General features: G+C 31.6%; 5 protein-coding genes across 10 annotated transcripts; all 5 read left to right on the forward strand.

The window, feature by feature from the left end:
- Positions 1-2,651: 2,651 nt before the first annotated feature.
- On the forward strand, positions 2,652-10,182 carry LOC101254039 (methionine S-methyltransferase). Its single transcript, XM_004230358.5, has 12 exons — positions 2,652-3,152; positions 3,756-3,949; positions 4,045-4,251; positions 4,413-4,508; positions 4,607-4,795; positions 4,868-5,056; positions 5,163-5,399; positions 6,358-6,492; positions 6,689-7,009; positions 7,137-7,316; positions 8,302-9,261; positions 9,697-10,182. The coding sequence occupies exons 1-12, from the start codon at positions 2,909-2,911 to the stop codon at positions 9,994-9,996; spliced, it is 3,252 nt and encodes a 1,083-aa protein (XP_004230406.1). The 5' UTR covers positions 2,652-2,908; the 3' UTR covers positions 9,997-10,182.
- Positions 10,183-14,226: 4,044 nt separating this feature from the next.
- Positions 14,227-20,944, forward strand: LOC101254642 (uncharacterized). Its single transcript, XM_004230360.5, has 18 exons — positions 14,227-14,567; positions 14,643-14,760; positions 15,118-15,305; positions 15,414-15,521; positions 16,004-16,068; positions 16,890-16,995; positions 17,468-17,551; positions 17,905-18,051; positions 18,171-18,299; positions 18,598-18,665; positions 18,896-18,929; positions 19,007-19,091; positions 19,450-19,517; positions 19,582-19,695; positions 19,786-19,821; positions 19,897-19,983; positions 20,354-20,445; positions 20,563-20,944. Exons 1-18 carry the CDS (start codon positions 14,439-14,441, stop codon positions 20,732-20,734), a joined length of 1,830 nt encoding a protein of 609 aa, XP_004230408.1. The 5' UTR covers positions 14,227-14,438; the 3' UTR covers positions 20,735-20,944.
- Positions 20,945-21,429: 485 nt separating this feature from the next.
- On the forward strand, positions 21,430-22,395 carry LOC101254946 (22.7 kDa class IV heat shock protein-like). The gene has a single exon (XM_004230361.4). The coding sequence runs from the start codon at positions 21,638-21,640 to the stop codon at positions 22,205-22,207; it is 570 nt and encodes a 189-aa protein (XP_004230409.1). The 5' UTR covers positions 21,430-21,637; the 3' UTR covers positions 22,208-22,395.
- Positions 22,396-23,079: 684 nt separating this feature from the next.
- Positions 23,080-36,614, forward strand: LOC101254341 (uncharacterized). Of its 6 annotated transcripts, none has more exons than XM_069292866.1 (17): positions 23,137-23,540; positions 23,934-24,067; positions 25,057-25,229; positions 25,526-25,583; positions 26,695-26,910; positions 27,611-27,886; positions 28,538-28,672; positions 28,759-28,884; positions 31,201-31,245; positions 31,470-31,583; positions 32,568-32,710; positions 32,839-32,962; positions 33,441-33,551; positions 34,196-34,564; positions 34,663-34,755; positions 35,383-35,539; positions 36,160-36,614. In XM_069292866.1, the coding sequence occupies exons 3-17, from the start codon at positions 25,174-25,176 to the stop codon at positions 36,423-36,425; spliced, it is 2,289 nt and encodes a 762-aa protein (XP_069148967.1). In that variant the 5' UTR covers positions 23,137-23,540; positions 23,934-24,067; positions 25,057-25,173; the 3' UTR covers positions 36,426-36,614. The 6 variants fall into 6 exon arrangements, 4 of the variants coding, with proteins under 4 accessions (XP_004230407.1, XP_010314240.1, XP_069148967.1 ...); XM_069292869.1 differs by having other exon boundaries at positions 33,477-33,551; XM_004230359.5 differs by lacking the exon at positions 25,057-25,229 and having other exon boundaries at positions 23,080-23,540; positions 33,477-33,551.
- Positions 36,615-49,991: 13,377 nt separating this feature from the next.
- Positions 49,992-52,084, forward strand: LOC101255246 (zinc-finger homeodomain protein 4). The gene is made up of 2 exons (XM_004230362.5): positions 49,992-50,827; positions 51,260-52,084. Exons 1-2 carry the CDS (start codon positions 50,631-50,633, stop codon positions 51,933-51,935), a joined length of 873 nt encoding a protein of 290 aa, XP_004230410.1. The 5' UTR covers positions 49,992-50,630; the 3' UTR covers positions 51,936-52,084.
- The last annotated feature ends 907 nt before the right edge of the window (positions 52,085-52,991 follow it).

The raw sequence follows: 52,991 nt of genomic DNA on the forward strand, positions 1-52,991 counted from the left end.
TTATTTTTATAATAAGAGACTTAAAATTAATTTTGTAATTCGCACTGTATCCATATTTAACTAGAATAAGGAATAGAGACATTATTTCTTATTGATAATTAGGAAAAGGATTTGAGTTTTCTTATCCTTTTTGGATTGGAAAAGGGTCTTTATAAATAAAGATTCTTCTGATTCAGAGAATAAACTTTTGTATAAAATATTCGTTTATCTAAATGTTGAGAGAGATTAGCACGCTGTGAATTTGAAAATAGCCTAGAAAAGATCATAGAATTGTAGTCAGGCTTTCTTCAATATATACATATTTATTCACGCTTCAAAACATGTTTATCAAATTAACTTTCAAAAAATTTATATATTGTATGTGTTTGTTTCAATATAAACATATATGTTATTATTTAGATAAGGAATACAATTTTATTTTGTTGTGCATATGTTTCCATCAGTGACGTAACAAAATTTTTATGGAAGGTATCCAAAAAGAGTGTGTACTCAAAATTTTCTAATCAAACTAAATAATATTAATGATTAATCTTTTTAATTAAAATATATTAAAAATTTTAAAATCAAGCTATTGAATAATAATTAACTTTAATTTTCACTCATGACCAACAACAAGAAATGAAAAGTAAATATTAGAATCAAATGAGTTATATTAAAAGAAATTTATATAAAGTATGTTCACTTTCGGTAGTTTTATTGGAATAAATAAATGAAATTTGCTCATTAACTTTAAATTAAATAGTTATTTTTAAATTTTATTTAAATTTTTAATGAAAATAATAGGATTTGCTTATTAACTTTAAATGAAAGAATTATTTTTAAATTTTTAATGAAAAGAAAAAAATCAAAGTCAATTAATGGGAATAGAATCTGCGCAATGCAAGTTGCAAAGAATTTAGTAAAAGTTGAACAATTGAAACCATTAAGCTAGAAAATTTTTATTGTTTTTCAAGAATGTCCAAAATATGTTACTTAACTATTTAAATTATTATTTTACTTATAAATATGATATAACTTTTTGATGAAAGGTGTCCAACCATAGCTACACCCTGTTTCCAACATTTATATCAATCACACAAGACACAACCATGAATATATCATTAGTTTTTATATTGGAAACCTCACATTAGATTAATAGTGCTTCTACCACTAGATTTTAAAAAAAAAGATAAATAATATAGACAACTAACTTTTAAAAAGTAGCCAGTAGGTGAAGTATGATTAGCAGAGCCTGTTTGGCTCAGCTTAAAAGCTGATTAAACTGATTTAAAAGTTGGTTTTTGACTTATTTAGCTGTTTGGTAATACTCAAAACAACTTATTTTAAGTTAAAAAAAACTTATTTTAAGCCAAAAGTTAAAAGTTGGGGTAGGGGTGTTTTTTTTTAGCTTATAAGCTGTTTTAAGTTGACCACATTTTTATCTTTTTGTGCTTAATATTTTTATACAATCTCCAAATTACTCATATAACCTTAACATTTCTTTCTTCCATTTTTCCCTTTTCACGTTTGACATAACAACTTCAGCACTTTTATCCAAACGCATAATTGCTTATTTTAAAAATAAATTTTAACACTTTTAAAAGTACTTTTTTAAAGCTGCTTTTATTAAGCCCATCCAAACGGGCCCTGAATCAACGTGTATTTGTGGTCCTAAAAGTGAAAGAAGATTAAAATAATTGAATCGACATTTATTATTGTTGTGATATATTATTTTTATTTAAATCGTTGAATATTCAGCACAGTATAAAAAATTATTTATACTAAAACTATATGAGCAGATAAGGAATATGTGAAATTCATTCAATGTAAAACGTCACTGATTATTTTTTTCTCTTTTTATATATTTAAATACCCCACTTTCGTATTCTATTGTTAATTTGATTAAGAAGACTTTTTTGTTGTCTCCATTAACTGTGACAGTGTGAAGCAACAAATAATTAGATCCATCAGCTGCATAATATTATACTGTGTATCTCTTCCTTTTGTAAAAAATTATACTCCACCAAAAGAAAATAAAAACATGTGCTTTATTTTTTTCCTAAATATAAATACTTTTTTCTTCTTGAAACGCCATTATAGAAGTTTGGCGTGCTGGTTTATATGATTGATGTACTTGATGATAGTGTCCCATATTTTCAATTTATAGGATAAATTTAATAAAGAGTTACTGATTTATTTAAGAGGCTATATTAGATATTCAAGATAAAATTACTATTTATAATTAAATAGTGAAATTAGAAAAAAAGTAGAAAAAATTTAATTTTTGATTGACCCCAATTTGCTAGAAAAAGAGAAAAATTAATGAATTAAAGTGGGAAAAAAAAACGACAATAGAACAAAATAACACATAAAATTCACTACATCACTTATTCAATATTATTAAAAGGGAAAATGCCTATTAAACTTTCGAAAAGATTCATTAATGTCATCGGTTAAAGTTTAGTTCATTTATGCTATTATTTTTTAATAATGATTTTGTAAAACTATTTTTGACATGTGACCAATTAAAATTGGATCACGTCATTAATTTTTTTAATAAAAAAATCAATTCAACTTTTATCAAAATTTTTAATTTTTTATTAAAAGAAATTGATCGGCCACGTCATGTAGTGAATTTATACACTTTATTGAATACTATTTTCATAGAGGTCCCCATAATTCTTTTTTTTATTTTTTTCCTGTTTGATTCAAATTCAATTTTATTTTTCTTAAAAGGAAAAGAAAAAAAATAGTAAAAGGTTTTTATTCCATAATAAGTCACTCAAAAAACTCCAATATAATCGGGGGAAGTTTCATCTAAAACTTGACCTCGAAAGACACACTCAGCTACCCCATTCTTTTTCACATTTCCCCAAAACACACACACGAGAGTTTCAGACGAAACTCATTTCTCCGATTTTTTGCAGAAATGGCGGTGAATGGACTCTGTACGTCGATCGATGACTTCCTCAAACGGTGTGAGCAGTCCGGTGATACTGCTTACAGTATGCTCCGATCACTCCTTGAACGACTGGAGGATCCGGTTACCCGGAAAGAGGCTCGGATCTTCCTAACGCTTCTTCAGAAACGTTTTGCTACTAAAGAAGCCTCCGATCAATGCCTTCAAACTTACCATTTCCAGATTCAGGATATTGTCCTTGAGCAATATGAAGGTATTCTCTCTTTTTCTCCTTTTATAATTTATTATAATCAACGTTGATTTATGCTTTTTTTTTATACTCACATTCTCTTTTGCAATATAGAGATATGGATGTGTAGATTAGATCATTTTTTTGTTATATTCTCAGTATATGTTAGTTTTGTAATGATCTTTTCCTCTTTTTGTTTTATAATTAAAAAAAAAACTGTAGATTCTTCATCAGAGTTATCACGTGTGTATTTGGTGTTATATTCAAATTTGTTTGGTGTAATTACTATTTATACAGTTGCATAATTTGTTCCTGACTGCAATTTTTCAAAACAATTACAATTATTTATGGATGAGTTCAAATTCGTACTATAGATATCATACTCACCCAAAGCATAAAGATCTCTTTTGATAATTAGCTAGTTGAACATTTCTGTTTTTGTGCAAATGGAGTTATGTTGACTTTGGGTAAAGACTTGTCATATCCATAACTTGAGAACATAATAAAAGTTTTAACATCTCACTTTTATTATTAGTTGTTCTAATGCGATTCAGATAATATATTGTTGCTTAGAGAGACTGCTTCTCTTAGTATGCTTGTCGGTTTAATTTTCATTTTTTTTTGTAGGTTTTCAGAAACGTAAGAAACTGACAATGATGGTCATCCCCAGTATCTTTATCCCAGAGGATTGGTCCTTCACTTTTTATGAGGGACTAAATAGACATCCGGATTCCATTTTCCAGGACAAAACAGTTGCTGAGTTGGGATGTGGAAATGGATGGATATCTATTGCCATTGCCGAGAAATGGTCACCATCAAAGGTGTGATAATTTTACAATTCAATTGCATTTTTGAGCTACAAGAAATCAAGGTTTTGTTAGGGAAATTATTCAGTTTTATCTTCTTTTTTTTCCAGGTATATGGGCTTGATATAAATCCAAGAGCAGTAAAGATCTCATGGATAAATTTGTACCTGAATGCTCTGGACGACAATGGTGAACCAATATATGATGATGAAAAGAAAACACTGCTAGATAGGATAGAGTTTCATGAATCTGATCTACTAGCTTATTGCAAAGATAATCGTATAGAACTTGAACGAATTGTTGGTTGCATACCTCAGGTATTGCTACAACTTTCATGCCATGTTATAGTTATCTACACAATTGCTATTTTCTCTCTTTAATCTTAACAGAAAGCTAGAGATACGAAGTATGTTCTTGTCATTTGATGGAAGTTTATGGTCACATATTCTGACTTTGTGCATTTTGCTGCTGGATACAGATTCTTAATCCAAATCCAGATGCAATGTCCAAGTTGATTACTGAAAATGCTAGTGAAGAATTTCTGCATTCATTAAGCAATTATTGTGCGCTTCAGGTTGGATGATTAACTAATTAACAAGTCATTTATTAATAGAAATGCTTGCTTCTTTCCGAACTGAAAATATGTATATTAATTTTTTTAATCATGTCTAGGGCTTCGTTGAAGATCAGTTTGGCTTAGGGCTTATTGCAAGGGCAGTAGAAGAAGGTATTTCTGTCATAAAGCCATCAGGCATTATGATTTTCAACATGGGAGGCCGTCCAGGGCAAGGTGTTTGCAAACGGTTATTCGAGCGCCGTGGTCTTCGTGTGAATAAGCTTTGGCAGACTAAAATTCTTCAGGTGAGGGAAAATGTTAGTTAATTGAGATAACAGTTGTGACAAACTGCGCCTCTTAACATTTGGTTAATGCAGGCAGCTGATACAGATATATCAGCTCTAGTTGAAATCGAGAAAAGCAGCATGCATCGGTTTGAATTTTTCATGGGGCTTGTTGGAGACCAGCCTATCTGTGCTCGAACAGCATGGGCCTATGGCAAGGCTGGTGGCCGGATCTCTCATGCTTTATCCGTGTACAGCTGTCAACTTCGTCAGCCAAGTCAGGTAATTCTAAAGGGCTTAGTACGTATAAATCTGGTAATTGAAATTTAGGATAATATAGTTCAGAACACTGCAAATGTGTGTAAAACTGATTCAGCTGATCTGACAGGTTAAAAAGATATTTGAGTTCGTAAAAAACGGATTCCACGATATCAGTACTTCTCTGGATTTATCATTTGAAGATGATGCTGTAGCAGATGAGAAGATTCCTTTCCTAGCTTATCTTGCTAGCATGCTCAAGGAGAACTCTGTTTTCCCATATGAGTCACCTGCTGGAAGCAGATGGTTCCGCAATCAGATTGCTGGCTTTATGAAAACGTATCACCATTTTCCTCTTATGGCTGATGTAAGATTGTTTAACTTTGTTATTTTTCTATTTGCAAGATTCTTTTGCTGAATTGTTAAGAGATTAAGAAGGGTTGCTGCCAGAGATGGCCCTGTAGAAAATTACTTGTGTGGATATGGAGCTTGTTTTGTGAATGTTAGCATATAGTTTCTACTTAAAGGGTCATAGACTTATAGTGTACATCCATAATTGTCGTATTCTTTTCTGAAGTAATCTAGAAAAGCAACTCTTTTTAGCTTTCTTACTCAATTGTTTCATAAACGCGAGTTAGTCTTACAAAATTGCAAAGGTCAGTATGAAATGCAAGTTAGGATGCACTGAACGCTGTAGTTCTCACGTTAAGGCATCAGCTGGAACTCTAAGTTCTATGATAAATGTAATGCAACTAAAAATTTGCTCTGTCAACTGCTGCAAGATATATAACTAGGATTATCTGATAAGTCATGCAATAACATCCTTAAAGAAAGCATTTAAGATTTTAGCTTTCTAGAACTGAACTAAGGGACTTTAGTGGAAGCGTCTTTTCAGGCTTGGTTTTTGCATAAGTATATTTACATTTATATGTATTCTAACACACAGTGGCGGACCCAAGATTTTCGTACAGGGGTTCAAAAAAGCCTTTAGAAATGGGACCTTGAATTCTTGTGTGGGTTTAAAACCACACTTTTAGCACGTTTTTTGTAAATTTTTTTATAAAACTAAAAAAACGTGAAAAATAGAACCGAGACTAAAAAAACGTGAAAAATAGAATCGAAACTAAAATAGGAAAAACTATAACGCTATCATAGGGATTCGAACTGGCGACATGAAGCTTAATTTCAGAGGACTCGCCACTTTGCTATCAGTTTCTCCTTGTCATTAAGGGGGTTCAAAATATTTACCTTATATATACAATATAATTTTTTGCCGAGGGGTTCGGTCTGACCCTGCTTACATGAGTGTCTCGATTGTATGTCAGAATGTCGTTGTCTTCCCTTCAAGGGCTGTGGCGATAGAGAATCTGTTGCGGTTATTCTTGCCACATCTTGCAATTGTGGATGACCAACTGTCACATCACCTGCCTAGGCAATGGCTGACCTCATTGAAGATGGAGGTATTTGCTCTCTCCGTTGAATCATTAATATCATGTATTGTATTTGTTTCATAACCTGATGCAAAATCACAGTTCTTCCTAATGATTTAACTACACCAAGTGAGTACTTGAAAGGATATGTCCATTCAGCTTTCATGAGCTTTGTTGTAGGTTTATTGGTCATTTTTAACAATCTTGAAATCCTGCCTTCATGCAGAAAAGTCAATCTGATAGTAATTTGGAGGATGTCATCACTGTTATTGAAGCTCCACGTCAATCTGACTCGATGATTGAACTGATAAAGAAGCTGAAGCCCGAAGTTGTCGTTACTGGGATGGCGCAGTTTGAATCAGTTACTAGCTCTTCTTTTGAATACCTACTTGACATCACGAGGGAAATTGGATGTCGTCTGTTTTTAGACATATCTGACCAGTTTGAGCTATCCAGCCTGCCCAAATCTAATGGGGTCCTGAAATACCTTGCTGGAGCTCCTCTTCCCTCACATGCAACTATTGTCTGTGGCTTAGTAAAGAATCAGGTAGGGTTTTTTTCCAATAACTATATGCTAGTGTATTTCTAAAGAATTTTCAGGTCTTGTTTTGTCATTTGTTTCTATGTTACTTGGCTGGTGTAAGTACATATTTGTTATCTCCTTTATTTTTCAGGTATATTCTGATCTGGAGGTAGCTTTCGTCATATCAGAAGACGAAACTATCTATAAAGCATTATCCAAAACGATGGAATTATTACAAGGAAATACTGCTCTTATAAGCCAATACTATTATGGCTGTCTTTTCCATGAGCTGCTATCGTTTCAGCTTGCTGATCGACGTCCACCTGCTGAGGTTAGTAGTTTGGCTTTTTTATGATTGATGGAAAAGGTTCTTCAGCCTTTGCTGCTCAGATTTGTGTACTGCTATCTATTGGATATAAGTTTAGTTTTGATTATAGCATTTTAAGGTTTCATCTCTAACCTGGATTATCGGAAAATGCAAATAAATCAGGGAAGTGAGGGATAGAGAAAGAAGAGAAGGCCTATTTTTTAAACTTAGAGTATCTCGAAGTTAAGCTCGTTTTTCTGGGTCGTATTTGTATACATGGCTGTCCTAGATAATCGGTTACTTATCTATAATGGTTTCCAATATGGGCAGACAGGAAATGTCTGGAAATTTGGCCTTTTTTGGCCCCTTTATCTACAATACGATATTTCTGGTGGTGATGGAATTTCTCGCTTTGGAAATGGACTGCATTATGCCAACTAAAACTCCAAATTCCATCTAAACAAGCACCAAAATAGGGCTGGTTTGAGGTTGTAGAGTTTATGCTGAATTACCATTTGGTAGGGTTTCTAGGACTTGGTTCTCTCTCTTGGGTGGGTGGGAGCGGATTAGGGGCATCAAATCCTAATTCTATTATTAATAAATACTCCCTCCATTTCAATTTGCTTGTTTGATTTTGACTTGGCACGTGGTTTTAAGAAAGTAAAGAAGACTTTTGAATTTTGTGTTCTTGAACTAAAGATATGTAAAATTAGAATGTATCAAAATGTCTTTTGATCTTGTGGTCTTAAACTTGAAATGAGGAAAGTTTAAATTAAAGAGTTGCACAAAAAGGAAAGCAACATTCTTTTTGAAATGGATTAAAAAGGGAAATAAGACAAATTAATCGAAATGGATGTAGTAATAAAAGGAATTCACGATACAATGATTTAAATCCTGAAAAATGTGCACTTTCTAACTTTTTGATTGCATTGGTTTTTTTGAACTACTAAATTAGCTGTTTAATGTTTGAGCACTATGTAAAAAAATTACCTTCTACATATTCTTTCAGAGAGAAAACGAGAAGTTGAAATCACCCAAGATGATTGGCTTTCCTAGCTCTGTCAACTCAGTACTCAATCATGCAGAGTTATCTGTTACTGATTCAGACAATGCTCTGATTCACATGGATGTGGATCAAAGTTTTTTACCTATACCAACTCCTGTCAAGGCAGCCATCTTTGAGAGTTTTGTGAGACAGAACATTGCAGAGTCAGAAATTGATGTCACAGGCAACATTAGACAGCTAATTGAGAGTAGTTATGGTTTCTCAACGAACAGCAAGACGGAATTCATATATGCTGACTGCCCTCTAGCTCTTTTTAGTAAATTGGTACTTTGTTGCATCCATGAAGGTGGGACTCTATGCTTCCCAGCTGGCTCAAACGGTAGTTATGTGTCTGCTGCAAAATTTGTGAAAGCAAATATAGCTTATATCCCTACGAACCCAGAGGATGGGTTCAAATTGACACAGAAAACAGTTGAAAGTTTTTTGAAGACCATCGACAGACCTTGGATTTTTATTTCTGGACCAACTGTCAATCCTACTGGGCAGCTTTACAGCAATGAGGAGATAAAGAGTATATTATCTGTGTGCTCAAACTTTGGTGCTAGGGTCATAATTGATACTTCATTTTCTGGTGTGGAATTCAACTCCAAGGGCTCGGATGGCTGGAATTTGAAGGACACTCTAGCTCAACTAAGATCTCAGAATCAGTCATTCTGTGTTTCTTTGCTTGGAGGATTGTTTCTGAAGATGCTTACTGCTGGAGTCACATTTGGATTTCTACTTGTAGACCAGCCTGCGCTAATTGAAGCATTCCACAGTTTTCCAGGTTTGAGTAAACCTCACAGCACTATCAAATACCAAGTAAAGAAGCTGTTGGATTCAAGAGAACGAACAGCAGAACTTTCCAATGCTGTCTCAGAGCATGAAAATATCCTGGCTAGTCGATATAAGCTCTTGAAAAAGGTATCTCTTTTTTTTTTATTTTTTTATAACGGTTAACTCACATTATCAGATGTTTATTATCACTTATCCTCTGGTCAGCATTTGAACTTTAGTCATTTGTCATTATGATTACATTTATGGCTGCATCGAGTCATCATCTTGACTTAAAAGGCAGTGCACTAGAGTCATTGCTTAGATCATTCTCTCTACATTATGGATTAGGTGTTACTTTAAAAATCGTTCAAGAATATGAATTCTTATAGCAGGTGGTCAAAGCATATTAAAACCACGCACAACTGAATTCTAAAATATTTACCTGACATCTGTTTTCCATATCATCTAAAGAAAATTTAAGTCATAGCTAGCCTTCAAATGTATAATTTGTTATAAATAGCTTTTCAAGTTGGTAATTCTTGACTATAATTCTCTAATACATATTGTTGATTTTTGTAACAGACCCTTGAAAGTTGTGGCTGGGATGTGCTCGAGGCTTATTCTGGCGTTTCAGTGGTGGCAAAGCCATCTACCTACCTTGGGAAGGCGGTGAAAATTGGGGAAGATTCAGTTTCATGGGAAGGCAAACTTGATGACACAAATATTAGAGAAGCCATGCTTAAAACCACGGGCTTGTGCATTAATAGCTCTACATGGACCGGAATTCCTGGTTACTGTCGCTTCACCATTGCCTTAGAAGATGGCCATTTCGAGCGTGCATTAGCTTGCATTGTCAAATTTAGAGATATGGTTGATAAATGAAACACAATCAAGTGAAGACTGCTGGTCTACCATGTCTTTCCCTTTCTAATTGTTTTTTTTTTTTCACAACTTGATTGTTGTGAAATAAGCCCCCATTCCTGTGAGCAAGAACACCTTAATACCTGTTTTTGCAACAACACATCTTTCGTTTAATGCATTTATATACAAAAAATCTTTGATACTCGATTTGATTCCTTCCGTGAAACTTGGCGATGACTCTCAGTTATGTAACATTCGTTCACCACTAAAAAGTGATTATTGAGTTAACAATTTCAATAATGTTGATATGTAAGTGATACAGTTAACAATCTCAATTTGGTGGAGACTGAGCATCCGTGGGAAAAGCATGTTTTAGAATCCAACTCAGGATATGTAGTAAATCCTATAAAATACCACTATTGCCCAGTATTGCCTTTCCAATAATCTTTGTTTTAGTAGTAGAAAAGTTCAACTACGATCAATACCCAATGATGTGTAGATACATCACACATATATTATATTAACTAGAGGCGTCAATATGAGCTAGCTCATCCCATCTGGGCTGGGTTAATCCATAAAGGGCTTTGACATTTTACGGGTAAGGTCGGACTAGCTCATTTTTGTGTAGGTCAAAAAACAGTCGGCCCAACACACAAGTACGTGGGCTATTATAGGCTTATCGGGTTAACTCATTTTTTAAATTATTTTTTTTTATAATTACTAAATTAAATTATAAATTATAACTTAAAAATATTATCATAAATATCGACAAAACAATATTTCATATTGTTAATATTACTACTTATTAATCAAATCCATAAATAAAATTATCTTTATAAAGTTTTTTTTTCAAGTAAAAGTAGAAATATCTAAATAGAAATATTAAGTGTAAATTAGGTATATAGCATATTATGTAGTCATATTCTCAAGTTATGGCATAAGAGTTTGATTTTCATTCTATAACATTTAATATATCAACTTATAGCATTTCTTTAAATTAAAATATTGTAAATATTTTTTCTAAATAGGACGAAAAATAAAATTAAAAAATGAATAATTAAAATTGGATAATTTCCTTGAATGTAGTTACTGTTATTAACTGATAACAAAATGTGCACCTTTTAAGGGATTTTAAAATATATTAATTATAGATTTGCACCTTAATTATCTCAATCCGTTTTTAATGATAATTATTTTTGATTTTTTATCCTTAAAAAATTGTATTCTGTTATCTTTCTTCCCATAAACGTGTATCTTTTTTTTTTTCCAGAAATTGAATTATATTCATATATTCGAATTCTATCATATTTTATCGTTTTTTTTTTGGGAAAAACAATTAAAATTGAAGGTTGAAAAAGTTTAGATTTGACTTGATGGAGAAAATTGTGTCAATTTTAATTAAACATGGTGGCAAATGGAATTTATCAGGTTAGTTTTTTTAATATTTTATTAATGTGTCGTATTTTTTTCCCCATGTTATATTGCATATGTTAAATTAATATCCCAGTAATATAATTAATATCCCTTTCTGTTTGTATTTGAAAGTGTATAGTATTCATGCAAAACAAATTTATGGAATAATTTTAACATTACTATGTACTATATATCAAATTTTAATATGACATTCATAATTCATATGATTTTCATACATGATTCGTACAGTGTTCATATATGTTAAAGTGAGACACATTTAGTAATAATCAGTAGTAATTTATATAAAACCATCAGAGTAGTCATAATAAAAAAACTGGAAAAATACATAAATTGTTCATAAGTTAAAAAAAAAAAAAACAAGTCATTCAAATAAATGTACATTGTGCCATGAAGATTTCTACTTCCTGATACGGAATTTTGGAGTAGGATAATTGGTGGTGTCCATAACTTGTTCTTTATGAGTTCGAGGTCCACCCTTCTTACTAGCAATTGTTCCTGTAACTTCACTTTCACTGATTGCACCTTCATCATTCTTTGATTTTCCATAATGCCAAAATCATCCCTAACATTTTCATTTCCCATTATAAATAAGTGTCTCAACAATTGACATTGAATTTTAATGTGATGCGAATTATAAAAAAATCCAAAAGGTGTTTCATCTAGGAATTGTTGAAACTTATCTTGACCTAAAAAGATCAACAAATCCGCAAAACACATTCATGTTAATACATGAAGACAAATGTGTTTGTGTCTTCTTCTCCTAAAAAATTGTAAAAATTAAATACATTAATCATACACATATTCATACACATGTAATACAAAACTAATACAGTGAATCATACACAACTCAAACAAACTTACAAAATAATATTGAAAAATACATAATTCATACACATAGTATACAAAACATAATACAATATAATCATACACATTTCAAACAAACTTATAACATTCTTTCATACACAATATATTCAACACCAAAATATACAAATCAAAACATAAAGTATAACTAATTATGGATATTACTATTCAACAGTATCAAAAAACTTGATACAAAAAAAATTATACACACTTCATACACATTTCATACACATTTTATATACACCGTGAATCATACAGTGAATCATATAAAATTCATACAGTGAATCATACACAATTCATACAGTGAATCATACACAATTCATACAGTGAATCATACATAAAAAAATACATGTTTCAGCAATTGATATTGTAATATGAAGAGATATGTAATTTCATACAATGAATCATACACAATTCATACATTATTTATTTACACAAAATTTATATTTTAACTATTTTATACCCGAATAACTGAAAATAAAAATAACAGAACATAAAAAAATTTTAAAAAATTAACTTTTACTAACCTTTGAACTTTTTTTGGGTTTAACTGTTTCTTCTTCTTCTTGTAAATGTGAAGTATCGACTTCAGATGCTCTTGGTTTTTTGAATTTTGATTTTATCAACTCTTCCACAAAATCAGATTCAGAATCTGATGATTCCTCGATTTCTTTTCCTTTCTTCTTATTTTCTCTTTCTTTCATCCTTTTCTCAGATTCATCTACATTTTTCTTTTCTTTCCCTTTTCTCTTCTTCTCGTTTTCCTTTGGATGTTTTTTTTTCTATCGTTGATTTCCCTGATCTAGATTTAACTTTAACATATGAAGGTTGAGATTGTGTTTGTGATAAAATTTTGAAAGATAGAACATGAAAATCGTCTGAGTTTGCTTCTTCATTCAATCTTCTACTTTTTCTCGGGGTTTCGTTGCCTCTTTTCAACATTGTACGGTTTGTTTATCCCAAGAGTTGAAGATTTGAGTGCTAAAAATGAAGATTTGAATGCAAATATTTGAGAATTCTTGAAGAAGACTGTTAAGAGAGGAATGATTTTCAGAGAAAATTTGGTGAAAATAAATTAGGCGTGCGAATTATGGTGAAAAATTTTGATAGGCGTGGAGAGGTAATGATTTTGAAAAAGAGTTGGGGAAGAAAATTTTTTTGGAGAATATAATTTTTTTTTAGATAAAGTTTTACATTTTTAAAAATAAAAATGTAACTGTTTTAGAGATAAAATTCCTATTATTTTGTGGTTATCTTAAAAAAAGGTAACTATATAACATTTAATTTAAATTACATTAATTAAGAATTTGTTTAAAAAAGGTAACTTAAAATAATAAATTTAATTAACTACTTTGGTTTAAATAAGGTAATTGAATTATTTAAATAAGTTAATTATTATTTTAAAAAATTAATGAGAATAATATATTATTTCTTGATATGCTATAACTTGATAATATATTATTTCTTGATATGATATAACTTGGACTCTCTCTATTTTTAAATTTTAATATTATATTATATTTTTTAATTAATTTTTATTGGATTATGGACCGATCCTACGGATATCTCTCAAGCCCTACAAATAAGCAGAGTTATTCAGGCCGAGCTAAAATTTTTTTTTCTTAAACGAGTTTCAAAAATCTTAGCCAACTCTATCAAATCCCGTATTAGGCCAAGTCGGTCCAACATGCGTAGCCCATATTAACGACTCAAATATTAACAACAAATAAAAGATCGATTTTGGAAGGGTAAACTACAATAATTGCTCTGATTTCAACTGCAATTCTGTAACTATTAGCGGATTTAAAATTTATATTTTATGGATTTCATTATTATTCTAAAATTTTAGTAATTTTTTCTTCATAGATATATGCTCTATATTAAAAATTACGAGTTCAGTTAAACTCGAATGGTACATGACTGGTTATTTAACCCCCAAAAAATAACCTAAAAAGTGCACAAAAAATACTTGACGGAAAGAATCGTTTGAGATTTGTTGTAGCATGCAGTGGATGGACAAGATTACTAGTCTAACGTGTCTAACGCTTGTTCTCATCTTATTTCCACTAAATTCTTTTAGAGAAGTTGTTGGTTCACTTCACTACTCTAAAACATGAAAACCTGACGGAAAGAATCTTTGTTTTTTTGATTCTTGAATTATTATCACAATGGCGCTTCAGCTTCAGCTGCAAACAACTGTGAGAAATGGAGTCTTTCAGTACCCTTCTGCAATTAGACCTTTCGGGAATAGAAAAAGAGTTTCTTTTCAAGCACAAGCCACTCCTACAAGAACACAGGTACACTCTCTGCCCCATTCTTGATTCTTGATTTTTTTAAAAAAATAAAAATTTGAAGATTGAATCTTGTTGCAGAGGATAATGGAGGGAATTGCAGTAAGTGGGGAGGTTGGTGGCGCTGGTGGTGCATACTCATATACTGCATTGAAAAGATTGGACCAGTTGTTGTCTAAAATTTGCTCTGCTTCAGCAGGTATATACTAAATATTTATCAAAACAGATACTTACTCCCTTTCCATTTATTTGCTTGGTTTTGACTTTAACATGATGTGTAAGAAAGTAGAGAATATTTTTGAATATTGTGATCTTAAACGAAATATATTTAGAATGTACCAAAAGGAAATGAACCTTCTTTTTTAAATGGATTGAAAAGGAAAGTAAGAGAAATAATTTTAAACAGAAGGATTACATTTGTGTCCGTTACTTGGGCTGTTATAACTCTACTTGTTCCATAGTCTATTTGTTGATAGTGTATTCGTGCACCAGGAATTGATGTTTAAAGAGATATACTTGTTCCATAGTCTATTTGTCTTTAATTTCTTATTTGTAGTTGTTGAAGAGCCCCAGAAAGTTGTTTTCTCTGTCCCCGGATCATACAAAGATTCTGAGCATGTTGGAAATTCGGAGGAAATGTTTGATGTCATCGTTTGTGGAGGTACTTTGGGAATCTTCATTGCCACAGCATTAAGTTCCAAAGGTCTTCGAGTTGGAGTTGTGGAAAGGAATGTTTTAAAAGGGGTATTGTATTAATCTCCCCTGCCTTAGTGGGATTCAGTTTTGCTATTCAGAACTAATCATCTGCTTAGGAGTCCAATAATGCTTGACTTCTGGGAAATTGATGAACAGAGGGAGCAAGAGTGGAACATATCAAGGAAAGAGTTACTGGAACTTGTTGAAGTTGGCGTTTTAACTGAAGATGACATTGAAGAGGCTACTGCAGCCAGTTTCAATCCTGTATGTTCTTTATCCTAGAATTTGTTCTATATGCCAATGAAGAGTCTTTTATCATTGTCCTGATCCTGAAAGCAATGGTAGCCTTATTTAGTCTTTACTCTTTACAAATAACAAGATCATTTAATAGGTATTTGAACTGCTTGCTTTGTGAATAACTGTGGACCTTGATATTGTTTTAAAATAACACTAAGTCTGGGGCATAAAGTAACCTGAATTCTGGTAATAATGACTTCTCCTATCCAGTGTATACCTATCACTTCTTGTTTGGAAGACCGATAGAGAACAAATGTTCTTTCTTTTGGCGAATGGACTTGGGTGAGGATATATTGAGCAAAAGAGCCAAAGTTAAACATTTCACTGATACTGTTGCTCAAGTGTATAATTTTGAAATGACTTCTGGGATCTGCCTCCTGCTAAGGGTTCTCTACTGTTTTCTAACGCATCGTTACTTTTTCTCTTTTGATTTCTGAGTCACTTTGCAGAATAGATGTGGATTTGAAGGGAAGGGAGACATTTGGGTCCAGGGCATTCTCAATCTTGGTGTTTCGTAAGTCTGTTTTCCATACCTTGTTTCCTCTGGAATCTGGGTGCAGCCAAAGTTCATGACTTTTAAGTTTTTTGTGTTTGCTACTAAAAGAACGTCAAAATCCCTCTTCTTCTTTTTTCTGTCTGGAAACTCAATGAGTTATGCAGCTATATTGTTGTCATCCGGGTGCATCCTTCAATATCCAACTATCCAATCCTCTTGAAAGACGTAATAAATACTATTCTTTCACTGAGCAGAAGCAGGGTTAGAACAAACTGCTAATTAAGAAGCGAAAAAGGAAGCCATACACACAAGAACCTGACAGTATCATACTGATGAAAGCAACCAATTAGGTTTAATTAGCATAATTTTTTGAACCTAAATGGTGGAAAAACCACAGATATATCATTTTTTCTAAAGATATGTAGGCAGTGGTCCTGACTTGTTAGTTTTCCCACCTCACTTCCCATATTAGGGTCTAATTGGAAGAAAATGGATGGTAATGATTTATATAACCGACCCCAATTAGCTTGGGCTTGCAGAATAGTAATCACTATTATTGTTGTTTTCCATGTTCTCCATGTTATGGAAAACTTGGTAACTAGAAGTTGGAAAAGTCAGTTATGTTCAAGTATCAATGAAGTGAAGTACTTCTATGCTGCATCTGAACATTATTCAAGTTCTAAATAATTATAGTTTAGATGGTATTTCACTAACATATATTTTTTTTTTTAACTTTTTAAAAGAACGTGGTTCAAGAACTTATTTATTGCTTATAATTTCCTTGTTATTGTGAAACCCAGCTCAAATTCTTAATGTTCTTTTATACTATCTGTTCTCAGGCCAGTAAAGCTTGTGGAGATTGTGAAAGACCGTTTTGATTCCCTTGGAGGTGTCACATTTGAAGGTTACAGCGTCTCTAACATATCCGTCTATCAGGATGCAGCAGTATGCTTACTTACTCGTAAATGTGGCTATTTAAGGATGCACTTTATCACTTAGGCAGCATCCTAGGTTAGGCTAGAAAACAATGAATTTCTTTATTTGATTTCTAATTTGGGCACTGGCTTTTCCTTTGATTGACGTTATGCTTAACCTCAAATGACCTTTATTCAATTTGGCCAACCTAACAATGACCAGAATGAGGTTAAAAGGACTGAAATCCTAAACACAATTACACAATATTTCAAATAACAAAATCACAAAATGATCTTCGTAGAGAAAAACTTGGAAATAGTACTAAAGTCACAAAAGGTTATAAAGATGATCTGAGGGGTGGGATGATATTTGGGTTTCTTTCACTGAAAAGGATTTTGCTTACCATCAAAAGAATACTGTCAATTTATCTTTTTGCTATAATTGAATTCATAGTAGATGAGTAAAGTTCATCCAGATATTGCTTGTATTTTTCTTTTTACAGGTCTTGCAACTAAAGGAGGGGAAGACTTTATTCTCGCGTCTTATCATTGATGCAATGGGGAATTTTTCTCCTATTGTAAAGCAGGTGCAGAATCTTTTCTTAAAGCATACAACTATTAACTGTTTCTTTCGGTGAAAAAATGATCTTGGTATCATGCAATGTAAAGGTCAGGAGAGGTAGGTCCCATTTAAGGGCTGGTTATGTTACATCACAACGATAGTTGGGTTGGATGATAGTAAATAAAAGATCTCTTTTATTACATCACTTGATTCCCCCATTAATATCATGCATTCAAGGATTACTTGGACCTCGTAATCTTTACTCAACACTTTTGATTTAAGTCTTCTCTATTTCACTAACTTAAATTCCTCTTTGGATTATTTTATTAGTTCATTTCCTAATATCTTAAACTGACTTATGATTGAAAATTGCTTTAGATTAGATGTGGAAGGAAACCAGATGGTATGTGCCTTGTGGTTGGGACTTGCTGCCGTGGTTTTAAGGAGAACTCTACAAGTGATGTCATATTTAGCAGTGCTACCGCAAAGGAAGTTGGCCAGTCACTAGTCCAATATTTCTGGGAGGTAAAACGACTTCTTGGAAAGCATGAATTGAATGGCTAAGATGCTTTAAGATAATCATGCACATCATAGTCTGGAAAACTTTTGTGCTTAGCCAATAACAACATTCCCATGATCTTCAGGCATTTCCTGCTGGCTCGGGTCCCATAGACCGAACCACTTATATGTTCACTTATGTTGATCCTCAACCCGGATCTCCACAGCTGGAAGAGTTACTAGAAGATTACTGGGATCTGATGCCAAAGTATCAGGTAACCTTTGGAGTATGCTATTTGGGGCTTATGTTTGGCATACTTCTGTTTTCCCTATTATCTTCTGGGAGCTGTATCTTGTCTTTGTTCCTTACTATTGATCTTATTTGGAGGTCCCTGAAAGATCTGAAGCCAGTTAAAAACATCTGCCAAGTGACTTATTGTTTTTGTTGTTTGGGTTAACTTTGTATGTCCGGTGCTTTAGATTATTAACAGCAACTGCCATCTTGTAGTATAAAATTGTCATTTCTCCTAAGTAATCTATTCAATCTCGAATTTCTTCCATTTTAATCTATAGGGCGTGTCTTTCGACGATCTGGAAATCTTGAGGATAATATTTGGTATTTTCCCAACATATAGAGACAGGTAACCATTAACTTTAAGGTTTGTGCTTAGACCTTGATTTATAAGATGCTATTGTTGTTTCACTTGCCACCTAACTTCATTGTTTTTTTCCATGGATAATTGAATAACTGAAGTTCACCTTGCATTTGATACATCACTTTTTGTATATTATAAGTCGAGTTATTATCAAAAACTTCTTATTTTTCTTTTTACTATTTCTGATAATTCTGTCCCTTTCATTTTGATGACAGTCCATTGCCAGCAGCGTTTGATCGTATTTTACAGGTTTTTCATCAACCCCTTTAAAGCCATGAATCATTGCAGTTAATATCAATAGAATACATGAGTTTGGATGTCTACAGTTTGGGGATGCTAGTGGCATACAGTCACCGGTTTCTTTTGGTGGTTTTGGGAGCTTGACTAGGCACCTGGGGAGATTGACAACTGGTAAAAGTTCATCTGGTTTCCATCTATAACATCTTACCTATACATGAAACCTTCTTTCCAGAAGAAAAGATAATGATGTATATGTTACCTTCTCATAGATATTTGGCTATATTAATTAAAACTGTGTTAGATTTTTTTATATGGACATAAATATTAGGCTCCCACTAATAGAAAATTAAGATTGCAGACTTCTATTAATGTTGCTTAATTCTGATCATTACATCCTTCAATTGTTATCTGGCCTTCCCCTCCTCGACTTTGACCTGCAAATGAGCTTGTGCGGAGCTATTTTCCCACTTGGAAAAAGATATGGCTTCTGGTGCACTGATTATTTTTGGTCATTTTCTTTGGGGACAAGGTATATATGAGGCACTTGAAGGCAATTTTCTGGACTCTAAAAGCTTGTCAATGTTGAATCCTTACATGGTGAGTTTTCAACTGTTACATAAGCCCTTGTATAATCACCACACTTATGCATTATGTTCTGCAGCCGAACTTGAGCTCTTCCTGGTTATTTCAAAGGGCAATGTCAGCAAAAAAACAGTCCAACGTTCCACCAGATTTTATTAATGAACTTCTTTCTGCCAATTTCATAAGTATGAAGGTACGTCATCATCATCTTATGAGGAGTTCAAATGCCTTGACATTTGGATTTTGAGTTCTTTTCTCTTTTCTTGTTGTCATCTATTTGCAGAAACTAGGGGATCCTGTCTTGAGACCTTTTCTTCAGGTGAACTATCTTATTGTGGTTTACAGTTTCTGTATCTAGTCTAGAACTAATATCCTTTCATCTTAATTGATATAGGATGTTATACAGTTTGGGCCTCTTGTGAAAACACTAGGTCTTATAACGTTAACGAGACCTCAGATTATTCCATCAATATTCAAGCAGGTAATATATGGCTGCCTTTTTTTATCGCTTAATTTTGCACCCCGCGTCAAGGAGCAAGGAATTGCTCTTTTTCTTCTATTGTAAATATTATATCCTTAAAAATGTGAATTTTTGAGGGCATTTGCACATATAGCTTCATCTATTACTGTTGTGTTTCACAAAAAAAAACTATAGAACTTAGCCAGTGGTGAACTTCCATCTAGTTACTGCCTGAGTATCATAACCTCTGAACCTCACAGTTGCGAAAGACGTAGTAATCTGTCATCCAAAAGATCAATTCGAGTTACTTCATTCTAAAAAATTGTACAATTCTAATATTTCTAGATGTGTAAATTTTGTGAGGAAAACTAAACACCAGATGATTTTTCAGGTCGGAATTCCTGTGCTTCTTGAATGGTTTGGACATTTTATCATGCTGGGATACTATACATTTCTCTCTACCTTCCTCGACCCTACCATTAGGTAATAAGCTTTCGTAATACATAGTTCCATTTCTTGTGTGATATTTGACAGTTCACACTTTGATTTCCAATTGCATTGTAACTAGCCACCACCTGACAATTATTCATTCTATGTTAGGCCATTGATAGAATCATTTCCAGCCAAGATGAGATATGAATGGAAACGCGGACTTGAAGCTTGGCAATATGGAGCTGGTTTAGACTACAAACAGAGTCCCTCTGAAGCTCACGAGGCGGCTAATAGATCAGATCCTAGTAAAGAAACTTTCAGTACCAACAGCCATCCATGAAATTTCCCAGTACATTATTAGCAGCAGTTAAGAGTATGAATGTATATGCTATAATAACCAGCTGCTGTAGCCAGTGAATCAATTCTCACATTACCTTTATTACAGTAAATACCATCTTTTTCTTCTTTTTTTTGCCTACTGAAATATTTGTAACATAAAAGCCATTTAACTATTGTGAGTTCACTTTTAAAATCACTCAATTAGCTTAAACTATGTTTTTGATAAATTATTAATTTTAAATTAAGTTGGTTACAATTTTGTAGATGAAATAGATACAGTTGAGCGTTTTTGTACGCGAATGAAAATAATTGGGTGATTTTCTATTACAAATAAAGTCATTTATTTTTTAGATGCTTATCATTAATGGAGCTAATTTCACGTCATAAAATAAAATTAAGTGATTTAAATATCGAATCTAAATCAAATTGAATTTTAGTTTGAATTGATTTTAAATTTTTTATGTTTCTAATTATTATTATAATAGATTAACTAAATCCAAAAAATTCATATCAAAACGAAAAAAATTCAAATTAAATTACATTTCTTCAAAATCAAAAATTACAAAATTCAAATAGTATAAAATCAGCAAAAATGAATTTGAATCCACACCAATACCTCAGTAATCAATTATTATTTAATTTTCTTTTAAAGAAAATTAATTTTAAAGAGGACAACTAATATTTACAATTTATTACTCTTCTTGAACATTCCATAAAATTTAACTCTCCAGAAACTAGTAGAACATTCAGAGGATCCTTCTTGAACTCTCCTTCCCCTTTTGCTTCAACATCTATATAAACTCCAACTCTGCAATTCCTTTAATCAAGAAAAAGTATCATTCAAAAATCCTCTACAATACTCTCACATTCCTAAGCTCTTCACATTATCATCAAATCAAAAAAGATGGCAAAAGCAAAAGCTCATGTTATGAGTTTTCTTGTCTTAGCAACAACAATTCTAGCCATTCTTCCATCAAAAACCCAAGCTTTAATGCCATACACACGCCCGTTATTCGACTTAATGTTCCCACAAGAAGACCCATTCAAGATTCTTGAACAAACCCCACTTACAATCCCTAAAGGGATTGATCAAACAATCGCCTTATTAGCTCGTTCAGATTGGAAAGAAACATCGAAAGAACACATAATTTCACTTGACATTCCTGGGATGAAAAAGGAAGATATCAAGATTGAGGTTGAAGAAAACAGAGTATTGAGAATCAGCGGAGAGAGAAAAACAGAGGAGGAAAATATTGAAAGTGAGAAATGGCATAGAGTTGAGAGAACTTCTGGAAAGTTCTGGAGACAGTTTAAGCTTCCAAGGAATGTTGATTTGGAACATATTAAAGCTAATTTGGATAATGGGGTGTTGAAGATTACTGTACCAAAATTGGCTGAAGAAGAGAAGAAACAGAGCAAAGTGATTAGTATTTCTGAACAAGTAAATGGTGGAGATATTAAAGCAACAATGTGATTATTTATCATAATCATCATTTGTTTTTGTTTTAATCATGTTTTGTTTTAGAGTTACTGTTGAGGTTGGGTTAATTAACGTTCTGTAACTGAGCTACAGATGAAGATTATGATAATATTATTGTAAGAATCTCTCCTTGTCTTATCAATTATGTGATGATAAAATAAAGAAACGTGTTTTATTATTTATTCGTTTCTCAATAAAACATACGTCTTACATTTGTATTTTGCGAATGAATTTCGCTATTTTCAATTTTTTTAGGTTGATTATATTAAAAATATTTTAATGAATTGTCACAAAGAAGATATTGTAGCTTTAATTAAGCAGTAAGAAAATTGGAAGATATTGTAGATTTAATTAAATAATAATAAAAGTGTTATTATACGAATAAATAGAAAATGTGATTAATTGATCAGAGTAGGATAGATAAAAATTAAAGTAATTTTTTAAAGAATTTCAATTTAGGATTTTAATAGTTTGTTAAAATTAAAATATTGAATTTAAATGTGAAGATAGAAAAAATTAATTAACGTTTAACTATACTGTTATACTCTAAACTTTATTAAATAAATTGGCAATTTTATCTAACAACTATTCATAATATATATATATATATATATATATATGTATATATTTATATATATATTTAAAATTAATGATATTATAGTAAGTATTTTTTGTATAATTATGGAAAAAAAATTTCATGTATGAGATTTTTTTTTAAAAAAAAAATTAATGATTATAGATAATTGAGTTCGATGAGCTACTCTTAACTAGGAGAGAAAAGGGGATTTAAGGTGATACCTATTTTTTAAGAAAAATTATACTAGCCGAGTGATATATATACTTTAATTTAATAAAATAAAAATAATATTTGAGTGCAATTTCCAAAACATGAATAATCGTACTATTTAGGAAATAAACTCTTTGAAATAATTCAATGAGTGTATAGTTACAGTTGTCACTTTAAGAAGACCAGTAATCTTTACAACGGCGTCGCATTATAGTATTTATAGTATATTACCGGAGTTCTGACGCTCTCTGCCACAACACACTATCATCATTCAAGAAGCTGATAGTAAAAAACTCAAACATGGCGGAAACCGAAACCCTAGATTTCTCTCCTCATCCACCTCAACTTTCCGACGACAATCCTACCGGTAACGAAGACCAAGATATGCTCGACGCCGACAAATCCGCTAAAGATTCAGATTCCGATTCTCAGTCCGACTCCGACTCCGATTCAGAAGATGATGCACAGCAGAATACACAAATTCAAGCTCTTGAAACTGAGCTCTTAAATAATCCTTCCAATTACGACACTCATGTTCAAGTAATTTCTCTTCCTATTCTCATCCACTAAGTTGGAAAGAAAAACGTGTTCCGAGAAATAGTTTCTGTATCGTTTGGTAGTAATACAAGTACTTGTGAGTTCGGATGGACTGAGTGTCAAGATTGACAATGATGTTTAAAGAGTTGATATTTTGAAGGAAAAATTAGATACTGCATTCTTACCCTTAAACATAGATATATCTCTTAAGTACAACCTTACCCCCTGTATATTATGTAGATGCAATACTTTCCCAATAGGTGAATTGCACTTTCTTGTAGTTAACTTATGTAGCACGGGCGCTGTGTAGGCTCCATTCATAAGAATTAGCGGTTGAAGTTTTTTTCTTTATTTTTTGTAACATATGTTTGTTTTTGTTTTGTTGTGGCTGTGTAGTACATAAAAGCTTCAAGGAAGCAAGGAGATATCGAGAAACTTAGACAAGCAAGGGAAGCCATGAGTGCTATTTTTCCTTTGAGTTCAGAGATGTGGCAGGAGTGGACAAAAGACGAGATCTCTCTTAATTCAGGGTATCACTTATCTACTGTATTTATTTATTTTTGTCGACAAAATACTTTTCTATTTTTAGTTTAAATGCTTTTTCTTTACTGTTTTTTAATGGTGGCTGTTTGATGAACTACAAATATTTGTACCATATGGAAGCATCTTTAGTCTGTAGGCTCTTCGTAATAGAATAGTGGATAAATGTTCTATTTAAAAAAAAAATAGGATAGTGGATAAAAATGTGAGGGACTGTATACTTAGGGCCATAGGAAGGCTATAAAGGACAATACAGAAGAAGATCTATGTGAAGCTTATTCAGGATGCATTACATTCTATTGCTCTACTATAGGGAATCTTGCTCCTGTATGCTCAGTTGGATCTCTAAGTAGTGAAGGGAGCAGAGCAAATAAAAAACAGCATATTTGTTCTGTAAATATCATATTTTCCTTTCCCAAATAATACTTATGTAGTGGTCGCGTTTTCTTGTGTTCGCATTTCCACTTTATTGAGAACAAGACTGAAATCGTCAGCAACATCCAAAGTGGTGATTGGTATCGCTTTGTCCCCAAGCTAAAATAGTGGACACTATTGTCTACTTTGAAACAATGTTTTTCTTTTTCCGGTTAACAATTTGATTTGTGGATGTCCTACTCTGTATTCTCCATTTCCGGGATGACGTTTGCTTAGGTGATTTCCCCTATAACATGCTTGACCTGTCTGTCTAACTTGTAACTTTTCTTACATGTTATCTGCCTAATTTCTATATACCAGCCTGCTTTCCCCCACTGTGCACAATTGCTTTTCTTTTTTCTTTTTTTTAAAAAATAAATATAATATTTCATTGTATGCACTTGATAAAAAGAAGTACCTGTCTGCCCTTCAAGATAAGGTGAGAGAAAAAAATGAAATAACCAGACTAGATGAAGAGGGCTTCTTATTGCTTCTTTTCTGTATGTTCGGTCACCTTGAATTCCTTTATCATTGCTGTTGATTTTTGGATTGCTTAATATTGAAGTTCAAAGGAGAAAAATCGCTGATGGTATCAACACTGGGTATGTTATTGTTGTACTGAAGAAACTGAACGTGTGGAGAAGTCAAAGTGCAGAGTGGATAAGGAACTAGAGAGAGATTTATGATTTTCCAATCTACAGCAGAATATGGATCTTCATTTACTAGAGAATTTTTAAAGTAATGCTCAAATCCGACTTTTTCTCTAACAAATTTAGATGTTAAAATGATGGATATGTTTGCACAGGCTGATATATACGTAACTGAATTGAGTTTATTCTTCACTATTCATGTAATATGAGTGTTTCTGAGATGCACACAGATTCCCTTGATTTATTCATTCTTTTCTCAATTAAACAGACAAACTATTTTAGTGTATACACTCTCCCTGTTTAACTCTGTGACGTATAGTGAAACAGGAAATGAAGACACTTTTGCTGTCCTCTTATATTTTTATTTGCATGTCTTTTTCGCAGACTTGATGCTCTCCCTACAATTGAGAAGCTATTTGATTGTGGGGTGTCCGACTATCTGGTAAGCAGTGTGTTAAACTCGAATAGGATATAGGGTTGAGTCAAGCTCTGGTTCTAGATTGAAAACATCGTCTGTGCTATATGCGAGCTGGCTCACTTGGGAAATCCAAAATGTAATTGCTTTGTACCTGTGCGTAGTGACTTTAAGATAAGCTAGATTGTTATTGAATATGCCCTCTTTTATCATTTAAGAGTTGCCTTGTCTTTATTGAAATGAATTTGATGGAAAATCTTTGAGGGTATAGTTATCAAATATTTGTTTGTATTTCAAAAGACACAAAAGATACAAGGAGCCAGCCCTTGTAAAGTAGAACTGTGGAAGAACCTGTTAGAAACCTCTCTGTGATTTTGTAATAATCCCTTTTCTTGTTCTGCTGCTTAGTATGATGGTTACATGAAGAATTTGACCATCTTACTATTTGGAGAACTATTTTCTTCATTATTTATGGGGAGGGAATCAGAGATGTAATAGTTCAAACAACTTTTTCTTGACAAAGTTAGGCGTTCTGTTAAAAAGACATCAAGAAGATATGAGGTTACAAAAGTACAGCTTCCTTAGCCCCTTTATAATGCATCAAAATGTTCAGTACTAATAACAGGGATTAATTTAGTCCCCTCCCCCCAAAAAATGGTGAGAAAACATCAAGCTTTAAGAGAGTGATTTGGAGTTGGGATTCTTCCAAACATCTTCAGTTCCTTTCAGTCCACTAACATCAAAAAGTAACTGCAGGGATCTGCTGAAGAACTTTTAGAAAAGAAACTTCTCTTTGGTTTTTATGCAATATCTGCATAACATGAATTGTGCATAACATGAATTGTCCCAGTATTGCACGCAGTGCGTAATGCGTGAGTTAGGCACACGTCATGGGATGGATCTTTGCCACTAGCAAAAGCCTGGTATTTAAGTGGAGAGGGGTGAAGGGCTGTGCCCGTTATCTGCCAAGTTTCAAACGGCACTGGCCCTCGAGGATTTCTCGGTTACCAATAAGAGGAAAAAAATGGATTGTCCTAATTACTTTTTCCATAACAACTCTGTTACTGTTTTATGAATACATGAAATGGTTTTTGCTAGAATCAAAAGAAATGTACTGATAGTTATTTGCTTGATGCAGTCTGTTGCATTGTGGTGTGACTACTTGAGTTTTGTTCAAGAGCACGACCAATCAGTCCGTACACTTTCTGCAGCTGGAATTTCAAAGGCAAGAAATCTGTTTGAGCGTGCCCTTGTTGCTGCTGGTTTGCATGTTACTGAAGGCAGCAGGATATGGGAATTATACAGGGAGTTTGAACAAGCTATTTTCCTCACTATTGATGAAACTGATGCCGATGTAAGAGCTTGACGCTTCTCTTCCTTTCCTTTTATGTGTACCGATGTCTCTTTAGCCTTTAAAAGATATAGTTAAGAGTTAGCCCTATCTAGTTTGAGACTGAGACACTGTTGTTGTACTGTCAAAGAGCTAGATGCCATTCTTTCTTTTGTTAGCAATTGTTTTTCTTAAGGTTGTGTACGTCTTCCACCTCCTGTCCCTCTTCGTTTCAATGCAAGCATGAGAGAATTTAGAGGCATAATATGGCATGTTTTTGTTCAATGTTCATAAATATACTTCCCTTGGGAAGGTAGTACTCTATATCAGGAATCTTGTGCTTGAGTAGCTCGCAGCTATTCATCTACTATAGCTTTTACAAATCACTGTTTATGAGATGTTACTGGCTTTCATTCAGTTCAGTTATTTGATCGAGTTAATGTCAAGAAACTTGTATCTACATTTAGTGACTTCAGTTAATTCAGCTGTGACTGGAAATTTAGGTCAGAGGTTTTGGTTTCGCAAAGATGTCTATACATATCTGTTCTGAAGATCAGAGATATGAGATCTAGAACTTCCCTCAATTGATAGCCTGTTCTTATATTTGTGTAAAGAAGATTGCCATATGGCATTGGTGTTCCCATATTAGACAATGTCCAATGGTAACTTGATCTGTATCTATTTGCCACATATGATTGTTGATGTTTGCTTCATTATAACGCAGTCAAGAGAGAAGCAGGTCCAGCGAATTAGGAATTTATTCCATCGCCAGTTGTCTGTTCCTCTTGCTGATCTATGTTCAACTCTCCTCACATACAAAGCTTGGGAAGCAGAACATGGAGCCAATCTTGATGTTGACTCCAGTAACTTGGATGGGCTCTCGCCACAAGTTGCCTCTTCTTATCAAAAGGCCCTTGACATGATGAATGCGAGGACTCATCTCGAGAATCAAATATCTCATAAAGTTGCACCTGAATCAGAAAGGCTTCAACACTTTAGGGTGCATATCCTGATACTCTCTTCTATATTATACCAAGTTGAAACAGGACTAAAGTTGATTAGTTAACAATGGTTGTGATATGTCTGGGAGATGATCTGCATAACATGAAAATGGAGTTTATCTAAAAGGCAATGGAGTGATTTAAAATCAGTAAGGTGCAACAGTTTGATTTATTACAGAAATTCAAATGGATAGTACTTCTATAAAGAAGAAATTAGTTGCATGTGATAGGTGATATACGTTTGCCGTCTGCATTCCTGAATACATATTACAGGGAAAAGAAAGAATATTTCTTTTTTTTTTTTACAGGAATAGTATCTTAAGTTTGTTGATTGTTCACTTTGATGGATTTGACTGCCATAGTAAGATTGTGTTGCTTATGTAGCTTTTTGGCTGTTGAGGTCTAAAATCATGAACAGGCTTTTTGGCTGGTTGGATTTTCGCCAATGCACTTAGACTTTATCTTTGTATACAAAGAAGTAACAAGGATAACTGCTGAAATTAGGCAATCCTGTGTGAGATGAACCCAAACTTCAACCACTATAAGTACAGCATAGCTTGTTTAGTGATGTTATTCACTTAATCATATTATTAGATATTTTAGACTCAAATTATCTGTGAAAATTACAGATGCATGGTGTATTCCTGCAGGACTACTTAAAATTTGAGCAATCATTGGGGGATCCAGCGAGGATACAGATCTTATATGAGCGTGCCATAACTGAATTTCCTATATCTAGTGAACTCTGGCTTGATTATACTCACTACATGGATAAAACGTTGAAGGTTGTTCTCCGACGTTAGTCCTTTTTACTCGTTTCTTGATGCGAGCAAAACTGATCCAGCTTTAAGTAACGTACATTTCTTTGCAGACCTCCAGTCTTGTTCGAGACACTTACAAAAGAGCATCAAGGAACTGTCCCTGGGTTGGAGAACTGTGGGTGCGATACTTGTTGTCTCTTGAACGCAGTCGTGCTTCTGAGGATGAGATATCTGCTGTATGTCTTCATTTTGTTTGATATTGATTTCTAAGACTACAACCGTTCTTATGAGTTATTCATGTTTTGTTATTGTGCTTTCACATTTATTTGCTAATTTGTTATTGACATATTAGTGGAAGTGTGGACACTCATTTGTGTTTCGAGACACTAGCATAAGTTGGAATCTTGCTTGTGTGAGTTAATCCTAGCAAAATAGAATGCATGTTTTTGTTCTTTTCTATTGTTTCCACTTGAAGAACTTCTCAAGACCTTCTGCAGTCATTTTGCTTCATCTACTTCCTATTTTTCCTTTTGGGGCCAGGGGAGTGTTGGATTCGATGGCTGTGGACTTATTTTTGATAAGGTAAATTGTTGCTCTGAATCAGTGCACGGCAGGGTAAGCTATGTCCCTTTTTAGCTGTAGAAAGCTGAGAAAATTAGTCCAACATATGCAAATCATATACATTTACCATCTTAGACCAAAAGGCAAAAAGTTCTTTTGTTTTTTTTTATAAAATTAACAGTTGAGGCAAAAAACCTTATAACATGATAAAAAATGGATCTTGTGCCTAGCGCAAACCTGTAAGCTTGTTCATGGCGTGAGTATTGTCCAAGTCTCCAAAGATCATTTAAAGAGTCATTTCCCATCCTACAGATGATGTGGCACCTGCCAATTCGATTGTGGGCAATACACTATTGGGCTGAGCATTGGGTAAACCAAGAATTAGGATAGGCCCTGGTATACACTGAATTATAAAATAGATCTTATAGCTATCTTTAGGCACAATTTAACCTCAAAAGCTAGCTCATCAGGGGGAGTAACCGAAGACCATATAAAGAGTTCAATTGCTCACCCCACAAATGATGTGGGACTACTAACACAACTGTTTCTACTTGAGCTTGTGAACAAGTTACACCATTCATTATAAACATTTGACTCCTCTTCATCAATTTTTTTAAAGCTTCTTCAATAAAGCATTTGATTTCTTTCTAACCAGGGTACCCAAAAAACAGTCTCGGTTATGGTCGCCCACATTAACTTATCGGCACCTTACTTCGTGCTTCCAGACCTGCTTTTCCCCTATTATGTAAGCTGAAATTATGATCATAGAAGGATTCTTTTCCCCTATTATGTAAGCTTAAATTCAGAAGACTGACTTCATATAAGATAAGAGATGTCTCCTTCCTTCCCTCAAAAAGTATGTATGGATTCTTTTTTCACCATATTGTCCAAATAATACACTAAGGGTGTTGTAATCCTAAGTTGATTCTTTGCCTTGCCAACTATTGAGGATTTTCTTCAAGTCTTCAGGCATCACCAATTGAACTCCAAAAAGGTTCCAAAACATTACTTAAATCTGCCATCTTTGTTTGCACTGTAAGTGAAGATGGTTGACTGATTCTGAGGTTTCTTCACATGAAAAATATCTCCCAAGAGGTTGCTTCTTCTTCTTTATGGATTATCTCGTGTCAAGCAGGCATCATGAGCTGTCTTTCACCCAAAACAAGCTACTTTGGGGGCTCATCTTCCAGATAATTTTCCTGGGCCAACACCTTCCTCGGCTGATTGCCAGAACTTGTAGCAAGATTTGACAGTAAATTTGCCATCCTTGTTACCCATCTATAGCATGGAGCCCTTCAGGTTCTCTTCCAGAGTGACTGTTTCCTGTTGCAAATATTACACACTCATTTTCAATCATTGAATATTCTTCTGGTTATAAAAGTCATCTATTACCAGAATTACAAGCTGGAATAGGCGTTCCTTTGTGCATTCTACTTATCTGCTGGAGATCCTGGATTGTCTCTGTCCGTTACTTAACTGATATAAGTACTAACTGACAAAATCCCTCATTGTTAAAGAATTGGATATTTGACTCCTGATCATTTCCCATATATTCCTTAACTTGCTTGGATTTGAGATGTAATAGTAGTTGTTGTGTATCCTATATTTTCTGTATATCTGTCTTGTTTTTTTTATTTCTGTCCAGTTCTTTTCCTTTTCCTCTTCTGTTTTGGTGCTACTGTATTTTGATCTAACTGAGCATATCAGGGTGTAGTAGACAATGATATCTATCTTGTGTGAGCTCAATGAAAAGAATTATGTGCATTACTTTCCACTTTCCATTTTGCCGTCTGTAAAAGAACATGTCTGTACCTTGTGGCTACTGCCGGATTAACATATGAGAGTGTAGTAGACAATGATATCTTTCTTGTGTGAGTTGAAGAATTAAGTGCATTAGTTTCCACTTCCCATTATGCTGTCTGTAAAAGCACATGTCAGTACTTTGTGGCTACTGCCGGGATTCTTATTCATTTTCTTAATCAATGTTTCAGGTTTTCGAGAAGTCTCTACAGTGCACTTTTTCAAGCTTTGAAGAGGTTGGAACATATGTCTTATATTGTTATTAGCAGTCAATTTTTCCTCTGCCCTTTCCTGCACAATAGGGTTAAGAGAATGCCCACTGCTGAGAACAAGGGAAATTCCTAAAGAGATTTTGGGATCGATTTTATAGAGTTGGTTCAAACCATTAGCTGTGTTGAGTGTGTTTTAAGACTTAAAAGAACAGTTTATTAGATTATTAACTTATTCATGTATGTTGCAGTATCTTGATATATTTCTCACAAGAGTTGATGGCTTAAGGCGGAGGTTGTCTTTATTGACATCTGGAGCGGAAAGCAGCAACTTAGATTATATAATTATACGGGAAACTTTTCAGGTATACTTGCTCATTGCTCAAAAATTTTGACCTCCTGTTGGTGTTACCCTTGCCTGGGAATTCACTTTAGGTTTTTCTTATTTCGCTGTTGGTTCTTGCTTTGCACAGAGGATCACGCAACATCCGAAATCAGAATAGTTTAGTACTTTAATTTTTTTACAAGGTAAATAAGTTTCTTAATAATGGTAAAATATTAGCTGTATACCAAAAGGCTAAATTGGTTAGTGAAAACATGAATGGTCAAACGGGCTCTTTGTACAACAAGAACAACTAATTATGCTTGGTTATGAACTTCAATCGTGGTGCTTGTATGTCCTCGACTCCCCATCTACGTAAGCTTTAAGTAGACAGGTTTTAGTCAACTTGCACTAAATAGAGAGTTGGCTCAACTTGATAGTTCTGCAAATTACATGTGTCCACTATCATAGTTGACTGCTTAATTAACAGTTTTTTTGTTTCCAAGAATAAGTTTCGGCAATACTTGTAAAAATTTGTCTGTCAATCCTTCTTCTATTGTCTCCTATACTTTCTCTGGATTTCCACAATTTCTGATACTTGGAGTCGGAATGACTTACTATACTTCTATATCTCGACTCGACTATTGTGTTTCTGACTTCTTCATTTTAATAGTTCTCGATTTCCTGATTACAGATCTCCCATCTGGCCTTTTCATTTGTTCTAAACTAGTATTATTGAACTTAAATGGTCAAAGTGACATGCTTCTGCGCTGTCTTATCGCTGGAATATTCAACATTTAATTTTGTTCTCATCTGTCCTCTGATGAAATTAAGAATTTTGGGTGAACTCTATCTAAGTAATCATGTTAGGCCAACTGCTGCTTGATTAGCAATTGAAACTTCTTATACCATTCACGCCATCTCAATTCTTTATCCTTGATATTCTTTCAAGACTTTCTGATCTTGCAAGAAATAATTTTTTTTCATAACCCACAATGAAACTAAAGGTACTCTCCTTTTCTTCCAGCGTGCATCAGACTATTTGTCTCCACACCTGAAGAACACAGAAAGTTTATTGCGGATGTACAGATATTGGGCCCGCTTAGAATCAACTCTGGGGAAAGATCTAGTTGCAGCCCGTGGTGTATGGGAGCGCCTGCTTAAAATCAGGTTTTCATGCACACGCTCTGTTATTATGTCAACACATCAGCATGCAAATTAAATTAAGCTCGATGATTTGTAATATGATCCAACAGTGTCTTCCTCGTATCTTCGTTGTAATATAATTTGTTTTGCAGTGGATCTGTGCTAGAGGTGTGGCAAGGGTACATAGCTATGGAAAGTGAGATGGGTAATATTAATGAAGCTAGATCTCTCTTTAAGAGATGCTACAGTAAACGGTTTCCCGGGACTGGCTCAGAGGTATGTTCTTGTAACAAACTGCTTATATCATATCCGTCCTTGCATTAGTCATGATTTCCTTCAAGGCAAGGTGAAATGCTCAGTTACAATTTTATTAATTATGTTTCTGGAGCAATCAATTTCGAAACGATTTTCGGGGCCATGAAAACAAACTTTTAATATTCAGTACTGTGTATTTGAGGTACACAAGTCTGTAATTGTGCTTTGAAGCATGGTTTTTGTCATGCTGGCCTAATCTAATGGATAGGCATTGCGCCTTGTACCGGAGGAATATCTCTCAACTAATTAAGTACCATCAATTTTGCTATTTATTGTGAAAACATGCTTTACAAATGAACAAGTGTCAAGAGTGATTAGTTCTTGATTCTCCTTGGTGCTTTATGTGGCTGCTTTTGTGCTATCCCTTACATCTATCTGTTATGTTTATCTTTTACTGGATTGTTCTTTGCAGCCTAAGTTGCTATTTATTTTGAATTAGATGATACCCCTTCTTCTAAAAAACAGAATCATTCAGGACATATGCAATTCATGGATTCGCTTCGAGAGAGAGTATGGTACCCTGGACGATTTTGACCTTGCCGTTAAAAAGGTAATGCAGGTTAATTTCATTGCTTCTAGGGTTTGCTCATACGTGTGCTAATTCGTGCTTCAGTTGTAATGTAAGATGTAATGATACTTGAGCTGTCCTTGATGTGCCATAGGGGAACATTTCAAATCTCCCAATGCATTTCAGAATTCTAATACTCAAGACTAGTAATTATGTTAACTCTTATCTTTCCATAATCAATAAAGAATATTAGAAATTTAGCAATCTGGCTGATGTTGTTCGCTTAGCTTGCGTCAGTGATGTAATTGTGCTTCTCTTTGGTATGCACCAGTCGCATTTTAGTTTAAAAAAAGCATTTCTGGTGGAGCTACTCTTTTTTTTTTTTTTGGTACTCAAGACTAGTAATTATATTAACTCTTATCTTTCCATAATCAAATAAGAATATTAGAAATTTAGCAATCTGCCTGATGTTGCTCGTGTAGCTTGCGTCAGTGATGTAATTGTGCTTCTCTTTGGTATGCACCAGTCGCATTTTAGTTTTAAAAAAGCATTTCTGGTGGAGCTACTCTTTTTCTATTTTTGTGGGTGCATCACTCTTCTGATGGGAATATCTATTCTCTGAGTATTATCTCATTGGCGGATGTTATTTCTGATGGATCTGTTTCACCGTTCTCTAATTGTCTCAGGTCACTCCTCGCCTTGAAGAACTGCAGTTATTCAAACTACAAGAAGCTAAGAGCATCGGTGTGTCAGCAGATGATGGAGACAATTCTTCTAGGAAAAATGTGCGTGAAAAGAGGAAGCCAGTATCTAATTTAATTGAAGAACAATCTCCTGCTAAACGTCACAAAGATAAAGCTAAAAATGTTAAAATCACTTCTGAAGATGGTAAAGGCATCTCAAAAGAACCGGTCAAGGTAAATGATAAAAAACCAGATGTGGCTGCTAGCAAGCCAGTGAGTGGAAGCAAAAAAGAGAACAGAGATGTCACTTCAGGGAAACCACAACAGTATGATGACCAGTGTACTGCATTTGTATCTAACATTAACCTCAAGGTAGTTGTCTGTTGATGTTTCTTAGAGCCTAAACCCTCCTGAATGATATTGCATATCTTAGCAACCTTCAGTTAATTGGTTGTTTGTTACTGAGACAGGCAACCCATGATGACCTACGTAAATTCTTCAGTGATGTTGGGGGAGTGGTTGCTATACGAATATTAACAGACAAGTTCACTGGCAAGTCAAGGGTATCTCTCTTTCTCTAGGCATACCTTCTAAGTCTCAACAGTGCAGTGTAAAGTTCCTTCTCTTCTCTTTTGCCATATAATTATAAAGATTCACCCTCTAGTTCTTAATACCATACGCCCACTAATTTGGTGATTTCCAAAAGGTAACTTTAAAAAAAAAATTGTTCTTTTCCCAGCTCCCGGAGCCAATTTTATGAGAGGCTCCATTTTTTTTTCTTTTATTTTTGCCTACATCTCTACCATTTTTTTTCAATTTCTTAACATTGTGCATTCGAGTATCTGTTTCAAAAATTTAAGGAATAAAATAAATTGTGAAAATTAGATATTCGGAATTGTCATTTGAAACCCTCACCTGTATTGGGTGGGAATGCACAAAAGTGTGAACAGTTTGTCTGGACACAGAGCTTGCACCTCCAGCAATTTCGAAATTTCATGATCCACTGAGAAACACAATCATCAGAATCAATTAAATGGTTCTAACTAGATCGTCGACCTATATTGGGCAACTATTAGGATTAGTTCTTGTGAAGTTCTCAAAAATTGTGGGACTTGTGCATAATAGAATCGAACATTTTTGAGCTATATTATATGTGATTCATAATTGTTTTCTTCGTTGAACATGTTTAGGGATTGGCTTATGTGGACTTCTCAGATGACAAACACCTGGCTGCAGCCGTGGCAAAAAACAAACACACATTGCTTGGGAAGAGAGTGAGCATTGCTAAGTCAGATCCCAAGGGCAGAAAGAGAGGAAGTGCTGCTCCCGGTACATCTTTGAGACAAGGTATGGTTGGCTTCAGTTGTTTTCACAGGATTTGCATGTTCTTATTAGTTCCATTCTCTACCTCAATGCAATTACTTCGTAGATACTTATTCATTCTGTATCAACATTTGAAGAAACTGATGTGTAACAAGGCGAAAATCTAATGGATGCAAATACTGTTCCTTTGCCTCTGTTATTTCCATTGGTAAGGAGATGAGGGCTTTTTTTTTTTACACTTTTCTGGTTTCTCTGCTGGAGCTTGAATACAAAGTAGAGGTTTCTAATCTTTTCCCGTTATTTTGGAGTTCATGTTGCCTTGTTCACCTCTTCTCTGGTTTCCTTGGTCATTTTTGCTGTGTGATTTCTATATCTAGTTCCAAGTTTCTTTATCACCACTTCTATGTTTCAGCTTGTGCAATCATTAACCATATGCAGCTCTTATTGGTGTTGAGCTACCGATGTAGCTTACTTCAGAATGAACTATTATAATAACGTTCATGATCTACGTGTTGTCTTACTTTCCTCTAAAAATGCTCTTCATGTGTTACTAATCTTGGTGAATCTAGTCAGTATTTCTACTCATTGCATATATTTGCCTGTTGTCTCACTGTTAACACAAGCTGAGGGGATTAAAATGGCAGGTGATAATGCTGATCAAACTACTGAGAGTTCAAAATCAGGTGCCAAAAATTCTGCTGAAGGTTCCGGGGGGGGGCTTCAACCTTCTAGTCATCACCGGGCATCTAATATCCAGCTCAAAGGTAAGAATACGTTTGCAATGCCCAGAACTGTCAGGCCACTGGGTTGGGTTGACAAAGATCAACCCAAATCAAAAGAATCTGATTCTGTGGAAGATGAAAATCCTAAATCCAATGATGAATTTCGGAAAATGTTCATCAAATCTTGACATAACTTGAAATATGAAAAAACACTGGATATAGTTGTGTATGTGTCGTCATAGGATGTTAAACTTAAGCTCTCTATAGAGTTGTGTTAACCTTGAACCTTTTATGGGTATATTATGAGATCTAAACTTAATGATCTTACAACTAACATTTTTGAATCCAATCTCAATTCTGAAGTGCATTAAATTAAATGATTGTGTAAATTCATATCATAATTCTGAAATACGACACGCTTAAATAGTAATTCATCAAGACTACTAAACTAGTTACCAATCACCATGCTAATATGCATATTAACACTTATGTATGAAATCTGTCTCTCAATGATGATTAACTGTTGTATTTAAGATTTGGGATTTTGGATTCCCGCCCATGATGTTTGAAAAAATAATGAATGATGTGGGGATGAAAACAGAAAACTATGTGAAAAATGACAAGTCTGCAGGCAGGGATACCCATGTCTAATCTGAAACTGTGGTGGTTTTCTTACACGACAAAACAAATCTGACACTAGAGTAACCTCAGAATGACAACTTCATTTTTTCCAGGACAACACACTATTTTACCCTTGAAACAAATAATAATTCTATTTTTCAAGCACTGATTTTGAACATGTCTGATGAACAAAATTCCAAGTTTGTTTGGTAGAGTGTATTGAAAAAAATAATGCTTGCATCACCTTGTTGTATTATTAGTACCTTGTTTGTTCATTTTTCATAACATATGTATAACTAATGCTTGCATTGGTAATCTGTTGCGCATTGACGAATGTATACTAATATCATCTACTTTTGTGCATATCTAACGAGGGCATTAACACTATTAAAGACACAATTGTCTTCAAAACTTTTTTTTACATCTTTTTCACTATATTTGTGGAGGGTATTTTGGTAAAGAAATATTCTTCTTGAAAAATGATATAATGCATAATACTTTTTGAACTCCAAACTGAATGAACGGTGCATAAAAAAATTTCATCATGATTAATAAAAGCGTTACTGATGCAAGTATTACTAATACATTATGTTTTACATTATTTTTATACACTCTTAGCTTTAGCCTTGAGATTAGCTCATGGGCCAGCGAAGATCATCTACTTCAAAAGTATATGCGGTATGTTAATTTCTTTAAGACCATCAGAACTCAGATCAATATATAGGGGACGAATAATGGTAATTTTAGTGAGTAATTTAAATACAATTATGAGCAAGTGTCAAAATCTTATGCTATAAAAGTACGTGTAACGTGAAAACCAAATAAAAGACAGATTTTAAAGTCAACCAATTGGGAATATTATTGTACTTGATGATAGAATTACTCTTCTGTGCTAACTGTACGTAAATACAGGTTCATATGTATTTTGAAACACTTTCGATCCATATTTCTACAATACAATTTAATTGAACATATTGAGATACACTGCTCCATAATTCATTAAGTGCAATAGTAAAAGTCCATGGTAAAAAAGGTGGGTTTTTTCTCAGTACCAATGTGGGTAAAAAGCATGTTTATAAGCAAGAAGAATAATTTTTACTGTGGCGTGCATTCACTTACTTTTAAGAAAAGAGAAGAAAAGAAAACACACGGCATGTTTCTAACATTTTTTTTTTAAAAAAAAAAAAAAACTTTATTGGATCACTCAATTCTCTCACTCTGTATTATTTCAGCTTTCTAAATCAAATTTATTTCTTTTACTCTTTATTTAGTTGATTATGCATTTTGTCTCCAACCCCACCCACCACACCACACTCACCATAATAACTAAATAAATATTCGGTCTCCGTTTACTTTTATTTGTCATTAATATGAGTATTTTTCACGATATCAATTGATATAGTACTTGCTTTGCATTTTATGTGGATAATTGCAAATAATAAAAGTTGTTGAAAAATGAGAGAATAATACCATATAGGTTCTTGCATGACAAAAATCATACTGTTAGTGTTAAATAAGACAAATAAATTGAAAAAGACGATATATTACTAAGTTAAAGTAGGTTCATGTGGGAATCCATGATGATGAAGAGACCACATCCGTCAAAATAGGGAAAATTTAAGACCATAGCTCACTGTTTCTTCATGACTAATAAGTACGTATCTCTTTTATATTATTATATTTCTCTATTTCTAAGTTATGACTTTTAATTTAATTGTTATAAAATCATATATACTTAATGCATTTTTTTGGAAAAATTTTATATAATAGCAAACTAATAACCTAAAATAAATAGAGTAGCTAGGATTTAATTTGATTGTGCTCAATAGCAAACGTTTGTAAAAAAATTGCCAGGCGCCTCTTTCCCAGATATTTCGCTCGCCACTCTCTTCCAATCTCTCGCTCGCTTCCTCACTTTTTATACAAATACAAGTGTATAAAAATTGTTTCTAATTGTATAAAGCAGATAAAATTGTATAAATATATATATTTTTGTTCCACTCTCCCAAATCTCGCTCGCCACTCTCCCAAAGCTCGCTCGCCACCCTCGCCTTTCTCACTTATACAAACAGAAGCGAAATGTAAAATTGCGTTCCTGTTTGTATAAAGCGTGAGAAAATTGTATATACACATGCAAATACATATATTTTCGTCCTATACACTTATAATTATATATTAAAAATACTCCACTGCCTAGTTTCTTTTACCTTTCTCTCTTTCTCGTTTTATATAATTTTCAAATTGTATCTAATTTCTCTCTTTCGCGTTTTATACAATTCGATTCAATTGTATATTCCTTGTCAAGTCTCTTTTGTCTTTCTCTCTTTCTCATTTTATACAAATTCGAATTGTATATAATCGTTATATACACTTATAATAATACAATCGTTTTATACACTTCATTTTTATACAGTTCTTTGTCCAAGAGTCTTTCTCTTTCTTGTTTTATACACTTCGTTTTATACAATATATGTATAGCGAATTATACAATTTCTATGTTTGCTATGGAGTGCAATGATGCAAACTTTGTTATAACAAACAAATATAAATTTTTTATTTGCTATATGTGAAAGTTACCCTTTTTTTCATCAATAAATAAGAATTTAAAACAGTAGGTAAAATTAGTCTAATACTGAATACACCTTGGGTAGGGCTGGACCGATATTTACTGGTTCCATCAAGAATTAGAATCTCCAAATTTAAAGTATTTTTTGTTGTCTCAATAAATTCAGATTATAAAAGCTGGTTCAGAATATTTACTTTTGATTCACCTTTTTTTTTTAAAAAAAATAATAATTTTAACATAGGCCATATATATTGTAGCATGTACTGTATGGAGAATATATAAAGGATTGGAAGAAGAAAAAGCAAATTAGAGCATGCAAATATTCCCTATATATAATGAAAACTTGTCGTGTTAGAATGTGTGCACATAATTTAATCATGCAATGGATCGTATAAAACTTATTTTTCTTTAAAACGATATGTTAATAAATAAATTTGATTTAGAATTATATTCTTTTGAATATGAAGTCGTTTTTATAAAAAGTTCTTTAATGAACAGGACATGATGACCGTGAAATTAGATGATAATCATAATATATATTATACGCATTAAATAAATGATTTGTTGAAGAAAAAATGCCAAACTATTATATCTTGATCATTTTAAAATTGATCCAACTCCCAAACACTGTTTTCCCCTTATTGATGGAAAATTCCTTATTTTTTAATAACCACAATAATAATTCACGTGGGTAATCATTATACATATTAATATATATATATATATATATATATATATATATATATATACACTCAATAATTAATACATAGTGAGTGGAAAATGTGTACATCAAGAATGTTCGATGAGCAAATTTTATAAAGTTGTAAATCTAAAGGAATTCCTTTTCTCCTTATCATCAAATAATATTTTCTTTTTTTTCAAGCCACATTCTAGTAGTCGTAGATTCGTAGTATTTCTCACGTATCTTATTATCGTTCATATTATTTTTGTACTCTAATTAGTATTATTTCGCTATTGTTTCAAAATGCTTTAGGTTATTTTTCCTTGAGTTGAGGATTAAATATAAGAGTAAGGCATGTATATATTGTCGACTTACTAATATGATTCTATTTTCTGAGGTTATACCGATATGTATATAGTGTATCTTTTGCGACTTGACCCTATTATCTAGGACTACATTAATTTGCTTATATGATCTATCTTTTTTATTTGATCTTACTTATCGAGACTACACTAGATATATTATTTTTTCGAGCCAATTTGGGTGTAGGGAATTAGTAGAAGATACGAATGGATATGTGATGGTGTAAAAGAAAAGATAAGTCTTTTTAACTTTGAATCTCATGCCTTGCCTTGAAGGAGAATATATATAATATAAAATAAATGTCTGGTGTGTGCATGTGCCTTTTTTTCTGAATCTAAAATGTAGATAAAAATATTTAAAGCCAAAAGAATGTTCTCAACGGTTACTCTTTATTTTATTTTATTTTTTACTTTTTGTTTTCTAACACTTTTTCAATTTTTTATTTAAAGAAAAAAAAAACATTGTTTATGTCTTGTCCATATCATTGAACAATCACCTATCTCATTTAATTACATCTTCGAATTGACGTATGATTCTCCTACATAACCATTTTCCCAACAAAATTATTAATTTTACCATCATAAAAGTTAAATTTCATTTATTTTGTTTGCAAAATAAGAAAATAAGAATGTATAGTAAGTTAATATTTAGCCTCTTGTTGTTAACGTTGAAAGTTTCCTTGGTAAAATTTTCTATTAGTTCAGTGATATTTGAGAAATTTAATTAAAATTAATGCCTTCGATGACATAACTTTGACTGTATGTTCTTAATAGTTAGTTATAGATTTACATATTGATCAAGTCTGATGATAAGACACAAACATTTGATCGTATAAAGTTACTCGTATTGAAAGGAGAATGTCAATTATAAATATTACTCGTCAGACGATCTATGGAATTTTCCTAGTGAAAGTGGAGTGATAGCAATTTTGAGTTATCAATAAAGAATTCAATACAATTACAAGTCACAAGACTAGGAATGGGTCAATTAACACTTCTTTGAAAATGAAATTAATATTTTCCAACGTCAATATATTCAAAACTTAATTAATACTTGTATAAAAACATTTCCTTCGTAATTAAAGCGGACAGTTATACTTATATTAGGATAGATTGTTTAAGAATGATTTACGCATCAAACTACCTTCTATTAAAAAAATTTGTAAAAAAAATTGTATAATGGTTACAGTAAAAAAATATTGAATTCTTAATGTAAATGATCATATGTATATTTGAAGTTGGATAAAGTCAGGTATTGCATGAGTGCAAAATGTGGCAAAATGATACTACTGTCAGCTTTCGAAAACCCCTATGCTATGACTTGAAGCAAAGCAACTTCTCCCCTCCCTCCGTTTCATATTATTTGATTCATTTATTATTATAACAGATCGATAATATTTTAAAATTCTAAATTTCTATTACTTACATCATTATTTAATACTAATAATAATATAGGGAAAACGTAATTAAATTTCCTTGATTATCTATCGTAATTTGATATTCAGAATGATATGCATCTATTTTTTTATATAGCTAGAAGCGAAGTAAAATGAAACGAATGAGTATATTATAACTATTCAATCACAAGGAATCCGAAGGTTCAAAACTGTAGAATTTTCTATGTATATGTGTGTGGTTGGAAGTAAATAAAGTTGAGCCCACTATTCATTTTACAAGCACACAGAGGAAGAGAAATTATGCAAACAAGGATTGACATACATATATACTCAATTAATAATAATAATAATATATGGGGCTCACTATTTCCATATATATGTTTTTGAGTATTTCCCAAACAAAGCTACTTCTTTTTCCCTACAAGTAACTTCCTTGACATGTAATGTAATGTACTCATGAATCAATTGGGCTTATATATATATATATATATATATCATAAAGAAAAGATTTTTACCTTCTTTTTTTTTTGTGTGTGTGTGTTTTTTTTTTCTTTTTTTTGGGGGGGGGGGGGGGGTAAAGATGGTTTGCGAACTGGTCGTGCAAAATTTCAAATAAGCATAATACATAAATATGCCCTTGTTTATGCTCTTTAGCTTTGGATGTGAATAAAAAGACACTTAAACTTGTATAAAGTTGAACAAATAGACACACATGTTCTACGTGTCATTCGACATGTCATTTTTTGTCCTACATGGTGTTTTACGTGTATTTTGTCATGTAGGACTCATATGTTTATTTATTTGAAAGTTGGATAGTTAAAGTGCTTGTTTGTGCATCATGAAAGTTGGAGGTCAAAGTTAAAATTTGAAGTCAAGTTTAAGATCTAATATCTGTATTATGTCTTTCAAATAAATGTATTTTTGGTGTAATTATTAGTACAAACTTTCTACTACTAGCAATTAAGGCCAACTAATTCTTTAACCAAAATATTTAAGGAGACCCCGCTTGCGAGGTAATTTAAAGGACTTTCGGCTAAATATATGTATTCTTTTTACACTGTCAAAAATAACATAGCTTGTCGTAAAAATATAGAAATTGTGATTAGACAACTTGCAAAAAGATAAATTATTATTTACTAACATGTAAAATTGACTAATTGTAATTAATTACATTGACAGTTCACAAGAACTAATCTGTTTGACCATTTAAACAAGCTTAACTAATATCAAAATATCCAGTTATGTTTTAGGGCCGTTTGGATGGGTTTAATAAAAGCAGCTTTAAAAAAGTACTTTTGAAAGTGCTGAAATTTATTTTTAAAATAAGCAGTTATGCATTTGGATAAAAGTGTTGAAGTTGTTATGCCAAACGTGAAAAGGGAAAAATAGAAGAAAGAGATGTTAGGGTTATATGGGTAATTTGTAGATTGTATAAAAATATTAAGAGAAAAAACATAAAAATGTGGTCAATTTAAAACAGCTTATAAGCTAAAAAAAAAGAAGCACCCCTACCCCAGCTTTTAACATTTGACTTAAAATAATTTTTTTTTAAACTTAAAATAAGCTATTTTGAGTATTGCCAAACAGTTAAATAAGTCAAAAACCAATTTTTAAATCAATTTGACCAGCTTTTAAGCTGAGCCAAACAGACCGTTAGAGTGTTACATTGCACGAGTAATTATAAGCCTGGTTAAGCAGGCAGAGAGCGATCTAATGTACTCCATATCAATATGATGCCTCTTACAATTGCAATTATTTATATTATAATTTTGGTCAAACAATCTTTTAAAAACAAGAGAAAGCATGCAATGTATTTCCTTTCTTAGTAAAAAAAGGGGTAAGAGAGAGAATTTGATATGAAATTAATGATTGTTAAAAATCAGTTTTAAGTATTCTTTCATATATTCTTAAGAAAAGTGTTAAATGATTCAAAAATTTAGTCAAAATTTAATCATAAAATTTTAAAAATTATAATACTTTTTTATTTTAAAATAAATTAATGTTAATTAAAAGATATTAAAGCTAAAATAGTAAAAATATTTTAAAAGATAAAATAACATAGATAAAATATTATTCTGACCAAATTTTTTGATAAAATTTTATTTTCTATTCCTAAAATATATTTTCATTTTTATACTTGTCACTTTTGATCTATAAAAAAGACAATTTTTGTTTTCATACTGTACCTTAAACATTAAATATACATTTTTTTCAAATAGTTTTCCAAGATATATTTGATATGGGATAATTTGATAAAATATCTACATAATTAATTATTTTCATAATTGATATATCAAATCAAATTGTGACACATAAAAATGAACGAAGAGAAGTATTGTAACAATAAGTTATGGGTAAAAAGGTTATTATTATACTCAATTAAAAAGCATGGTTTTGAAAATTTAATATCCAAAAAGTGATAATCGATTGCTAAATTTATAGCCTTACCTAAAATTGTGTAATTAAATGATCATTTTGATTTGACTAAATCAATAGCTCGTTCTCATGAAAATATCACATTATATTGAAGTTGGGTGTTTAGTACGGCTAAAAATATTTAATTTGAATAAAACTCTTATAAGATAGATTATCATTTATTTAGCTCTACATCCCTAAAATACCAGTGCATCACGCGTATGATATTAATATGACATATACGTCTAAAATTAACATAAATATATGAATGTATGAAATATAGAATGTAACATCAATAGCTAAACTTCTTTTTTTCATAAATTTTATCACACTTCGACTGATTAAATTATATTTAAAATTAAAATTCATAGTTCTATATATATATTTGGAAAAATGTACAAATATCCTCTCAATCTATGCCAAAATTTCAGAAACACATTTGTACTATATAAAATTCTATTATCCCTCTGAACTTATTTTATAAGTAATTTTCTAACCCTTTTCGATCTACGTGACACTAGCTTGAACAAAAAAAAGTCAAACAATATTGAGCCCACAAGATAAAGTCACGTAGACTGAAAAGGAGTAGAAAATTATTAATAAAATAAGTTCATGAGATAATAGGACCTTAGTATAGTATTATAGTATAAGTATGTCTCTGAGATTTCGGACATTAATTGAGGAATACTCGTGCATTATCCTTATATATTTAACAAAGTTATTTCAGTACAATTGAGTCAATATTTAATTTTCTTTATACTCGCTATTCATCAATTTCAACCTAGGGCAAATTTAACATTTGAAGTTGGGAATTTCACTAAATTTAATTATATTTAGATCAAGCTGAATTTCTAATATATTTCAAATTAATCTTTCTTCTGCTCACTAATCCAACACGTACATTGAGTCACAAGAGTATATGTTATAAGTATCGATTTTTGCACAAATAGAACGATATATGATTCTGCTACTATTTTGTAATAAGATGAGTGTAATAAATGATATAATTATAAAAACACAAGGAAATTGTGAGATCAAATAAATACACAGATAATTAGGGGCTGGCAGTGATTGAGATAGATGGACAATTTTTTTTTTATCAGAAATCTTGAAAATTGTGATCAAATTTCTCTGTGTGTGTACTGTTTATGTATTCTATCAACCCCATTTATTATTTCATGTGGCCCTGCTAAATTACAGTACTATAATAATTAACCCAACCTCCTTTTCTACTCAATATATACAAACCACTAAATATATTTGGAATGTTGAACAAATCCTTTTTTTGGTATCAGTGATGAAATACCAGAAATAGTAATATATTTTTACAAATAAATATAATTATAATTAATATTTGAAAAAAAAATAATTATTACATTTCATCTGTCAGCAAACAGTAGTACTAATGGTTCTAGTTTATGAAGAACTTTAAAAAAAAATATGTATTTATTTTATTTTATGAGTTGACTAATTCATAGGATAAAATAATTACAAAAAAAAAGAAGAAAAAGAGATGGAATCATATTATATTAGCATTTGAATGGACGAGAAAAGTGAGAGACAAAAAAATTAAAGAGTCTTTAAACAGAGTGGTGGATTTTGGAATAAAGAAAGGATAATGAAGAATATTTTATAAGTCTTTTGTGGATCCAGAATTTTATAAATTATTAATTTATTTTTGAGCATGTTAAAAAATGTTTGCATAGAATATTCTAGTATTTACAAGTTTTTTGTTATTGAAATTTACAGTCAGATGGTTATAATAAGTTTTTATTATTTGAAATTACAAGTTTTTAAGCTAACGTTTTCTTTTTTTTAACATTATAGTGTTTAGACCAGTTTTTGGATCGAGGAATATTTATCATGTAATTAAACTAAAGAATTATGCATAAAATTGACATGTTAACTTCATATTAAAACTTTACTTGTCAAGAGTAGCTCGTTCAAATAGCAAGTACGTTTATTTTTAATTCTAAAATTATAAGTTCGAGTTATTAAAAAAAAATAAAAATTTCAGGTAACAGGTAAAAAAACAATTACTTATGTCCCTCATCCTTAGTCTTTAGGACACAAAGAATATATATAATGCACGCATTTGCAACTTCTTTATTTCATTTACTCTTATTTATGTATATATCTAGAGCTAGACTAGATAATAACTTCTTTTCTAGCTATAGTGTTAAAACGTTACCATCTATTTCAATATCATTAACTTTCGTATAATAATTTCATTTATAATAATGTGTGCGTGAATCTTATTACTATGTAAAAATAAAAAATTATTTTTTCAAATATAATATAACACAAACAAAAATAAAATAAAATAAAATGAGGATTAGTTTTACGAAGTGACTTTATAATTAGGTATACAATTGTCTGAGATTGCGTGTTTGAAAGAAGAAACTGATGGATGGACTCTGAATAATATGCAGTTGTCCTTTTGATATTCCACAGCCACATCATTATCTTTTTTTCACTATTTTCTTTTCATTTTTACTCTCATAGTATAATACAATTTAATTATTTATTATAATATTTAAAATTGCATTTTTTTAAAAAGTAATATTTCATGTGGACTATTGGTATAACAAGTTATTAGTAACAAGGATAAAATATTGTTACTGTTCCGTTAAATATTTTTACATGTGTTTTTGTTTTTTTTAACCGACTGAAAAGAAGAGTGTATTTTATTAAGAATAGATGGTCAAAAAAATAGTTATTGTTTAAAAAAAATTAAAATATAACTAGTTGTTTATTTTTATAGTTTCTCCTTTTTTTTCTCAGTTATAAATATTAAAAGAATAAAATTAATATAGTATAAAATGGAGAGGAGTATAAATTATAGAAACTGGGACAAAGTTGAAAGTACCATTATTACATTACTCATTCTATTTGCTTATATATACTAGTAATAATATATATTTACTTATTTTGGTTCTATTTGCTTATAATTGTTTGTTAAGCAACTTGATTGTATAAAACTCTTTTAACAGATCAGAAATACAAAAATTTTAGTATAATAATGTCATTATTTATTTTTATTTTTTGTTACAATAAAGTATAAAAAGGGGTGATGATTTAGTGCAGATAATAGAAAGTCTGAAGTTTGAAGAAATTAACCCACTAACCATGTAATCCATTTTCAGCTAAACACCTAATTATACCGTGTCTATCACTCTGATTAAAATCAATTACCTTTAATCAATTTGTTATTGCTAAATAAGAAATTTCCGACAAATTATTGTTCAAGGCAATTTGGCCTTTAAAAGGAAAAAAAAAATTAATTAGTTTTTAACTCATAATTTGAGAAATATAGTATATATTTTTAAAAAGTAAAAAATATAAACTTGGTTAGTTGAGCTTACCAAAATTCTTTTTATTTTGTACTTTGCTATTTCAGGGCAAGTTTGCCGTTCTTTTTTCAACGAAATAATAAAGAAAATAGAACTCCAAACAGCACAGAATAAACATTAAATGAAACTCATTAATTTTATTAAATCTTTTGGCAATTTACTATTTGTAGTACTGGACTTAAGTTTATTATTTTATTAAATAAATAAAATGCACACCAATTTATTTTCTCTTGTTTTTGCTTATATTTTTAAGCCTCAATAATAAAAAAATCACATCTCGAAAATTAATGAAACAAAGAAAAATTAGTTCCCCTATATATGAAATGATGGGTTTGTTTTCTTATACTAATTACATTGAAAAGTTGATTTGCTTTTCGCGGTATATTCGAATAATTTTATTTTTTTCACATGCTTTTTTATTTAGCCGAGGACTAATCAAATTCATATACAACGAATCATCAGTCTATTTAAATCAAGTCACATATTTTAATTTAAGAGTATAAAAATTAAGGGAAAATAGTATTCTTTTCTTTAATTTTTTAAATTTTATGGTAAATTAAAATAAGACAAATTAATTGATACAAAATAGAAAAAAAGATACTCTTGTTTAAAAGTATAGTTTAATTATAGGGTGTTAATGTCATTAAGATTCACATGAGTTGCATGCATGAGTGGATATTTTGGTCAAAGTTAGTCTTAAAGAGAGTAGATTTACATTAATACAAAATGTAATTAATAAATCACGAGTGGTGTAATGAGCCACATAAAGGCTTTGTTGCTTATATGTCTAATTAATTTCATGCATTTGCTATTACTACTTCCTCCATCATATTATTTCCCCTTTTCACACGACATTACAAAAATTATAATTAATAATACAATTTTATTTATAAATCTTTAGAAACACTTCTTCAAACTTTCACAAATAAATATGAATAATTAAAAAAAATAAAAAATAAAAAAGGTAATACAAGGAAAAATCAATTACTATTTTTTAATTTAAAAAGATGAAAAACTAACTTTACTAAAATAATTAACTAATATTAAACGAGAAGAGTATTATCTTATCAACATCCCCATAAATTAAATATACACTAATAGTAATATAAAAAAAACACTACACAATCCATTTATTTTTCACCTACTATAATTAATATGTCATTTATTATGTTGTGTAGGTCATTTGCAATTTATTAATTACTAACTTTCAAGTAATATGGTTGAAGAAAATTACTTTATTTTCTCAGCATATACTTAGATAAGTTCTTCCTTGTAATAATTTTAAATTATTGTTTACAATAATAACGTACAAAATATTGAAAATAATATTAATATATAACTTAATGATAATGAATTTAACTCATTGTATACATTAACAACGCAAAAAAAATGAAAATAATATTAATATATTATAAAAAAATGACAAAAGTACAACATCGGTAATTAATGAAATGAGTAGGCTCCTTATAAGGTTTTGACAATCCTCCTCCCCTTGATCTAGCTTTTGGAGTGTGAGTTAGGTCTAAAAACCTAATATCACATATATAACTTGACATGAAATCTTGAAATTTGACTATCCAAATTCAAAACGTATCAAACAAATTTAAACGAAGAAAAGTATTTTGTGAATTTGTCATGAGTAAGTTACTTTGGCTTTTTGAAAATTCACCTAAGGTAAAAGTCATACTCCATATGGAACCATCACCTTCTTGCTTGCCTTAATCTAGCAGTTTAGATTTATGTGCATTTTTCACCAATATTCACCTTATTCTATTTTCAAATATATATATTTTTTTAAAATTTTCGAAAAAAAAAAGAAAAAAAATAGGTTGCTTGTAGGAGAGTTTATATATTTTATGTACTAAGAATTAATTTATTTTCCTTTTTGTGTGTTAAGAAAGTCTTTATTGGATTCTCTGTATGTCTCTCTCTTTATCCTTCTCACTCTCTCTGACACATTGCACTCTCTATATGGCGTAATTTTGGTGCCTGATAGTGCAAGCTAAGCAAGCACCCCACTTTTTTTTTTTTTTCTTAATTTCCAAAAAATATTTTTCTCCACTAAAATAAAAAGAAAAAAAAATTATTTTTTTTAAAAAAAAGATAAACTTACTACTAACCATCTAAAAATTAGTGAAAATGGTACATTATTCTTTGTAATTATAATATAGTTTAATTAATTACTATGTTTATTAATTTATACTAATTTAGAATTAATCTAATTTTTCTTCTTTTTTTTTTTAACAAAAAAGGGTTATTAAAATCAAACTCATTAAATAAATAAAAATGTTTTTTTTTCTTCCTCTCCTCCTATCTCTCTCCAACTCTTTTTAGGGTCCTCACGACTTCTATAAGCTCATGTTAAGTGCTTCACTCACTAGCAAAAACCACAACAAAAACACTCTTTCCCCTTTGTCTCTCTTCACTTCATTCCTTTGTTTATTTTTTTGTCTATCTCATCTTCTTCTTCATCATCTCTTTCATTTTATATTATCCCCAAAATTAATTCCCATAAAAGAAAACAAAATCTTGATCATTTTTTATAGTTTTTGTCTCTTGCTTTTGAAATCTTAAAGAATCTCTTCTTGATCTTTTCTAGTCTTTTTTCAAGAAAACAATTTTGCAAGTGTTTGACCCTTTTCTCCTTCACTTTCAAGAACTCAATTTTTAACAATGATCTTATTAGTGCTTCAAACTTTAATTGTTCTACATTCCCATGATGAATATGTTGATGATGCATGAGAGGGTCAATAATGTATTATTTCCTAGTTGTTTAAAAAAAAAGAGTGGTGAAAATCTTCTAGGTTTTTTTTTTTTTTGGTTATCCTACTTTTTCATTACTAGTTGAAGTCAGCCACTAGTTTCAATTTTAATCATTTTAGTCTACATAGCTCTTGCTACACCTATACCTTAGGTTGTACTAATTATAATAAGTTCCTATCTTGTCCCTTTTGGTCTCCACATAAGTACAAAAAATTTTCTTGAAAGAGGTTAGAAATGGAACTTCCAAGTCAAGATCATGAGGATATGCCAATACCAATTAACAGCACATATGGACATTTGATACATCATGATCCTACACCACCCAACAATACCAATCACATTATACCACCTTCTATGAATGGTCCTCCAATTGATGCACCACCAGTAGCAACTGCAGCAGATCATCATGTACCTTTCAAGAAAATAGTCAGGTACTCTTAAATTCCTGTACATTCTATTTATTATATGGTACCTCTCCCTAACCTAACCTTGTTTATCACTCCTACACTTTTTTAGCCTTAGTATGTGACAGACACCTCTTGCCTTCTCAAATATATTTGTTGAATTGTGTCCACAATTTATTCATTTAATGAGCTAAACTCTTTAGAGATAATACTGTTGAATTGTGTGACCACATGGTCCCAAGGGTGGTCAAATTAAACCTCTCTTGTGCTTCTCAATTGTGTGACTATCTCAACCGTAACACGTGACTGAAGGGTGTTTAGAGTAATTCTTTTTGATAACCTAATAAAACACATTACTAACATTTTTTGGCTTACCTCTAAATTGTGTAATCATCTCATTATAAAAATGATGCTACATATTTGTATATTTTCAAATTAATTGTGTTCATGTTTGGACAGGTACAAAGAGTGTCTAAAGAACCATGCAGCATCTATGGGTGGTAATGCAACAGATGGATGTGGAGAATTTATGCCAAGTGGTGAAGAAGGTACAATTGAAGCTTTGATTTGTTCAGCTTGCAATTGTCATAGGAATTTCCATAGAAAAGAAGTAGAAGGTGATCAACAACAATTAGCATCTTCTTGTGATTGTTTTCATCATGTGAACAATAGAGTATTAGGAGGAGGATCAACAAAAAAAGTGTATTTAGGACATAACCATCACAAAACAAGCTTAGGTCCTGAACCATTTGGTACAATAATCCCAACAAGGCCACCACATCATCAAATGATAATGTCATATAACATGGGCTCACTTCCAAATTCTGAATCAGAAGAACATGATATTCAAGATCATCATCATATTGGTGGGATTATGGGTATGGCTAGACCCTTACATCATGTCAAAAAGAGATTTAGGACTAAATTTACTCAAGAACAAAAGGATAAAATGCTCAATTTTGCTGAAAAAGTTGGATGGAAAATACAAAAACAAGAAGAAGGGGTTGTGCAACAATTCTGTCAAGAAGTTGGAGTTAAAAGAAGAGTGCTTAAAGTTTGGATGCATAACAATAAGCATAGCCTTGCCAAGAAAAATATTACTACTAATATTCCTAATGAAAATCAACTTCCATGACTTTTTTTATATTTTTTTTTAAATAATAATAATATGTAGTCTAGTAGTACTAGTCCATGTTGGAAATTTCTTATGCTTGTTTTGGATTTTTGTTTAATTAATTAACTTATTAATCTCATTTATCCAGTGCTGACTGGATTTATATTTAATTGTACTTTTTATTTTATTTTATTGAGACGACTAATTAATGAGTCAACTATTAATATATATATTTGCATTGCTCCCTAGACATTTTTATAAACTATAGTAAACTACCAAATTTTTGTTTGTACGGATGACACTTGTATTGAACCAATCCTCCAAAAAATATGAATTAACCGGACCCCCCCAAAAAAATAAACAGAAATTTATCTTAAAAAATTAATGAGTACTATATATTTGTTTGGTGTCGTATAGTTTTTTCTTTTTTGTTTAAAGATAAGTTATGATAAAATTAATTTTATTTTAATTGAAAAAAAATTATTTATAAAAATATTTTTTACCCTATAAAGGAGAAAAAAAGATTTAAGGAGTTTTCTTATCATTTTTGTAATTTTATCTCCAAATAACTAATTATTATTCTATTTTGATCAAATATATCTTATCTTATCCTAAAATAAGTAATCAAACAAGAGAAATATCAATTCAACGTTCTAAAATAAATAATAAATCGAAATTGATCTATTTTAATTTTCAGTAACTTATAAAAAAAATTAAATCCTTAAATCATAGATCTCAAATTCTGTCTTTCGTTTTTTGTCAAAGCAACAACATAAAACAAGGCTATGAATTATTCACTTTTCCCAAAACTTATGGTGAAATAAATTTGAACTCTCTAAGCTACAAATTGTTCTGTTTTTAGACTTTTCCATGATCACACCTTGTAAAGGGCTTTAAAGTCTCAGATAGACAAACATAAACATAATAAATATAATTTACAAATATGGACCATGAACATAATAAATATATTTTACACAAACTGAAATCAAATATGTTATTTCCAGCTATATTTATAAGAGACTTATATGTGACCATATATCATATTGCATTCTTCTTTGCATTACCTTATTAATTCTT

Source organism: Solanum lycopersicum, chromosome 1 (assembly GCF_036512215.1).
Source record: "Solanum lycopersicum chromosome 1, SLM_r2.1".
Taxonomy (NCBI): domain Eukaryota; kingdom Viridiplantae; phylum Streptophyta; class Magnoliopsida; order Solanales; family Solanaceae; genus Solanum; species Solanum lycopersicum.

What these genes read in the sequence shown, in the direction of transcription:
- LOC101254642 (XM_004230360.5), top strand. Translation starts at nt 14,439, where the DNA reads ATGGCGCTTCAGCTTCAGCTGCAAACAACTGTGAGAAATGGAGTCTTT. An exon ending in CTGCAGCCAGTTTCAATCCT is followed by an intron (nt 15,522 to 16,003) that starts GTATGTTCTTTA and finishes GTCACTTTGCAG; the next exon opens with AATAGATGTGGATTTGAAGG. An exon ending in TTCCCAACATATAGAGACAG is followed by an intron (nt 18,666 to 18,895) that starts GTAACCATTAAC and finishes TTTTGATGACAG; the next exon opens with TCCATTGCCAGCAGCGTTTG.
- LOC101254341 (XM_010315938.4), top strand. Translation starts at nt 23,301, where the DNA reads ATGGCGGAAACCGAAACCCTAGATTTCTCTCCTCATCCACCTCAACTT. An exon ending in TTGACCTTGCCGTTAAAAAG is followed by an intron (nt 33,552 to 34,195) that starts GTAATGCAGGTT and finishes TAATTGTCTCAG; the next exon opens with GTCACTCCTCGCCTTGAAGA. An exon ending in TATCTAACATTAACCTCAAG is followed by an intron (nt 34,565 to 34,662) that starts GTAGTTGTCTGT and finishes TTACTGAGACAG; the next exon opens with GCAACCCATGATGACCTACG.
- LOC101255246 (XM_004230362.5), top strand. Translation starts at nt 50,631, where the DNA reads ATGGAACTTCCAAGTCAAGATCATGAGGATATGCCAATACCAATTAAC. An exon ending in CCTTTCAAGAAAATAGTCAG is followed by an intron (nt 50,828 to 51,259) that starts GTACTCTTAAAT and finishes ATGTTTGGACAG; the next exon opens with GTACAAAGAGTGTCTAAAGA.
- LOC101254039 (XM_004230358.5), top strand. Translation starts at nt 2,909, where the DNA reads ATGGCGGTGAATGGACTCTGTACGTCGATCGATGACTTCCTCAAACGG. An exon ending in TTGTTGGTTGCATACCTCAG is followed by an intron (nt 4,252 to 4,412) that starts GTATTGCTACAA and finishes TGCTGGATACAG; the next exon opens with ATTCTTAATCCAAATCCAGA. An exon ending in GCAATTATTGTGCGCTTCAG is followed by an intron (nt 4,509 to 4,606) that starts GTTGGATGATTA and finishes AATCATGTCTAG; the next exon opens with GGCTTCGTTGAAGATCAGTT.
- LOC101254946 (XM_004230361.4), top strand. Translation starts at nt 21,638, where the DNA reads ATGGCAAAAGCAAAAGCTCATGTTATGAGTTTTCTTGTCTTAGCAACA.